A 72,089-nucleotide genomic window follows, 5' to 3' on the forward strand; every position below is an offset into this window, starting at 1 on the left:
AGCCTACTCGTTGTTTGATAGAGCAAAGAGCTTGTGCTCAGATAAAGATGGACTAAAAGAAGAATTTAAGAAAATTGAATCGGATCTCAGAAGCAATGGATACCCTCAATTAGTAATTAATAAGTGCAAACGAACCAGAAGAATCATTCCTGAGTCAGAAAAACAGAATTGTGATAAATTTGCGTTTATGTCAATCCCTTATGTGCCGGGATTATCGGAGAAAATTAGAAGAGTAGGTAGAAAGTACAACATTAGAACCGCGTTTAAAACACACAACACTCTTAGACAAAGTCTCGTAAAAACAAAACCAAAAAATGGCACACAGGATTCCAAAAACTGTGTTTACAGTATAAAATGTAGCTGCAATAGGGAATACATAGGCGAAACAAAAAGACCACTAAACATAAGGATAAAAGAACACAAAGAAAACACGAGAAAGGGTTTCACAGAAAAGTCAAAAATTGCACACCATTGTTGGTCCGAAGACCATCATATGAATTGGGATGAAGCCCACATAATACATCGGGAACCACATTTCTTCAAAAGGAAATTAATTGAGGCAACATACATTAAATTGGCAGACCAACCAATCAGTCAACCATCAGTCGAGATTAGGCCGCTTTGGTTGCCAATTCTAAAAAAAAAAAAAAAAAAAAAAAAAAATGAACTAAAGAGAATACCAAAAGTATCAAACGGATCGGATATTTGCAATAAACCAATGCGGAGTCACAATATGGTTTTAAGAAGTTCATCTCGCATGAACCAACAATAACGAAAGGGCCCATTCCTGTTCCCCTTCCCTTGTATTTCCGCCATCTTGTTTTAGCCGGCCGTCACGATTACCATTGGCTACCCCCTCTGGTCAGTCGTAGATGGTTAGTAGACGAGTGAAGACATATTGTGACCTGTATTCCGTAGTTTAGTTTAATGATTGGTGTTTTGTATAGTTTTTTTATTAAGTGCATGTCTTTAGTGTTAGTGAAGTTGACATACAACATGTAGGTTGTGATTCCTGACTCAGGCGTGCCACAACGCTTTAGTAAGATTTGTTTATTTTAACCTAGTTTGTAATTATGTATTAGGTTAGTTCTTTACCTGAAGAAGAGATCAGATTGCAGATCTCGAAACGTAGTGTTACTGTTTTCTTGTTTCACTTAACGATGGCAAATGTCCGGAAAAATCCTGTTTCCTTCACAATCCTTCCATCGTCAAAAATAACCTTCAAACAAAGAAATTATACATAGGTACTTTGATTCAAAAAACTCTCTCGTAATAGGGGCCAAAATAAAAAACCCGTCAGACCGTCTATTTAGATGAAACTCTTACGTCACATTCTGTCTGGCACTACGAGGCTCCATTTCATCCGATTATTTCTAAAATTAACGTTTAATTCAATTGAGCGGAGTAGTAAATAATTGTTCTGCATTAAATGGTTTAAGTCTACATGCTGCTTAAACAACCCGCGTACAGTAGATAGAGCCATATGTGTTCATTCACTTGGCTAATATACCATGCTTACAGTAAAACCTATCTCTACAATAACCTCCATTCTTTTAGGCAACTTTTAGTGGAACAATATATGCATCACCAGAGAATCAAGCTGCTGGTCAAGACAGTCCATATATACGTTGTAAATTTACAAAATCACTAATATAAATAATAAGGCCGTGGGTGTAACTACCGACAACTGTGACTATTATCTTTATTATGTTCTTATCTCTTTTTAATCTTTCCCGTTAGTATTAACGTTTATTTCTTGGTTGTGAAAATTTTCATGAAAAAGAATGTAGAACAAAGGTTGAACATCTGTATTAAGATACTCTATCGGATAATGAATACTAGCTTTGTGACAAAAATATCGGGTTTAAAAACATCCCCCTCTCGTCGAGCACTAAATTGGGATTTCTAAGAACTACAAGTACTTTTCATCTCACGAAATCCGAAACAGCTGTAAACTTCACTAGAAAATACAAAAAGATTCACTTTCGGAATTTGGACAACGATAAGCTACGTTTGCTATAATATTGGTTTCAATGGAAAAGGTCTGTTTACAAGTACACCCTTTTAAGGTTACTAGTTACTTCCGATTGTGACGCTACAAATGTATAACACACCATAAAGTATAATTAATTTATACACAAATAGCAACAGCAACAGTATACATATTTCGATCAATATGATTTACTTTGATATTATATTTTTACAGTGTTGTTTAAGATGTTTAAAGTTGTATATCCGTCAGATTGTTTATTTGGTCTACAGCGTTGCCCTGTGCAACCTTATCTTATCTCTGTTATAGGTTCGACGTTTTATTGTAATCTAAGATGTTCAATTATTTATCTATCTCATGAGGATATCAGATGACAACAAGTTAGTGATATTTCCACAAAACAATTATCTCTTGATAAACCCACAAAACACATCAAAATATTATGTTTTGAATAGCAACTTTATTACGATTAAAATAAATATCACAATACACAACACGGTTTTCCTTTCACCATTTAACCAGTGACCAGGGAAATACAAAGCTATACAATCCAGAGTATACAATGCTCAGTGTATGTATCATGATATACATCGTGACATCTAGAGTCAGCTGTAATATACGACTGTAGTCCTCAGTGACAAATCATTCTCCTGGTACACTCCATGCTCAGCATTCTGTCAAATTTGTTAACAGATGTAGCGCATGATCTGATCGTGATCACTATTCATATCATCTCTTGCTTATTTCATGGGGTTGTAACATTAATTGACGATGTAGTGATTGTTTTATTTATCACATACTAAAGAAGCAAAAATATATTATATACGCATATTTAAATTTAGAGTTATTGCCTGAACTTTAGCGAAGCCCTCACTCATCTATATGAGTCTCTGAAACTAACTGACATATATACTTGAACTTTTGCATACCTCTGTATTCATATAATATTAGAATTGAGTTAGAATATAATGTATGTCTCTCACTCGGGATTTGGCTGAGTGTTAGGAAATATTTTGACATTGGTCTTATTTGTATCCACGATTGCAACGAGAAAATAACAGATTAAATAAATCTGATAAATGCTGAGTAAAGTTACATGAGATTTTAAAATGTAAAACTTTCGTTCATAGAGGTAAAAACCATTTAAGAAATATTAAATCTTTTCACTGACTCCACAGTCAGTGAAAAGATGTAATTTCACAGCACTCTTGCTCCGTAGTATCCTTCTTAGCTTACAAGTACTTTTATTATCTAAATAAGCAGAAATGTTCATTTTAATGTATAGTTTTATTTATTAATTATTATAATATTTATTATTTTATAATTCATAGAGGAGAATGAAATAAAATAGAGTGGAAGACAATTTTAAAAGTTATTGGCACGATTTGATTTCTGCGCTCTCTGTCTTGTGTTGAAATTTCTTCTTTAGCTGAATTATAAGGAAACTGTTATAAAAAGCAAGACAGCTTGTGAAAGAGATTTCATCTGCAGCTTTTAAAGCTTGCTTGATATTTAATTTCTCCATAGACAAGAATATGTTCTACAATGGTCCATGGTCCAACCATGGAATTTGCCTGATCTTAATTGAAGCCTATTACTCAGTAAGTTCACACAATTTCTCTTTTGTCTGACGGGAGATGTAAAACTTTATTTCCTGCATTTGTTAGGCTATCTGTCTCCATGCCATCTTGAGAATTAAATTAATTATAGACTTTAAATTGTGAATGAATCTCGGCACAGCCTGTTTTTTGTTACGCTGTTTGGCGTACTCCTACCTTGTATTAGTAGGATTGTTTATAAGATGAGATCTAATTTATGTTACTGTCGTTGCAAACTGTATATTTGTATATTTTTAACTTCCTCTGTAAAAAAAGATACCCTAATCCTGTGCTGCTTCGTAGCTTCAAGGTTCATGCACTCTCCACATTGGGCATCATCTAACACAAATACTGAATCTCTCTATCACTGAACTTAGCATGTTAATGCGCACAGAATATGACATAAAATGGATCTCATGCGCAGAATATTTTATTTGTGGCTACTTTTAAAGGACATTTCTCAGAGTGCTTAAAATGCCTAATAGGCATTTATGGCGTCGACAAGATATTTAGTGATCAGGAATGATTTAATACTCCTTCCATATCAGTAATTCCGAGAGATTAAAAATTCTATTATGATCAGTAAACGGTTAATTCATCGTCAACATAATACACGAGACTTGGTAGTTCATGGTGAATACAACAGTTGTATACACGCTGTTCCTATGGTCGAGGAATATTCAATATAAACCGCTAAAAGGAGTGTAATGTATAATCTTGATTTGGAAAAAATCTCTGAAGTGATAATCATGATCGTTGAGTTAAAGCTATAGGTCCTATTGCTTTTGTATGTTTCCTATCTTTTATATGGCAACTGTATGATTGCGTTAGAAACATGTCCAATTTAATGCTTAAATTAGCCACAGTTATTTAGATAAACCAAAATAGTCGATCTATTTGCTAGTTATTGATGACAGGTTGTATAGTGTATAGAACTCCCTAGTAACTGACACTCAGTGATTCTAAGGAATCATATCATAATCAGCAAGATTTCTTCAACGTTTACTGAAGTAACTCTCATTGGCCCCTGTAGGTGTGTTACTGAATTTCTGACATACTGTACTAGCATACCCATGGCTTTTTTACGGAAATTCAAACTTTATTATCGCTGCTCAAAGACAAATTCCGTATGATCTCGAAATTTTTGTCGGACCTTCAATAAGATCGTCGATATAGTTTTTTCTACCGGCTGTTCTTTGAACCGAGTAAGTCAAAAATAAAATAAAATAAAACGTTAATGAGCCTTCCAAGGTTGATCATCCATTATTGTAATCAAATATTGACTTTAGGAAGTTATATTATAAGTTATATTATTTTGTAAGCACATTCATCTTGCACTGTATTCTTCTCATACTTCATAACCATAATACATTTTGTCACAAGGGGAACAGATGTTTATTAATGCATATAATTGTCACAAATCGTAGCATCAACCATTGGTTAAAAGTCTTTAGCACACGTACCACCTTTTGTTTGAACACAAAAATAATAAGTGATAGAAGGAATACTGGTTGGCGGATAAATTGAAGAAATCAAGTCAAGGAGGATAACGCAGTAGTCGTTTTGTCTGATGTAAGATGTCAAAGGTATCCATGAAGCGTAGGATTCGATGACAAGATCATTTTAAATGCTGCTTCCTTTAGCAATATGCAAGATTGCTGTTGCAGTTTAGTAATATGGTATCAAATTTAGTAAGTAGAGAGAAATTGTATGTTCTAGGACAACCGTTACACGGCCAAGGTCACACAACATCAACACAAAGGTCAATGACCCCTCGCCCCCCTCCACCCCCTCGCCCACAGAGGTCAATGACCCCTCGCCCCCCTCCACCCCCTCGCCCACAGAGGTCAATGACCCCTCCCCCCCTCCACCCACTCGCCCACAGAGGTCAATGACCCCTCGCCCCCTCCACCCCCTCGCCCACAGAGGTCAATGACCCCTCGCCCCCTCCACCCCCTCGCCCACAGAGGTCAATGACCCCTCGCCCCCCTCCACCCCCTCGCCCACAGAGGTCAATGACCCCTCGCCCCCCTCCACCTCCAGAGGTCAATGACCTTCAAGGCCATTCGATGACCTTGACTTTGGATTTCAAGGTCACACTATGACCTTGACCTTGGACTTCAAGGTCACCCGATAACCTTGACCTTGGACTTCAAGGTCACCCGATGACCTTGACCTTGGACTTCAAGGTCACTTAATAGCCTTGACCTTCAGTTGTAAGAACGTTTCGTCATAACACTTGAGTCGTCATACAACTGTGACAACACCTGGCTATACGTAGTTTACTTATTATGTACGTCATACAACTGTGACGTGTTAGCGTAATGATGTAATACTTAGGTGATTGCGCAGTGTAAAAGCGCATGACTAGGAAATACCAGCCACGTGCAGTGCCAGGTTGTTTGTTGCATCAGCATAGGAAATACCAGTGTGATTAAGCCACGCGCAGTGCAAACTTGTTTGTTGCATCACCATATGAAATACATGTGTACTTTACATCCGCCAGAGATATCAGGTGATTAAAAATATGTTATTATATAAGTATAGGATTAATTTGATTGGTTAAAATTAATATAAATCATGATTCATAAGAATAATTTTTTTATTGACGTCATAATTTTACTATAAAACCGAGTTATTTGTGAACGAAATCATTAGTAACGAACAACATTTCATAAAGTGATTATTTAGTTTGTGTGTGTGTGTGTGTGTTAATACAGGTAATTAAATATGGAACTTCCTAAAGAAAGGCTATTTCAACTTACCAATGTTTTTAAAGTTTTTGTGCGAGAACATTTAAATAAAACAAAAGTTGTTTTAGAATTAAACAATCAAACTTTTATATTAGATATTGATAATTGGAAAAAGTTTAAAAAATATTTTTCTGTTATTGATACTGAATTTAGATTGAGACATAATAATTTCAATGATGATGATGAAGATATAACTGATTGACTTGATTATAGAACAGTATCATTTTCCAATCCTGTAGTCAGTAAATGTTATATGTTAGATGAGTATGAAGATAGAAAATCCGAATGGGAACAAATTGCAAGAGACAGAGATCGTTTTAGAAAAAGAATAGCTGAATTTGAAGAAGTGTTTAAATCAATTTTGAAAAAAAACCAAGTGCAACGTGAGTGGAAAACTTTCATGTGTGTGTTAATGAAAGACGAGTTGTGAAACTTATACCGTCTCAAGGTCGCCAACTTTGTGAACAGTAATGAGTGATTTAATAAACCATTATATTTCTTCACTTCCACTTGAGTTAAAATTTAAAATATTGCTTAACCTTTCATATGAAGATGTTTATTTTATAGAAAACGATTATTTTTGGTATCTATTTTGTAAAGAACACTGTATTGAAAAAAAACATGCAATATTTTCTTGGAAAAGTAATGTTATTCTTAATAAAACTTTAAATAAAGATTGTGTGCATGTAGTTTCTTTTTATGCATCTAGATTGTATTTGGGTCAAATTTATTCACATCAAATTTCTTCAGATTTTGTAGCTTACGTAGGTAATCATTTACATAAATGGTTACATATATTTTATAAAAAGGGAAATTGTTATGTTGAGGATGGGTGTATTACAAATTATGCAATATTTGTAGGTGATACTGAATTTAGTCTTTCTAGATTATTAGATATTAATATATTACGAAGTGTTACAATAGATTTTTTGAGAGTCAATTTTTATGATAATCTTAGAATTATAGATTTTTCAGAACACAATGATTATTGTTATGTATCAATATATAAAAATCTTCCAATAAATAACATCACTTTTCAAAAATTTAACGATTTAATATGGTTACTTAAAGAAAATCAAAATGTAGTTGGTTTTTTAGTTTCAATGAACTGCTACTGTTATTGGTTAAATATGCTTGAGTGATAATATTCAGTTCATATTCATTCTACTTGTTGAACTGAACAGGTAATATGGAGTATTCTTACAGTAAAACTTTTATTGTTACAGGAGATATGAAAGTAGTTGTTAGCGGCTGGCAAAACCAAGTTCAAATTTGTATTGTAAATAAAGATAATAAACATAATTTCGCTTATATGGATCTTGATAAATGGACTGAATTTAAAAAACAAATTAATACTATTGATGGTGAATTTTGGAAGAGATTAAATTACCAATATAGTACTTAAAATATATTATTTTAATTTTTTGTTTTATAGGATGGAGTTTATACTGGACTTTCAAGGATTCAAAAACATTATCAACGATTTTGTCATAAAAGAGCTTGCTCTAATATCAACGGACGAGCAAGTGTACCAACTGCAGTTGTTTCAACCACCGTGTAATTTTAACAATCTCCCTACACATTTACAAAAACAAGTCAACTGGTTAGAGAAACAACATCACGGTTTACAATGGAGTTCTGGTGTTAAACACTATTCTGAATTGAAAGACGTTTTTAAAAATATAAAAATACAAGGTAAAATTTATGTAAAAGGCACTGAAAAAGAAACGTTTACAAAAAAATTGCTATCCGAATTCAATGTTGAAGTAATTAATCTTGAAAATCTCAATTGTCCTAGTTTATGTAATTTAAGAAAACAAATGAATGTAGATATATTGAAACCATGTGTGTTTAGTCATAATTCATCAAATTGCGCATATATAAATGTACATGCAATTTTAAATTGGTGGAAGAATACAAAATATGTTAAGGAAAATTTGGAAAAAATTAATACAGCAATCAAACTTTGTTCCACAATTGGTTACACAAATTTGTCAAAAGATCAATTAGAATATCTACCAAAAGAATATATATTAAATCACATTGTTAACATTGATTGTATTTATGATAAGTTACCAGTTTATTTGAAAAACGACAAGGACATATTAAAATCACTACGTTGTCAAGAGCATTTTTTCCCCAGACTTTGTGAAAATGATGGTCCACAACCGAAAATAAAGGACTGTTACTTTTGTAATTATGGTGAAAATTGTGTATAGTAAATAAATAAATGTGTGTGTGCTTTTGAAAAAAAAAATGTTTTCTTTTTATTTACCTTGCACTTATTCTTTATAAATATAAAATAGTGTTATTTACTTTTTCATATCAGCTATGAGTGTAAAAGAGGAAATAGCAAAAGAACTGCACAGACAAGCGCGTAAAAATTTTCCTCGACGATATGTAGAATTGAAGGGATTAAAAGACTTATATCAAGCGGATTTAGTTGAAATGATACCTTATTCTAAATGTAATAAAGGTTATAAATATATAATGACAATGATTAATTGTTTTTCCAAATTTGCAATAGCTGTTCCGTTAAAATCAAAAAGCGCTACTGATGTTGCGCTAGCATTAGACCCGATTTTATCCAAATTTCCAATGAAACATATTCAAACTGATGCGGGAAAAGAATGGTTTAATGTGAAAGTTCAATCTTTATTCAATAAATATAATATCAATCATTATAAATCTTTCTCTGATTTAAAAGCAAGCATCGTAGAACGTTGGAATCGCACATTGAAAAATAAAATGTGGATTTCGTTTAGTGTACAAGGTAACTATTGTTGGCTAAATATTTTACCTAATTTGGTAAAACAATATAATAATACCGTACACCGTACAATAGGAATGAGACCAATTGAAGTTAATAGTAAAAATGAAAGAAAAGTATTAACTAGAATTATAAATGCAAGAAAAACATTTTACCTGAAACAATCATTTAAGGTTGGTGATCGAGTCAGGATAAGCAGAGTTCGTAATATTTTTGCAAAAGGTTATTTACCAAAATGGAGCAATGAAATTTATACAATATGGAAAGTACAATCCACATTTCCTGTTACTTACATTTTGAAAGACGATAGAGGAGAAATAGTACAAGGTGGATTTTATCAACAAGAATTAAGTAAAACTAAATTTAACGATATTTATTTGATAGAAAAGATAATAAGACGTAAAGGTGATAAAGTTTTAGTACGCTGGCTAGGATTCGATGAATCACACGACAGTTGGATTAGTAAAGAAGAGCTGGTAAAATGAAATTTATTAAACAAACTGTTCAGTTACCGATATTAAATTTGGATAAGTTAGTAGAAGGAAATTCTGGTGAAATGCAAAAAAGTAAACGACACGGTGATTTACTACCTGATACAATAAGATGTATAATATGCGGTCCTTCTAACTGCGGTAAAACTAATTTAGTTTTAAACTTATTATTTTCGTCAAAAGGATTATTTTTTTCTAATGTTTATATTTTTTCAAAATCTTTATTTCAACAAAAGTATAAATTTTTACAATGTGTATTGGACAATATAAGTGGAGTAGGATATTTTTCTTTCTCTGATAAAGATGAGGTTCCATTTCCTAGTGAAATTAAACCGTATTCAATTATGATTTTTGACGATGTTATTTGCGATGGACAGAAAAACATAAAAAATTATTTTGCAATGGGACGTCATTGTAAGATTGACACTTTTTATATTTGTCAAACATACAGTTTTATACCAAAACAATTAGTACGAGATAATGCAAACTTGATAATACTATTTAAACAAGATGATAAAAATTTACACCATGTATATAATGATCATGTAAATATAGACATGTCATTTGAACAGTTCAAAGAAATGTGTATCAAAGTATGGAATCGAGGGAAAAATAAATTTGTAGTGATTGACAAAGATAGAAGTTTAAATAATGGACGTTATCGTTCGGGTTTTGATATTTTTATAACAGGATTTTAATAAAAGCTACAAACTAGCAAGAATTTCATTATTGTAGTCACACGTTTTGTTGAGTTAACATCATGGAGAAATTTGATGATTCTTGGTTTCAAAACAAAACAAAAGACGATGTGGTTAAAGAAATACATAAATTAAGAAAAAATATAAAAAATAAACATAGATCGATTGAACGAGAACAATTTGACACGGAAGAATTGTGGGAAAAACAATTGAAACCTGTATCAGAACCGTTTAAAACAACTAATAAAAGAAGAACAACAAGAACAAGAACAAGATAATACTAAAAGAATTGAACGGAAACGAAAATTATTTAAAAACGAAATTGAATCTGATTCGGTTCCTGTAAAATTACGAGTTGTAAATCCTCCTCAGGGTTTAAAAAGAAAACAGAAAATTAATCTACCAACAAAACATGATTTTGAAAGTGATTATGAATACGATGATGGTACTTTAGACATTCCAAAATCTAAAAGAGGAGCAACTCAAATTCCGAATGATGATAACAGTGATATGGAAACAGTTGGAACGGATGAAGAGGAAGAAGAAATGGAAACAACAACAACAACAACAACTGCTGTTACTCCAGCAAGATCAGACGTTTTTGAAAAAATATATCAAACCCGGCCTACGGGTGAGGAATTATTAAAAACACCCGAAGGAAAACAACTTGCTAAATATTATATTGATAAAAATTTTACAGGTAAAATAGCCAAAGAATATTTTTCTAAATTAATAACAGGCACTAAACATATAGATCATAATTACGGGTTACATGTTGAAGGTGATTCTTGGAAAATCGGTGATAAACTTGTAGATATTGACGGTGATGATTTAATTATTGATGGAATACGATATGAAGGAACACGAGGACTTTATGAATTAATATTTATGAATAATCCTAATGCATATATTTATTCTGAAGATGATTTAGAAAACTATTATTTAATTATAATGCAAACCAATGTACATAAATCTAATTATTCGTCTTCAGGAAAAATAAGATCAAATAGAGGCATCAAGTATAAAAATATTATTTCTCGATTATTAAAGAGAAGAAAACCGAAATCTACGAAGACCACTAATACCGATGAAAGTGGTAATCAACAACAACAACAACAACAACAAGCGGCCTCAGGTAGTGGAATAGTATTGTCTAATTTTTCTTCTTTAGAAAAAACAAAATCACAGTCAAACAAAGATAATAATAATAATTTTCCAATATTTAAGAAAAGAAAAGCAAATTCTATGATGATGATGAACACTTATACAGATGAAATTAATCACCAGGAAACGGCGGCAGACAGTGGAATAATATTATCTAATTTAAAACCTGATGTAATTTACTATGATGATCCTAACGAACTGGTCGATAGGTTGAGAATATTATTGGCTTCTCAAAAGGCGGGCAATACAGCACATTCAAATGAAATAAATTCAATATTAGAAGAGTTATATGAATTAAGAGATAAATTATTTTAATAAATAATGATTACAATACTTGTATTTTCCATTTTTATTTCAACCTTTGTATCTGATAGTAGCTATGAGTGTTGATAAGTTTGGTCACTTTTCGAATGGTAGTGGTATTAGTTCTAGTAGTAATCTGAGAGGACCTAAGGGTGATGGATTCCATATCGACGGTGATGGAAACTATGATGTATTAAATAAGAGAATTTGTAATCTAGGTGACGCGGCAAAACCTAATGATGCAATAAATTTTAGTATTTTCAGCGATGCTATTCAAAATTGTCTTACAGTAATAAATGATAAAGTTGAAGAATTAAAAACTGATTTTCAGGGAAAAGTTAGCGGTTTAATTAATCATCTTGAAACTAAATTGAAAAATGAAATAAAAAATAGAGAGCAATCGATTTTTAATATACAAAATTATTACATCGCGCTGGTTAAAAAAAGAAGGATCGTCAATGTTAGTGCCAGTATTAATGATAACGATGTTGTGATAAGACAAGAACTAAACTCAACTAGAGAAAAATTAGAGCAAACCGATAGAGAAATAAAAATAAACACTTTAGATTTAAAAAACGATTTCGAAAATTTTACTAAAAACGATTTTATAACTTTAAAAAATGATTATTATAATTTTAAATCACATGTTCGTGATACGATTCAAGAAATATTAGAAGAATTGGAAGACGATAAATAAAAAGTTTAGTACAATTATATATTATGGCTAGGAAAAAAAACAGTTGTGCTAGTAGTTATCAAGGCTCGGGACTGATAACATCACTTGCCAATGCAGCAGGTTCAGTTTTAAATAAAGCAATCGATGTTTTACCAACGGAAATACACTTACCAAATTACCAGTTTTGTGGTCCAGGAACTAATTTGAATAAGAGACTTGCATTAGGTCAAAAAGGAATTAATAAACTTGACTCTTTGTGCCGTCAACACGATATAGCGTATGCAAAGTATAGTGATAATAAACAGAGATCTATTGCGGATCGTATATTAGCTGAAGGCGCTTGGGAAAGAGTTAAAGCATCTGATTCAAGTTTAGGTGAAAAAGCAGCCGCATGGGCAGTTACTAATATCATGAAAGCAAAAACCAAACTTGGAGGAGGAGGAGGAGGAGGTGGAAAAAAGAAAAAGTCAAACAATTGCTTTAAATGTAAGAAAAAAATAAAAAGGAAAGTTAGTAAAAAGAAAACGGTTAAAAAAGGTAAAGGTCTATATTTAAGACCGTATAAAGGTTCTGGTCATTCAAAAAAAAAATCACAATGTACTCGTCAAAAATAATCGATCGTTTAGCTAATAGACCATTAACGAATAAAGATATAATAAAATGTGCAAAAAAACTTAAATTACCACATTTCAGAGGGGTTTTTATGCGTGATTTACTACCAATTAGAATACGTAATAAAGAATCTGCAATTATAAATTTAGACAGTTATGCAGGACAAGGTACACACTGGGTATGTTTTTACAAAATAGGTTTAAATGTTGAATATTTCGACAGTTTCGGGAATTTACGTCCACCAATTGAAATTCAAAAATATTTAAAAAGTGTTGATGGTAACAAAGTGAATATAAAATATAATTATTTTCCTAGACAACGAGCCGGCACAGTGAATTGTGGTCATTTGTGTTTAGACTTTCTAGCCGTGCGAAGATGATTTGTGTTACTGGAAAACATTCAAATTTAAAATGTTCTCTTTTTCCACCACTGGATTTGAGTTCGTCTGATGAGTGGGAAATGGGATTTTTAGATTTAATGACATATAATTCAATTCCAAATGTTGAAGAAGATATAAATAATAAAATCAAAATTGGTACAGACGTGCTGAGTTTACCAACTGGTGCATACGAGATAGAAGATATTAAGAATTATATTATAAAAGATTTAGAAGAAAAAAAATCTTCTACCACTTTTAATCTTGTTGCAAATAATAACACACTTCATTGTGAAATATTATGTAATCAAATTGTAGACTTTACAGTTCCAAATTCTATAGCGAATCTATTAGGATTTACAAATAGTCAAAAATTAGAAGCAAATAAATGGCATATATCAACTAATCAGGTCGCCATTAATAAAGTGGATATCATTCGAATCACTTGTAATATTGTTAAAGGATCTTATAGAAACGGGATAGAAGGCCATGTGCTTCATGAGTTTTATCCTGCTGTAGCACCTGGTTATAAAATTGTTGAAAAACCAAACATTGTTAAATACTTACCAATTACAAAACAATCAACATTAGGTGAATTTTATATAACATTAGAGGATCAAGAAGGGAACTTAGTGAACTTTAGAAACGAAGAAATCAATTTAAGAGTTGATATAAGAAAAAAACAGAAATAAATAATAATGGGTATTGTATTTCCGATTAGAGAAAATAACAATAACAGTATTACAACTAGCGTTTCTAGTATAAGAAATAATAAATTTAAAAAAGATATTAGTCATGGTCGAACTTTGAAACCGTTAACATTGAAAAATTTAATTTTTCTACAAAATCTTCCGGAATTTAAACGAATTAAAAATGAGTAATATATTAAATGTTAATGAAAATATAGAAATTGATGAATCGCTTATAGAATGGGAATGGCATTCTCACAATCCATACACATCTAATTCTTTTAAAAATAGTGATGAAATTCGTATTCCTGTTCATCAACAAGACGCATATACGTGTCCTAATAAAAGTTTTTTACTAATTGAAGGGAAAATTATTAAATCTGCTGATTCAAAAGATGATACTACTTCAAGTCTAATTAATAACTGTATGGCTTTCTTATTTGATGAAATTAGATATGAAATTTGTGGAACGGAAATTGATCGTGTAAAAAATGTTGGTATAACTAGTACTATGAAGAATATACTTACACTGAAACCGGGAGATGAAAACTGGATTAAGAATGCAGGCTGGAATCCACCATCGATGGACGTTCTTGCAGATAAAACTAATTTTTCATTTTGTGTACCGCTCCAATTGTTATTGGGGTTTGCAGAAGATTATAAAAAAATACTTTTGAATGTAAAACAAGAATTAGTGCTGATACGCGCATCAACTGATAAAAATGCAATTTTTCAAGCTACACCAAGTCTTCACGATTGTTCATTTCAAATAAATAAGATTGTTTGGAAAGTTCCTTATGTTCGTGTTGATGATAATATAAGATTATCATTACTAAAGATTACTGACTCTGATCAGCCCATAACAATGGCGTTTAGAAGGTGGCAAATTCATGAATATCCCTCACTTCCTGTTTCTAAAGCTCAGACTTGGACTGTTAAAACTACATCTTTGGTGGAAAAGCCTCGATATGTAATAATAGGCTTTCAAACAAATAGAAAAGATAAAAATGATAAAAATTCATCACATTTTGATTTTTGTGATTTGGAAAATGTAAAACTTTATTTAAATAGCAAATATTATCCTTATGATAATTTCAATGGATGCACAGCACTGATGTATGAATTGTATTCAAGATTCCAGTCTTCATATTATGCAGGAAGTGATAACCAACCTTGTCTGAGTAAAAATGAGTTTCTACAAAAATTTCCACTTTTCGTTATTGATTGTTCAAAGCAAGTTGATACAATAAAAACCGGAGCATTGGATATAAGAGTTGAATTGCAGGCAAACAAAGACTTTCCAGCTGAGACTGCAGTTTATTGTTTAATTATAAATGATGCAATTGTACAGTACACACCATTATCAGGAATTGTAAAAAAGATTATATAAAAAAATAAATATGATTTTTTTTTTGTAAATATTGATGTGTTATTATTTTATCCTTATATTTAAATTAGGAAATAGGAGGTAAAATAAGTACAATAGTATATGGTAATTCAATTGTATGTAAATATATTTGATAATAATACATAATATTAGTACAATATTTACAAAAAATTAGTATAATATTAATAAAAATAATAACAAATATAATATAATATACAGAAATGGATATGTAAAAATTAAATTTTCAATTTTGTGTGACCATACGCTAATGTGTGTACTCCGTCTTTTTGAATACATCTTTTATCATCATTTCCATTTAGAGCCAACTTGTTTATTGTTACTGTTCTTAGAGTATGTTTTTTTGATTGAAACATTCTCATTTCTTTTCTAATGTTACATGATGAAAATAAACAATTTTTATAATCATAAAAATTAATATGATTTTTTATTACAGATTTTGTTACACCTTTAGCTTTTTTTAATTTCATCTTTTTTTCTTCTAAATACAAATCGTTCATAGTTCTGTAGGTATAAAGTTTGCTCCTTAATCCGATAAATTCTACTATAGGAATACCCATACATTCGTCTTTAAAACAGCCTAATTTTTTTTTATTTTCTACAAAATAACATTTATGATTTTTTGGATAATCTGACATATCAAAATATTTTTTTATACTTAAATTATTGAAATCTTCATATAAATCTTTAGTGAATATCTCATAAAAAAATGAATCAGTATCAATATAAAATAAGTTTATTTTATTTGGATAAAATGGTTTCATTATGTTATAATGAAAATCGTACATGTGAAATTTGCTTAATTCTAAGACTGTAAATCCAATATAAATAGGTTTATTAAACAATACAACATCTTTACTACATTCTACTGCGCTTAAATTTTCTGAATAAACTATTCGGTTTTTAAAATTAGGTCTGGAAATCAATTTTGACAATCTTTTCTCAGTATTTACTAATTCTAAATTAAGTCTGTCTCGAACATTTTCTATTGATTTGCCAAACATTGCATTATTAAGTAATTTATAAAAGTCTTTTTCAAATTCATTATTCGACTGTTTCCTCTTTTCAGTGTTAAATAAAATATATGATTGAAGCCAAGGACTCTGATTGAATTGTAAGATTCGATGTATTCTTTTTAAAACTAATCCATTATCTAGTGCCTGTTTTAAGTTGACATAATGACACACATAATATTCTTTATCATTAAGAGTAGTGAGTAATTTAACTTGTTTTGAATTTGGCGGACATTGTTTTTCAGGTAGAAATGGTAAATCATTATGATAATCGTGTAAATATGATGGATAACCAATATTACATTCAATAATATATCCAATAGGACTATCATTTGTTATTGATTGTACATTGAATCTTTTTATTTCTTTATTTGTTAACCATCTAAATCCATCTTTTGGCATAGGTTTGATCATGGCCCAGCCATATAAATTATTTGCATCTATATATGTCAAATAATTAGAGGGTTTATTACAATCAAATAATGTATCATTTAAATCTTTATTGTTTGCTATAGCGTGTCTTTTTATACAACTAGTAATACCGCCACGTATTCCTTTTTCAATAAACATATACATGTCATAATTGTTTAATAATTCCAATTCTACTTCTGTAAATTTTAACATCGCATCAAATGTTAAACTAGGAAGAGTTAGGTAATTAGCTGGATCTAATTCATAATTATTAAGACATATAATGCGGAAATTTTCAAATATATCTGCTAATAATAATACATCAGTTTTTAGATAAAAATCAGAATAATCACCTAATGTTTGACAGTTAAATCGTGACCAAACTTTTTTGGCATGATCAAATTCTTCATTTGAAATATGTTCTTCTGACATTTTGTTAAAAAAACATTCTTTTGCAGGTAATTGAGTTTCTTCCAATTTTTCCCACGAATCTGTATATTCATAAGGATACACACCTTTTCTAGTAACAAAAGGTAAATCATTTTCATTATTAAAAAATAATTTAGTATGATAAAATCTTTCTTTTGGTAAATTATTTGCTAACTGAGCTAGACTGGTATTTAAAAATCTAAAACTATCAAGAAAACGTAATTTAATTTTACCAGTCGTGTTTTTAGAAAAACTAACATATTTTTCTGAAGAATTCGGAATAACATTAATTTTTTGTTGGTCACAACCTAACTGTTTAACAATAAAATGTGTGTCATAGTTAGAACTTCCATGCAAAAATATTGGTAAACATGTTTGATTTTTTCTTTTCAAATTACATTTGTTACAGAGTAAATTTCTAAAACGTCCAGTAAAGTGACAATGATCTTTTACAGGTTGTTCAATCATGGTAAATTCTAAATTACACAATTCACAATTATTAATAGATTTAATTCTATTTCTTTCATAATCACTCAATGGTATCATAGGTCTATTAATATCAATTAATTCTGCTAACAAATTTGCAATTGAAATTAGATAATCCATAAATTTTGAAGCTGCATCAGGACCTCTATAAAGATACGGTTCATTTGGCAATTGAGATGTCATATGTTCCGGAAAGTCTTTATCAATAACTAAATACACACAAAAACTCATTGGTTCATGTATTTCATTAATGGTTGTGTACTTTGATTGCTGTTCATCAACTTTTTTCAAAATACATTCAAAATCGCAGTAAGCAACAACTGGAACCTTAAACTTAAAATGAAAATTTGTAAATTTTAAAATTGATGGATTATCCGGCATTTGTGCTTTTAACGGCTTATTGATTTTACAGTTTAATTTGTGAGCATTTAATTTTACTTGTTTATCAATTCCTGAATAATGAGCAAAACATCTTTTACAAAATATCATTTTTTTCGTATTGAGTGAAATTTGTGTTCTAATTAATCTTGAAAAATCATTAATATAACAATAGTGGTTAATACCTTGATCGTTGGACAATAACAATAAATCAAAATGATTTTCAGCTTCTTCTTCACATACTCTGAGTGGATAAATTTCGAATGTTTTATTTATACCATAAACATTTACACTTATTCCAAAATTATTTTTTTCGAATTTTTTAATTTGTTTTAAAGTGCATGGATAAACTAAATCATTAAAATTGAAGTTATTAATTATAGATGTATATCTTTCATCTACACGTTCTCTATGCTCGCCTTCTACATAACGAGCTAGAATTGACCATTGAAAACATTTATCATCATCTAGATTTTGCGGATTAATAATAGCTTTTTTATTTTGAATACACTTTGGAAGAGTAATGTATGAAGAGCCGGCTAATGGTCTATACTTACTACATCGTACAAGAATTCCATCTACAGAATGTAATGTCCAACCGCTACCTTTTCCTAAATAATCATTTTCTTCACCACAAATTTTTGTAAACATATTTCTCAAGATATTATTTAAAGAATTTTCACGAAACACTGTAAAATTAGAGGTTTTAAAAGCCACTTCTTGAGTCTCCTTTGTAAAAGGTTTCATATAAGTACATTCAACAACAATGTTAAATTTTAATGCTTCATATTCATTTAGTAAATTTAATATCAACTGTTTTATTTCTTCTTTAGAAACTTGTAAAATTAAACAAATATCTTTTAAATTTTTGTCTTGGTTTTTCAAATAGTACGTTTTTAAAATACCTTTAAACGCATTTTCAATTTCTATAAATTTGGACATACTAATTTTAATCTGTGTTTTTTTCGTTTTAAATTGGGAACTTCTAATAATTTATTTTCATCAGAAGATAATGATGATGATGATGTAGATGGTGATAGAGAATAATTATTTTCCTGTTCTAATTCCATGAGCTCTTCTTCTTCATTATTATCAATGTTCATTGGTTCAGAAACAAAAGTATGTTTTCTTTTTTTAAATGGTAGAAAAGATTCCATTATTTATGATCTGAAAAAAATAAAAATAATTATTTTAATCCTGTTGATCCAAAACCATTTTCATCTCTACTAGTTTTTTCTAACACACTGTTTTTAGTAACCTCCTCAATATCAGGCCAAACTATTCGCTTGCAAATTAATTGAGCTATTCTATCACCAATTTCTACACTGAAATTATCGTTTGATAAATTGAACAGCACTATTCCTACGTTTCCTCTATAATCTGGATCAATAACTCCAGCACCTACATGTATACCGTTTTTTAAAGATAGACCTGATCTCGGCGCTATTCGACCATAACACTCGTCTGGTAATACTATCGCAATATTTGTTTTTACTAATTTACGATCCCATTTTTTTTATAACTACATTTTCTCCACTTCTTAAATCAAAGCCCGCAGCTAATGGTGAACAACGTTCGGGTGGAAATCCATTTTCCGACAGTCGAATAAATTTTAGAGTGTTACTAGCTGAAAAAATAATAACTAATTAATTAATATAGAAAATTATTGTAAAATCAATAAGACATAGTAAGCCTAAAAATATTTAACAAACTCTACTTAACATTTAGTACGATTTGTCTTTTTTATCAAATGTAACTGTTTCTTGTTTTACACTGTCCATTTTTAACATGTTTTGACCAACAGACGTTAACACATTGTTAATTACTTCAAACTTTTTTTTGTCTTCTGGATTTTTTAACGTCTAATAAAAAATAGCCTTTTTTCGATACTTTTTGCCAATATTGTTTTTCACTTTTACATTTTTTCAAATCTTTAACATCGGTGATTTCAATTTTAATTAAATGAGTACCAGTCTCGCCAGGTGTTGATATTTTTCTTTTTTGATCGCCAGACTGGTACTGTAAATGTTGTGATATGAATAAGGATTTATTATTTTTATGGTTAAATAATTTAGCAAATTTGTCAACCTCATCATCGTCATCATCAAAGTTTAGTTGATCTGAATCAGACGAATAATCACTTTTTGGTCTTTTAACTCCTTTTCTCAATTTTTTACTCTCTTTTTGTTCAGTATTACCTTCTAATTCTATTAATCTACTTCTTCCGATATCCTGAATCTTTTGTACAATATTTAGTGGAAACGAAATATTAGTAACATTTTTTAATACATCATCAAAAATACTTAATAACATGTCATACGTGTGCTCTTCTAATAAATAATAAACCTGTTTATCTGCAGATAAGTCATTATTTTCTACTAGGTAATATTTAGTCAAAGAATCACATAAGTTTTGGAAAATAAATAGCAGTTGTACTGCTATAGGGTTCATGCAAATGTCTTTTGATTTTTTCAGTTGACTAACCAATTGTTCCCAACTATCCAAACTTCGAAACCCAATCATCCATAAATTTTCTATAATCTGTGTCAATGTTAAGAAACTCATCATTGCTGACGTACCGAAAGATGAAGAAGTAGACGGTTGTTGTGTCAGCTGCTGTTGCTGTTGCTGTTTCTGTTGCTGTTTCTGTTGCTGTTGCTGTTGCTGTTGCTGTTTAAGTGGTGGAGGTGGAGGAGTACTTAGAAGCTTACGTAGTATTGAAGAATGCTCTTCGGATTGTGTCAAGTCAACGACTGTTTCAGAATCCATTTCTAAAACACAAAATTAAAATCGTTAATAATCAATACAAAAGAAATTTAATATTTTTTAAATTACAAAATTTAAAATGCACTGTTTTCATCTATTTAATAAAACCAAATTAATACTAGTTTAACACAATTTGTAAATAATTTACCAATAGTTAGTTTTGGAAAAAAAACAACATATTTTTCAAAAAACGTAGAAAATAATGGAACGTAATTGTATGAAATACATACCTGTATATTAGAAGTGTCTTGGAAAGCATGAACAGAACACTGTTGGGTAAAACTTCCTCCTCAGCTTATAAAGAAACCTCAAGGCTGTATCACACGTTGCATAACTACACTTGTTTACTTTACACGCACTTCGTTGAATCCATTACCATAGTGAATAAATACTTATTATTATACTGTTGCAACAAAATTGCACTGCGCGTGGCTTAATCACTCTGGTCATCCGCTTTATTAATATTAATGAATCAAAAACTCCAGAAGGAAAACTACTTCCTGCGCATGTCTTGTGCCAACATACAATATCAGTAATACCACAAACTATTACAATGATCTCATATTTACGTCATAAATATTACATCATAAGTAAACTACGTATAGCCAGGTGTTGTCACAGTTGTATGACGACTCAAGTGTTATGACGAAACGTTCTTACAACTGAAGGTCAAGGCTATTAAGTGACCTTGAAGTCCAAGGTCAAGGTCATCGGGTGACCTTAAATACCAAGGTCAAGGTCATCGGGTGACCTTGAAGTCCAAGGTCAAGGTCATAGTGTGACCTTGAAATCCAAAGTCAAGGTCATCGAATGGCCTTGAAGGTCATTGACCTCTGGAGGTGGAGGGGGGCGAGGGGTCATTGACCTCTGTGGGCGAGGGGGTGGAGGGGGGGGGGTCATTGACCTCTGTGGGCGAGGGGGTGGAGGGGGCGAGGGGTCATTGACCTCTGTGGGCGAGGGGGTGGAGGGGGCGAGGGGTCATTGACCTCTGTGGGCGAGGGGGTGGAGGGGGGGGGAGGGGTCATTGACCTCTGTGGGCGAGGGGGTGGAGGGGGGCGAGGGGTCATTGACCTCTGTGGGTGAGGGGGTGGAGGGGGGCGAGGGGTCATTGACCTTTGTGTTGATGTTGTGTGACCTTGGCCGTGTAACGGTTGTCCTAGAACATACAATTTCTCTCTACTTTAGTAATATTATTAGTATAGTATATTTATTATCAATATCAATAAATGCTACTTTATGTTATAGTATAACAAACTATCTGATATATGACACTATATATGCTTCCTGGCGGTACGAGGCGGAACATTTTGAGATGTAACACTTTTCTTTTTAATTAGCGATATTAATAATCATACAATGTTAAAAAATAAATAAGGTTTCAATGTTCAAGTAACTTTAATAAATGGTTCATATGTCATACACAAAGGAAGTGATTAAACTTTAGGATAGCTGGCCATTGTGGCGATACCGCACATGTTGTGGAAGTTCCTGGCCATCATGACGTAGCCGTTCATGCCCCAGTTACTTCCCCAGGAGTTCTTCACCAGCCAGTAGGCGCCGCCCTTCTTGGCTGAGCCGTAGCCAACAGCCAGAACTCCGTGGTCCAAAACTATTAAAGAACAGTCGGGATCCTTGTACACTCCTGGACAAAAATGAGAGCACATTATGTGACGAGGACAAATACAAGGTTAGTCGAGTTGCCACAGGTGGAGTTAGTTACTGCAGTATGAACTTACCACTCTTGTAGTGTTTAAAGGAAGTGTGTTTAGCCAGAATGGCGACTGAGATCGGCCCAACCGTAGCCACAGCCTTCTGCAGAGCCTTCTCACTGCCTGAGGTGATGTCAACAAATCCATTGTCGGTGGCTCCCTTGTTCTTGGGGTCGTAGCGGCAAGTGTCACTCTGTAAATAAAAACATGTTTCTTGTTTTCATGTTTTGCTAGATGCATATAACATTTCAGGGTAAACACTGAAAGTAAAACAAGCCGTGGTGACGGCAAAACGTTCCGTTTCCATTATAGGATTGTGGCATGCAAGGCTACAAAATTCCCTTAAACATATTTTAACTACTATAATAATTTACTATGTAAGAAAAGCATAAAAATACGAATTTTAGCAATATATATTATGTATGTATAGTATTAATATCCAGCAAGCGTACTATTTTTTCTACACCACATATCAATAATTTTTGACCGATTCCAGTCAAATCAAGTTTATTTTATTTTTATTTTATCCAGTCAAGTTTATTTTATTTGGATAAAATGGTTTCATTATGTTATAATGAAAATCGTACATGTGAAATTAGCTTAATTCTAAGACTGTAAATCCAATATAAATAGGTTTATTAAACAATACAACATCTTTACTACATTCTACTGCGCTTAAATTTTCTGAATAAACTATTCGGTTTTTAAAATTAGGTCTGGAAATCAATTTTGACAATCTTTTCTCAGTATTTACTAATTCTAAATTAAGTCTGTCTCGAACATTTTCTATTGATTTGCCAAACATTGCATTATTAAGTAATTTATAAAAGTCTTTTTCAAATTCATTATTCGACTGTTTCCTCTTTTCAGTGTTAAATAAAATATATGATTTAAGCCAAGGACTCTGATTGAATTGTAAGATTCGATGTATTCTTTTTAAAACTAATCCATTATCTAGTGCCTGTTTTAAGTTGACATAATGACACACATAATATTCTTTATCATTAAGAGTAGTGAGTAATTTAACTTGTTTTGAATTTGGCGGACATTGTTTTTCAGGTAGAAATGGTAAATCATTATGATAATCGTGTAAATATGATGGATAACCAATATTACATTCAATAATATATCCAATAGGACTATCATTTGTTATTGATTGTACATTGAATCTTTTTATTTCTTTATTTGTTAACCATCTAAATCCATCTTTTGGCATAGGTTTGATCATGGCCCAGCCATATAAATTATTTGCATCTATATATGTCAAATAATTAGAGGGTTTATTACAATCAAATAATGTATCATTTAAATCTTTATTGTTTGCTATAGCGTGTCTTTTTATACAACTAGTAATACCGCCACGTATTCCTTTTTCAATAAACATATACATGTCATAATTGTTTAATAATTCCAATTCTACTTCTGTAAATTTTAACATCGCATCAAATGTTAAACTAGGAAGAGTTAGGTAATTAGCTGGATCTAATTCATAATTATTAAGACATATAATGCGGAAATTTTCAAATATATCTGCTAATAATAATACATCAGTTTTTAGATAAAAATCAGAATAATCACCTAATGTTTGACAGTTAAATCGTGACCAAACTTTTTTGGCATGATCAAATTCTTCATTTGAAATATGTTCTTCTGACATTTTGTTAAAAAAAACATTCTTTTGCAGGTAATTGAGTTTCTTCCAATTTTTCCCACGAATCTGTATATTCATAAGGATACACACCTTTTCTAGTAACAAAAGGTAAATCATTTTCATTATTAAAAAATAATTTAGTATGATAAAATCTTTCTTTTGGTAAATTATTTGCTAACTGAGCTAGACTGGTATTTAAAAATCTAAAACTATCAAGAAAACGTAATTTAATTTTACCAGTCGTGTTTTTAGAAAAACTAACATATTTTTCTGAAGAATTCGGAATAACATTAATTTTTTGTTGGTCACAACCTAACTGTTTAACAATAAAATGTGTGTCATAGTTAGAACTTCCATGCAAAAATATTGGTAAACATGTTTGATTTTTTCTTTTCAAATTACATTTGTTACAGAGTAAATTTCTAAAACGTCCAGTAAAGTGACAATGATCTTTTACAGGTTGTTCAATCATGGTAAATTCTAAATTACACAATTCACAATTATTAATAGATTTAATTCTATTTCTTTCATAATCACTCAATGGTATCATAGGTCTATTAATATCAATTAATTCTGCTAACAAATTTGCAATTGAAATTAGATAATCCATAAATTTTGAAGCTGCATCAGGACCTCTATAAAGATACGGTTCATTTGGCAATTGAGATGTCATATGTTCCGGAAAGTCTTTATCAATAACTAAATACACACAAAAACTCATTGGTTCATGTATTTCATTAATGGTTGTGTACTTTGATTGCTGTTCATCAACTTTTTTCAAAATACATTCAAAATCGCAGTAAGCAACAACTGGAACCTTAACCTCTTAATGCCCACTACATGATGCAGTATATAAAAAAAATTATTTTATGCTAAAAGTTACTTTAAATGGTACTTAGATGACCTGTAATTTTTTTCAGATTTTTAAATTTACTATTTAACCAAATTTTGGGTAAGTGCCAAATCTGGCACATTGGGCAATAGAGAAAATAGTGCACTTTAGAGAAAGTAAACAGGACATAAGAAAAACTAATAGTATATTGCTTCATAATTACAGTATATTTAGAATTATAAGTAAAACACATTACTACACAGTATAAGGAGCACCTTACAAGTGGAAATCCACAAAACAGTTCTTTCCTTTGTTTAGGCAGAGGTGAACTTTACACTTTTCACACATAATGGATGATTTCTGCTTGCAGAAGGAATGCTTGCATCTCTGCCTATCTTCGACAACAGATGGCCAATGTCCAACTCCATCTTTTCTAACATCTGGTATAGGGATATTGACACATGGACCTTTCTTCTTTTTCTTTGAAAATTCGTTCTCTACCCTGTCTGTTGATGGCCTTCCTCTTTTTATTGGGTCAGCTCCTAAGTTACAAAGAGACTCGGCCACCTCACACCGGAAAGCTAGCAAATCCATTACTCCCTGCTTAGCAATTCCATTATGTTGACAGTCTCGTCTGAAGAGAAGCCATCCATTGACAATACTTACGTCAACAAAGTGGAAGAAAAACCTCAAATAAAACTTCCGAGATCTTAGATTAATTCGGTAGTAGCTGATAAGTCCATCTAGAAGGTCCACTCCCCCCATGAACTTATTGTATGTTGTAACGATTTTAGGGCAAGTGACATCAATCTGCTCACGACCTTTAGAGTCAAAGCGTTGCACAGTGTTGATAGGGCAAGCAGACTCAAAAGTTGACGCAAGAGACACCCCTCGATTGTCTAACCATTTTACAGCCCTAATTTTTACCCCATCAATTGTTGCCTCTTTTTCCTCATAAGACCCACGGCCTTTCTTTTTCATTTCTTGGTCAGATGAAAACAACAAGCCTGGAAATCGTCCTAGTCGAATGGTCCCGAGGGATTGGAAACCAATATTTGCTAGAGTCACTAAGAGAGCTGGTGATGAGTACCAGTTATCAAAATAGATTAAGAATTTGTTTTCATTACGAGGCAAGTGTTCAACCAGTCGTAAAACAACATTTGAACTAGCTCCAATGTCAGGTAGGGAAGTAGCAGGTAGTATGCGACCAGTGTAGATCTCAAAATTGTGAATCAGACCCTTGCTGTCACAAAGTACAAACAGTTTGTATCCCCACTTGTGGGGTTTCATCGGGTTGTACTGTTTTAGTAAAGATGTGCCTTTGAAGGGCACAATCTGTTCATCAACACAGAGCATTTGTTCCTCAATAGGAATGTTTTTGAATTTGTTTTGAAGAGCATCAACTAGTGGGCGGATTTTAAATAGCCTATCTTTGTTTGGATCATTCTGTAATGGCATGTGATCATTGTTATTGAAGTGCAAGTTGGCCTTCAGTTCCTCCCATCTGTTACGTGACATAACATGTGCAACCTTTTCTACTCGTGTATTTCCATTCCAATACATCCTACTCCTAGGTAGACCATAAATGCTCATGTAGATGCAAATGCCTATAAACTGCTCTACTTCCTTCTCTGAGGTATTCAAGGGTTTATTCGGATTTTTTGGACACTATACAAGTTTGACTGAGTAGCAATCAAAGTTAAAAGGTCATTGTCAAAAAAATCTTTGAAGTAGTCAACTGGAGACTGAAGTACATGTTCGTTACTTAATTCTAGCATTGGCGGAGAAGGTTTCTCACTGTTATCTGGATTCACTTCATTCCAAGCAGGTGCTGGTTTTTTTGGAATCTTCTTTTTTGTGGCTGTAGACGTTGAAGGGATGTTCTCTTCGTCTTCATCTGTGACATCACTGGAGCTCGCTGCATTGTTCACTGAAACAAAACAAACTCGCTGTTGCCTTGCTTTTTTTCAAACCACAAAAAAGTATGTATTTCACACTAAAATAAATAACATATTGAGGTCTTTACTAGTATATAACAGCACCGCTGAAACAATTTTCTATACAGCCTAGTGTAACATAATCTGAATTATCCTAACCGTGTGCATTAAAAATGGTGCTGTCATAACAAGAAAAGACATATAATAAACAGAACATAGCCTATTAGTATTGAATATAAATTTAGATTAGTAAGTATGAGCCTAACTAAGTTTAATTATGGAATTAATGGTATAAATAAACTTACAAAATAAGGCTAACTTGTTCTTTTTGTCACGGCCAGGGGTGTAATCTGGATCCTCATCTGAGTCATCCACCAAACTGTCTTCACTGTCATCGGGGGGTAAAAGCGAAGTTGTGTTGTTATGTCTTCTTAGTCGACAATGTGACATCTGACAAAAATAAACATTGTTGTACAAAAAGCTTGTAGGTTGACTTTAATGCCCAATGTGCCATTTTTGGGACGAACTGAAAAACTGCAGTTTTACAGTTGTGCCCAATGTGACAAATTTGGCACAAACCTAAAAAGCATCATAAAACATAAACTAGACATATTTTATGAACTAAAACTACTGTAACACACTTTCAGTTAACTATGTAAACTAGACCATATTTTATAAAAAGGGTACTTACTTTTTTTCTGCTAAATACAGGTATGAAGACTTAGAGGTTATGAAGAATTGGTGTTTACTGTGTATGGTAGATCTGCTCACTGGCTGTAGTTCACATAACTGCCACCAGGCAACAGCACAGTACAGTAAATTATTCAAAATAGTTCCATATGTGTCACAATGGGCATTTAAGGTTGTAATTTTCATTCTGACACTATACTACATGCATAAAATGGGTATGTGACAAATTTGGCACAGTGGGCGTTAAGAGGTTAAACTTAAAATGAAAATTTGTAAATTTTAAAATTGATGGATTATCCGGCATTTGTGCTTTTAACGGCTTATTGATTTTTACAGTTTAATTTGTGAGCATTTAATTTTACTTGTTTATCAATTCCTGAATAATGAGCAAAACATCTTTTACAAAATATCATTTTTTTTCGTATTGAGTGAAATTTGTGTTCTAATTAATCTTGAAAAATCATTAATATAACAATAGTGGTTAATACCTTGATCGTTGGACAATAACAATAAATCAAAATGATTTTCAGCTTCTTCTTCACATACTCTGAGTGGATAAATTTCGAATGTTTTATTTATACCATAAACATTTACACTTATTCCAAAATTATTTTTTTCGAATTTTTTAATTTGTTTTAAAGTGCATGGATAAACTAAATCATTAAAATTGAAGTTATTAATTATAGATGTATATCTTTCATCTACACGTTCTCTATGCTCGCCTTCTACATAACGAGCTAGAATTGACCATTGAAAACATTTATCATCATCTAGATTTTGCGGATTAATAATAGCTTTTTTATTTTGAATACACTTTGGAAGAGTAATGTATGAAGAGCCGGCTAATGGTCTATACTTACTACATCGTACAAGAATTCCATCTACAGAATGTAATGTCCAACCGCTACCTTTTCCTAAATAATCATTTTCTTCACCACAAATTTTTGTAAACATATTTCTCAAGATATTATTTAAAGAATTTTCACGAAACACTGTAAAATTAGAGGTTTTAAAAGCCACTTCTTGAGTCTCCTTTGTAAAAGGTTTCATATAAGTACATTCAACAACAATGTTAAATTTTAATGCTTCATATTCATTTAGTAAATTTAATATCAACTGTTTTATTTCTTCTTTAGAAACTTGTAAAATTAAACAAATATCTTTTAAATTTTTGTCTTGGTTTTTCAAATAGTACGTTTTTAAAATACCTTTAAACGCATTTTCAATTTCTATAAATTTATAATTTGGACATACTAATTTTAATCTGTGTATTTTTCGTTTTAAATTGGGAACTTCTAATAATTTATTTTCATCAGAAGATAATGATGATGATGATGTAGATGGTGATAGAGAATAATTATTTTCCTGTTCTAATTCCATGAGCTCTTCTTCTTCATTATTATCAATGTTCATTGGTTCAGAAACAAAAGTATGTTTTCTTTTTTTAAATGGTAGAAAAGATTCCATTATTTATGATCTGAAAAAAATAAAAAAAATTATTTTAATCCTGTTGATCCAAAAACCATTTTCATCTCTACTAGTTTTTTCTAACACACTGTTTTTAGTAACCTCCTCAATATCAGGCCAAACTATTCGCTTGCAAATTAATTGAGCTATTCTATCACCAATTTCTACACTGAAATTATCGTTTGATAAATTGAACAGCACTATTCCTACGTTTCCTCTATAATCTGGATCAATAACTCCAGCACCTACATGTATACCGTTTTTTAAAGATAGACCTGATCTCGGCGCTATTCGACCATAACACTCGTCTGGTAATACTATCGCAATATTTGTTTTTACTAATTTACGATCCCATTTTTTTATAACTACATTTTCTCCACTTCTTAAATCAAAGCCCGCAGCTAATGGTGAACAACGTTCGGGTGGAAATCCATTTTCCGACAGTCGAATAAATTTTAGAGTGTTACTAGCTGAAAAAATAATAACTAATTAATTAATATAGAAAATTATTGTAAAATCAATAAGACATAGTAAGCCTAAAAATATTTAACAAACTCTACTTAACATTTAGTACGATTTGTCTTTTTTATCAAATGTAACTGTTTCTTGTTTTACACTGTCCATTTTTAACATGTTTTGACCAACAGACGTTAACACATTGTTAATTACTTCAAACTTTTTTTTGTCTTCTGGATTTTTTTAACGTCTAATAAAAAATAGCCTTTTTTCGATACTTTTTGCCAATATTGTTTTTCACTTTTACATTTTTTCAAATCTTTAACATCGGTGATTTCAATTTTAATTAAATGAGTACCAGTCTCGCCAGGTGTTGATATTTTTCTTTTTTGATCGCCAGACTGGTACTGTAAATGTTGTGATATGAATAAGGATTTATTATTTTTATGGTTAAATAATTTAGCAAATTTGTCAACCTCATCATCGTCATCATCAAAGTTTAGTTGATCTGAATCAGACGAATAATCACTTTTTGGTCTTTTAACTCCTTTTCTCAATTTTTTACTCTCTTTTTGTTCAGTATTACCTTCTAATTCTATTAATCTACTTCTTCCGATATCCTGAATCTTTTGTACAATATTTAGTGGAAACGAAACATTAGTAACATTTTTTAATACATCATCAAAAATACTTAATAACATGTCATACGTGTGCTCTTCTAATAAATAATAAACCTGTTTATCTGCAGATAAGTCATTATTTTCTACTAGGTAATATTTAGTCAAAGAATCACATAAGTTTTGGAAAATAAATAGCAGTTGTACTGCTATAGGGTTCATGCAAATGTCTTTTGATTTTTTCAGTTGACTAACCAATTGTTCCCAACTATCCAAACTTCGAAACCCAATCATCCATAAATTTTCTATAATCTGTGTCAATGTTAAGAAACTCATCATTGCTGACGTACCGAAAGATGAAGAAGTAGACGGTTGTTGTGTCAGCTGCTGTTGCTGTTGCTGTTGCTGTTTCTGTTGCTGTTTAAGTGGTGGAGGTGGAGGAGTACTTAGAAGCTTACGTAGTATTGAAGAATGCTCTTCGGATTGTGTCAAGTCAACGACTGTTTCAGAATCCATTTCTAAAACACAAAAATTAAAATCGTTAATAATCAATACAAAAGAAATTTAATATTTTTTAAATTACAAAATTTAAAATGCACTGTTTTCATCTATTTAATAAAACCAAATTAATACTAGTTTAACACAATTTGTAAATAATTTACCAATAGTTAGTTTTGGAAAAACAACATATTTTTCAAAAAACGTAGAAAATAATGGAACGTAATTGTATGAAATACATACCTGTATATTAGAAGTGTCTTGGAAAGCATGAACAGAACACTGTTGGGTAAAACTTCCTCCTCAGCTTATAAAGAAACCTCAAGGCTGTATCACACGTTGCATAACTACACTTGTTTACTTTACACGCACTTCGTTGAATCCATTACCATAGTGAATAAATACTTATTATTATACTGTTGCAACAAAATTGCACTGCGCGTGGCTTAATCACTCTGGTCATCCGCTTTATTAATATTAATGAATCAAAAACTCCAGAAGGAAAACTACTTCCTGCGCATGTCTTGTGCCAACATACAATATCAGTAATACCACAAACTATTACAATGATCTCATATTTACGTCATAAATATTACATCATAAGTAAACTACGTATAGCCAGGTGTTGTCACAGTTGTATGACGACTCAAGTGTTATGACGAAACGTTCTTACAACTGAAGGTCAAGGCTATTAAGTGACCTTGAAGTCCAAGGTCAAGGTCATCGGGTGACCTTAAATTCCAAGGTCAAGGTCATCGGGTGACCTTGAAGTCCAAGGTCAAGGTCATAGTGTGACCTTGAAATCCAAAGTCAAGGTCATCGAATGGCCTTGAAGGTCATTGACCTCTGGAGGTGGAGGGGGGCGAGGGGTCATTGACCTCTGTGGGCGAGGGGGTGGAGGGGGGGGGGTCATTGACCTCTGTGGGCGAGGGGGTGGGGGTGGAGGGGGCGAGGGGTCATTGACCTCTGTGGGCGAGGGGGTGGAGGGGGCGAGGGGTCATTGACCTCTGTGGGCGAGGGGGTGGAGGGGGGGGAGGGGTCATTGACCTCTGTGGGCGAGGGGGTGGAGGGGGGCGAGGGGTCATTGACCTCTGTGGGCGAGGGGGTGGAGGGGGGCGAGGGGTCATTGACCTTTGTGTTGATGTTGTGTGACCTTGGCCGTGTAACGGTTGTCCTAGAACATACAATTTCTCTCTACTTTAGTAATATTATTAGTATAGTATATTTATTATCAATATCAATAAATGCTACTTTATGTTATAGTATAACAAACTATCTGATATATGACACTATATATGCTTCCTGGCGGTACGAGGCGGAACATTTTGAGATGTAACACTTTTCTTTTTAATTAGCGATATTAATAATCATACAATGTTAAAAAATAAATAAGGTTTCAATGTTCAAGTAACTTTAATAAATGGTTCATATGTCATACACAAAGGAAGTGATTAAACTTTAGGATAGCTGGCCATTGTGGCGATACCGCACATGTTGTGGAAGTTCCTGGCCATCATGACGTAGCCGTTCATGCCCCAGTTACTTCCCCAGGAGTTCTTCACCAGCCAGTAGGCGCCGCCCTTCTTGGCTGAGCCGTAGCCAACAGCCAGAACTCCGTGGTCCAAAACTATTAAAGAACAGTCGGGATCCTTGTACACTCCTGGACAAAAATGAGAGCACATTATGTGACGAGGACAAATACAAGGTTAGTCGAGTTGCCACAGGTGGAGTTAGTTACTGCAGTATGAACTTACCACTCTTGTAGTGTTTAAAGGAAGTGTGTTTAGCCAGAATGGCGACTGAGATCGGCCCAACCGTAGCCACAGCCTTCTGCAGAGCCTTCTCACTGCCTGAGGTGATGTCAACAAATCCATTGTCGGTGGCTCCCTTGTTCTTGGGGTCGTAGCGGCAAGTGTCACTCTGTAAATAAAAACATGTTTCTTGTTTTCATGTTTTGCTAGATGCATATAACATTTCAGGGTAAACACTGAAAGTAAAACAAGCCGTGGTGACGGCAAAACGTTCCGTTTCCATTATAGGATTGTGGCATGCAAGGCTACAAAATTCCCTTAAACATATTTTAACTACTATAATAATTTACTATGTAAGAAAAGCATAAAAATACGAATTTTAGCAATATATATTATGTATGTATAGTATTAATATCCAGCAAGCGTACTATTTTTTTCTACACCACATATCAATAATTTTTGACCGATTCCAGTCAAATCCTATCAGTTTGTATAAAGCCATTTCCACTATATTTTAGTATGTATTTTGGCAGGAAAAATTATTTAAATTATATAAAGAATAAAGCTGAATTATTTACGTAATTTAGGCTCGTAGGGGTAAGATGCCTCTGTGTCAATGCCCTTGTTCTTTTTCACGTAAATGAAAGCATTATCCATGAGACCACCGTGACATCCATTGTTTCCTTCAGCAGTTGAGCAGTCCATAAGATTCTGTTCACTGAGTGACACCAGCTTCTTAGACTTCAGGTAGTGTTGACCCTCGAGACTTCCACTCTGTTTCACACAACATCACTTCAAGACAGTTTTAATGGCTATTAAATCTATTTACTTACTGACATAGCTGATATTTCAATATATCACTAATAATCTACCGTTCATATTTTATTTTAGGACTTACAGCACTGAAAGCCCAGCAAGATCCACAAAGTCCTTGGTCCTTGACTTCAGTGACAGCTCCTTTCTTCCTCCAGTGCACGTTCTTAGGGAGCCTGACGTTCTCCGAGTCGTCGAAGGCATCTCCAGTCCTCTCAAGTCCCTCTGGGCGCTTGTACCCATTCATCATGGTCACGAACTCCTCGGTGGTCTGGGTGGGAATAGAAAAATTCATTATATGCACATTACTTGGGATATTTAGTTGACATTGTATTATTTGTGTAATACATAAAATATTAAACAACAAACTTTTTCATTGGTTTAGTTAACCATAAAAGTATAAAATACGCTTGATAAGTGCTTTACTCTACTGTACCCTCCATAGAAAGAAACACTACAGTTTATGTATTTCTTTTTGGAAATTGTAGTGTAATTAAGTTAAATGTACCGTAAAAATACAGTTTATTGTGTACGCTTCTTTTGATTTATATAGTAAGCAATTTATTCTTAAAACAAAAAACTACTTATACTGTATTTTTTAAGTACTGCAGACCTGTATATTACAATGAAAATTCAAAATGTGCCTACTATCATGCGATCTAAATTTATTTTCCGTTACAAACCGAAGGCTAGATAGTTTATAAACGTTGAATAAGGTAACCGGTAACCTGCTTAGTGTCTCTGTATGGAAAACCGTGTACCAGGAATACGTGGAATGGGGAAATAAGTCATTATCACACATTTTATGAACAATATTACGTGATGTTCCAGAGTTGCTGTCACAAAAGATCAGAGTTTTAAGAGTATTACGAAGAAATACGATAGTATATGAGTGCGAGATAGATAAACGTCTTTGATTGCCGAGTCCAATTCCGGTTTAGCTTCCTTTTATTTATTTTTGTTTTCTGCCGAATTGGATTCGGCACTCAAACCGAATTATCACTTCCTACAATTTCTGCGTTGTGTATGAAAGGTTCGGTTATTCCGCCTTGCTAAGAGATCGTATCAGAGACATCATAGTGAATTCAATTGTGCACCTGATAAGACAATGAGTTTGCCACTTCGCCTATGTATAAGTGTCTCTGATTTCTAAAAGATTTCGTTATGAGCTTCTTCGTCGGTGACATTCTTTGGATCGCTTCAGAAGAAACATGACTTTAGATTCCAAGAGTCAAGTTTCAGACAGCGTCAGATACCAGACGCTGCAATACCTGCGTTGTGTATAAAAGTATTGTTTTCACGGGCGTTTTTCTGCATTAACCTAAGTTATACATTTAAATTATAATCTAAATACAACAAATAAACAGACAAAGTTTATTAGATATAAATACAAGAAGAGAGTGTAATGTATAGAATCATATCTATGAGTTTCACTGTAACTCAGTATCATTTGTTTTAGACCTATGGGTGTTTATTTACTTACCAAATCCGAAAATTTATTGATTTCCACATCAAAGGAAACTTCACCCTTTCCAAACTTTTCATTGTGTTCTCGTACAAACTTCAGATTTTCCAGGAAAATAGTCATTCTCTTCAGTTCCTCTTCTTGTGTAACGTATTCTCTTTCGTGGGCCACCTAAATGAGATGTTTGTATTAGACATGAAATATCAAATACTGTAATGTAGCAAAATTTGAGATTAAATAACATGTTTAGTTCCCTCACCAGTAAGTAAATATAGCATTAATGGTACATTTTTCGATTTTTCACGTCTTGGTTAGAAATTATATTTAGTTATTATACCAGAATATGCAATAACATAGGGATATACTCGTATTTTATGCATTTTTTCGTTGAAACAAGCTGTATAAGCAAACGTTCCACACAAAAAATAAAAATAAATTAATAACACATCTCATGAACATCTATATCAGTAATTTATTTGATTTTATTTAATTATTTATTATTGAACAACATATATTACTACACTTATTTTATATTTACCACACAAACAGATTTTATTTAATTAAACCGTTTGGTACATATAGTAGTACAAATGCTGTTATTAGTTGTTAACTTGTTTTACTACACTTATTAAATAGCATGCAAACAATATGTTTTATTAACTGAGATTAAATTGTATGACTCTGAAGAAATTAGCATACTACTGTTACCTAATATTTTTAAGTCGTTTACTGAGGTAATTAATGTAGACTAACCACAGTTACAAAGAGCTACCCATTTTCCTAGTGTGGTTACGAGATATGTATCTCTATCAAATTTAAGGTCGTTATCACGTTTTCGTCGTTATCACTAATTTATGATTACATGAATTCATATCCTTATGATCTATATAAATTATATGTTACCTTGAAAAGTTCCCATTGGGCATGATCTCCTCGGAAACTTCCAGAGGATGAGAGAGGGCGACGGCCACCAGGGCAGAGAGAAGTAAGAGTTTCATTGTTATCTGAAAACAGGCACTTAACTTTTAACATTTTATAGATAATAACAACATTTTTCTTTGATCAAAGTATGCGTATTTGAAATAAATATGAAAAAATTAATTTTATCAAATTGTATATCCATTTTTATTATTGGATCTGAAAACTAAAGCAAATCAAATTCAAATTTCAACCCAGATTCAGTTTAAATCCATTATCAAGTTAGTTTTATATTTACCAAAAACCGTAGAATATATTGTTACTAATCCTTTTCTGTAAAATTCAGAGGTAACAAAAACCTAATAAAGTTATATAAATTTATAAGTTAACCATTTCATAACATTTTAGGTGTATGCTCTTTAAAATTTAATAATGCTTTTTAATATATTTAATTTAATTTAATAATGCTTTTCAAAATTAATAAAATAGATAGTATTATTTAAAGGCTTCATAGGGTGGAATATATTGGATATAGATAGATACCAATGTATATATCTATATTTATACAGTAGATCAATTACATTTTCTTCTGAATATTAGTTTATGAAAGATTTACAAACAGAAAAATTTATTCGATTTTTGCCATGTGGAAATATTGAATGAAAAACGTGATAAAGACATCAGCCACACTTACCGTAAACTGTCTTGAGCTCAGCACTGTGTGAACGATGTGTAGTGTGGATTTTGTCGAGCGTCCGTTTTATATACAGTTTTGGGACAGAAGGTTTCCAAGAATTATCTTGAGTGCGATGGAACATTCCCAGATAATCTGTGAAACTATTTCTTTAGTGCACCTTTATCTATACCGGACCTTTCAAGTGAGTACGGGATTCTTCATATGTTCAATAAGGTATATCCCAAGTGTTGGGAATTGGAATGTACAGGATCTAACATACGCTCTGTTATCAATGAAGAAACGCTTTGGTTATTTTACCATTATTGCTATCAAAACACTTATAAAAACAGCACACAAAAAACCACAATTAAGCTCTAGAAGTTGTACATTGTATCATACAAGTTGTGTAATTTGGAAATCCTAATAACTCCTACATTACTCATTTCTTGCCATAACATGTATTTAAATATTATTTAATGGATTTAAATTCATTATTAATCAACTTTTTTAAGTTCAAAAGTAAATGTGATTATGTGACAGTATTATTTCCTTTAATATTTTGACACTTGGCATCATCAAAAAGGTGCAAAGTAAAACAAATGTAATATAATTTTACTTAGTTTGTACATTTTTGATGACGATAAAGTTCTAAATATTAAATAAGAAGTCTTTTCTTCTTCTTTTAAAGGGACTTTGTACAATGATACGTTTATTTTAATATATGTATAAATATAAACGAGTTATTTTCTAAAACCAATAAAGAGCCAAATATTAGTATACACTTTACGAATTTGCGTACGACTTAGCGTACTTTTTTGCGACGATATTTGTGGGAAAATTTGCAAATATGATATAATAAAACCAACTTAAAATATAAACAAGAAAACATCACTGTGATTGAATAATAAACCGGGAAAAGTAGATCACAATTGATTTTTCACTAAGAATTTCGAAAAGTAAAAACAAGTAATTTTTATACATTAATGATGGTTAGAACAGAAAGAAGATTTTCATTATAAAAGTTGATGAGCAGTTTCACTCCTTCTCAAATTAAATATCGATATATTTACGTTCTAGTGGGTAGCTGCGTTAATATTGCCTTTTGATTTACAGCAATTTTGTAGTTTGTTTCATGATTGTGTTCTCTGGAATGAACAGCGAGGGGCTTATCGTCTCCGTGTATTCAAATATAACGATAACCTGTCATTTTCATGCGAAGATTGTTCAAGGCTCCATCAAACATATGAATATTACATATATATATATATATATATATATATATATATATATATATGTATATTTATATTTCTTGTGTGCGTGTGTATGGAGCTGAACTCCTCCTAAACGGGTGGACCGATTGTAATGAAACTTTTTGTGTGTCTTCAGGTGGATCCGAGAATGGTTTAGATTCACAATTCGGTCCAATTTAAATAGTTTATTTCATTATGTTTTTAATAATAAATTGTTGATGTTGAAGTGTTTTACATTGGATCCGCCAGACTGCGCTACGACACGTAATACAAAGTGAACTGTTACTTAACAGCTGTTAATACTTTCAGGTGAAGTTCATTAAAGAGGCAGAAACATTAATTGTTTACATTTAAAATTTAGAAAAATGTTATTGTTAAGTGCTTGATCAGTAGTGTAATGCAGATTGCAAAGATGAAGTTTCACCACTTGTTCTATGTAAACATTATAATATTACAACACAGCCATAATGTTTTTCTATTTTAATTCCAGGTTGTCCTGACAGTTTGTGCTGCTATCAAATTTGTGTGTTGTTTTGTAACATCGTGTAATTATTGTGCTAAGTGCTAATTGTAATAATACATTAATAGAGATTGAAGATGTTTGAAGTGCATAAAAAACTATAGTTATTTATTGCAGTTAATGAACTCATTTTGCAAATTTAATGAAGTGAGTATATTGGTCGCATAACCTCAAATAACTTAAGTAGCATTACAAATCAAAAGGTTGTGTTTCTATGTGTGAATAACTATTGTTAACAGTTTAGATAATCAAGTTTTAAACTAATTGGATTTAAAATAATTTGTTGTAATTTAAATTTTTAATCTGCAGTCAAAATTGGTCACATAAGTTCAAATTAAGTAGCATACAATTCACATGTATAAATAACTATTGTTAATAGTGTAGGAATTGGTTTTAAATTAAATTCTGTTGGCCAGTTCCGATACTAGGCTATACTGTAATTTTAAATAACTAATTTTTTATAACGTATATTTTTTTAATTTACAACTTAATTTATCATAATGCCATTGAATGTACAATATTTTTTGTTAATCCTTCAGGAGTATACATAAACAAATTAGATGGTTTTCCGATAGGGCTGAAGTATAATAAGTAGCCTCCATCACAATCGAATTATTGATATTTCTGAATAGCCTATCTAAACTACTATCCGAATTAGATTATAGTTATGTAAAGGCTGAAGTATAATAAGCGGCCACCATCACAATCGAATTATTGATATTTCTGATTAGTCTATCTAAACTACCGAATTTTATTATAGTTATTTAAAATTACAGTATAGTATCGGAACAATATATTCACGGTTTTTTTTAGTATATATGTGAACTCTTCACTATAAAGAGTGCTAGCAATGCACTCAAGTGTATCTAAAAGGTTAAGGTAAATGTAATTTTATTGGTGAAATATGACTTATTTGTGTAAAGTTACATAAAAACAAATGCAACCACATAAGCTTTAAAAATGCTGCAATTTTTTGTAAGGCCTACAACGCAAACTAGTATAGAAAACACCCGTATCTACTTATTAGAGTGTTCCTACATCTAGGATCAGTGTCACTAAAACAGAGGTATTACGTTCTGGCACCTGAACATTAATACATAATCGTTGCAATTCATTCTATTTATTTGCATGATTTTTCAGACACAGTGAAGTGTTTGTGTCTGCTAGCGTACATTATATGGACAAAAAAATGTTAGTACATATATGTTATAGGTTTAAAATTAGCCAATACAAATTTTGACAGAGCGTAACACGGTACTAGTTGATGGCGACTGAAGTATTCTGTCTTTGTGCGTGTCCGTCAGTGCACCCGATACTTTTCGAATGAAATTTGGAATTTGTGTTTAAAATGTTTCCGCTTTGTCTAAATTGAATGGATATCTCTCCATGGGGAAGTCGTTCTATGTGCCGGGCAGAGGCGAATGAAAAGCCTCCCTTGCTATTGCGATTAATCTTGTACATGATCACCTGATAGAGGTAAATTTTGTCTCTATGTCCTTTATAGACTCACAAAATATTTTACCGATCATTATGAAAATATATATGTATATGTATATTTCCACTTAGGAGGTTTATATGATATGCTCAATGATGTAACTCACCACCAGACGGCGCTGCAAAGTATAACATTTTTGCAAAGCGCCTTCACAGTATATACTGCAATAAAAAAACAGTTACGTTACTTTTTGCAGCAAAATTATTTTTGAATTCGCTAAGTTTTCATGTATAAATGTCTTTAAAATAAATATCTGGATAAACTTAAAGCGTGAGTGTTTAAACCACTTCATAATGAAGTATATGTACGTTTACAAAGGCTATAAACATACAATTCTAAGAGAATGTCTTGATCGTGACAACAAGATAAAATCTACATCGGCGTTGGACATATAATTCACTTGAACTACAAGTGTAAAAATAGCAATCTCTTCTTGTAGAATCGGATTAATTATTAATCGGCAATGACGATTCCAAATTCTTTTTAGTTAAATACAACAATTTTCCATTGAAAATTAATACACTCGTGTTTGTCAGTTCAGTTAAAAAGAATTTGGGCCCTGTTTACGTCGAATTAGTCTGCACAATATCTCAAAAACTGTAAGACGTAAAAGAGCTTTATTAGGAAACCAGAGCAGTAAATGTAATTTTTTCAATTATTACTCTATGTTCCGGATGTATTCTGCATTATAGGAAAGTAGTCGCTTCTTGGTCGGGATAGGACTTTCTGACATGCGTACGAGTATATGTTTTATTAATTAGGGCAAAAAAGTCAATTGTAGAAAAATTACATTATCAGGTAGTAAATTTGAATTGTCAGAAGTACACTTTTAGACCGTTTTATGCCTCTCAATCCTTCGTTTATATATTTTATTGATTAGAACAGCAAGGTAAACCCAAAAGTGCCACAAAAGTTTATACCGTCTACGTTATACTATAAGTAGATTACAACGGTTAAATGTAGACGAGCTTTGCCCAATGTAGGCTTCTCAGAGCCACGTATATATATTTTTGATCTTGTAGCAAGGTATTAGATAGTATGGCATCGTTAAATATAGATTCTTTTTTTTAAATCAGAGTTACTCCAACATACTCAAAATGTGAAATAAGCCCCTGTGGTAAGTTTACTTAATTTCGCGAAGAATGGAAATACTCCTTGTTTTTTTTAAATCTGTGTTTGGTGGGTTAGTAATTATGGTTGTTTGTGATTTTATTTATACCAAGATGATTAACCAATAAGATTTAAGAACCTGATTATACCGTTATCCATGTGAAACATTGTCTAACAAACAAACATTAAAATGTCAAAAGATAAGAAAGATGGTGTTAATGTGACATCCAGCACCAGACAGAATAAAATTCGATGATACGAAAGTGCTCTGAACTTAAATCTGTACGAGTGTACAGTTGAGACGCTAGGTTCAGTGACTACGTGCGAAAAAATAGAACCTGATCAGCTCTTAGGTTCAACAGAGGTCCGAGACATACTCTGATTGTTAAATAAAGAAATATATCTGACAAAGTATGAGATGATATTGAATTTGAGGAATAAAGAGATAAGTGTTATGTGATATCTCTGTTTTAATAATTTGTTCTAGCTGAAAGTGAAAATTTCTTAAAATATTTCTTGAACCACAATTTACTCCATCTTGATATTTTTTATTATTGTACTGATTTAAATGTGTTGTAAAACTATGTATACAACAAGTTATTTTATTCAGTTTCCAACTGCAAATCCATCCTATCCTGATATTAAAGCTAGACAATATCAAACAATGTCATATATATCTCATGAGTTTGACTGATCGGATACATCCTGGTGTAGTCATCAATCATCATCTTCTTATTGCCAATTCATTGCGATCGCGATCGCTTATATTCAGAAACATCTGGTTTTTGCTCTTTCGCTGTTGAAGTTTCATACTCTTCTATTTATACAAACAACAGTAGTTATCAATCATGGATTTCTAAATTAAATAAATTTCTACGTATATTTTTTATCTATGCTAATAGTATAAGCCATTTAGAAATGTTTAGCGTTTTTAAAGCTACATTGACTAATTTTTTAATTAACACTTAATTTGAATGAAAATTTTGGGAAAGAAATATTGGGAATTAATTTTAAATTAGATTTTGAGAAGTTAGGATAAAAACGAATATGTAATCCTTTGGCAAGTTACTGCTGGTAATTTGAAATTATTAGGAAGGCGGTTCACTGCCTTAAATTGATCAGAACTTGTTCTGCAGTTACATTAGATCTGAGAAGGCTATGGTTCTCAGGTTGGATACGGCTGGGGCGATGAGAGAACACCGCGGATGTCCATCAGAATTGTTGGGAAGGGGAAGTATATAACCGCCAGCTCATAATTTTCGCCCTTCTGTTGGTAATTTTCGTGAATTACGTTGATTACAGTGCGCCTTGTTTATAAATTTTTCCTCCGGATTTTGAGGAAAAATTTAATTCATAGAAACTACAGAGCAATCTGCATAACGAGATGAACAATAGAGTACAATAGAATCATACAAGTTACATTTGGTTCATACTTGCAAGAAAAGTGATTTAAAATTTTAACTTTATTATTATATTTTAAAAGAGAGCTCTGATTTTTAGTTTTATATATTTGATTAATATTTTTTTTCTTGCCAAAGGACCTTTAAAAAATTATTAATTGGTTTGTCAATTCTTTGTGGAAAATTCTGAATCATTGAACTTATTTTCCAAGTTTAAAAGAAATCCATTATTTTTATTTAGACCTGTGATTTTTATTTAAGACAAAACTGATAATGTTTAATAGTTTAAAAATCTAGTAATAAATTTTACTGACATTCACTCGGAAGTTACTAATCAAAACAAATTTATATCGTCTTGGATATATGAATATTAATATCTACAATTCCAGTCGTTATAAAATTGTAGAAGATGTATAACGTACTGGAAAACATATATTTTGCCAAGGTGAAGTATAAAAATAATTGGTAATAATATTGTATAATTTTCTCACCAATTAATTACATACTAATTACAACACGAATCCCTTAACGCAATGGATTCTACAATATTTTTGCTAGCCGATCTTTAACTAACAAAAACAAACTGAATGGTTTGCCCACTCGAACTTCTACATGAATGTTTTTCTACAACCGACAGTGCAAACCTGTATGAAGATTTCTGGTTCGTGTTAATTATATTTTTTGTCATAGAATGTTAAATTTCCCTTCTTCCCGAGATCAAGAAAAAATTCTAAAACTGGTTTATTTATGGTCATTGTTATTTTACTTTGATATTAGGGTTTTTAAAGGCGTTGCTGCTTTTGCCTCTGTTCTGATCAACCCCACTTTTGTCAAAGACATATAATATAGGTTTAGTGTTATTAAACCTTTACCTAAAACACTGTTGGGTTGAAATGTAAAGTTAATGTCAGACTACTTTGTCTCTTAAATCTGTACTTCTAGCAGTTACGTGCTGATTTGCACGCAATTTAGTAGGCGTTGCACATGTATGACCACTACTGGTTTGAGTGAATTTTATTTCCGACGCCAATGTTGAGTTTTCCTTGTTGAAAAATACGTTATAAGTTTATATTTATGGCTATTCTAATTTACATTGTTAGATAGTAAAATTATCTTTTAGATCTAATATTTAATATTTGATTAAAATGCACAGCTAAAAGTACGGGTAACAATGACACTACGCGTTTGTTTTCTTTTTAACTGAAAAACATTGTTAATATTTTAGAACATTTAGAGCTGGAATTAATACATTGGTTAAAAACACAGTCCACCGAACTTTCATGTAGCATAGCTCTTGCCGACTGCTTCTAATGGAATCTTTGGTGTCAAATTCTGACCATCTTATCTTTTGAGATATTTTGTAAAATAGATAAGTACTTACTTAATCGCAGAAATCTAAAACGACGTTTAAAATACTTTCACTCACTATAAATGTAAATAAATTTAAAATAATAAACAATGTTTTATACAGAAAAGTTGATAAATATTTACTTAATATTTCAGAATTTTAGAGAGATTATATTGTTACTTTAAAGACTAGAGGGGCGTAGCCTGGAGGGAATTTACAAATAAGAATATGCATATATTCATCTCAGCCACCTTAAGAGTCTCCATGTCAAATTTCAGCGCAGTCGTTTCAATAAAAACCAATTTCATTTTACAGACAAACAATAGTGACACAAACAAACAATAGTAATGTTCAATAAATAATTAAAACTACTTAACATGCTAATTACTGCTCATATTTAAAAATTTAATGATAGAAGATTAAAATTTTTTGAAGCCTATGAAACACCAAAATTTAAAAAGACGCAAGGTACACATACATGTACTTGTTGAAATGTCAAATTTTAAGTTCATCCATAGATAATTTATTTTAAACTCAGATAAAAAAGTTAGTGCCATACACATTTAATTTTTGGCTATATAACAAACGTAACTGTCTCGTATTTTCAGTTTCCAATTTGCAGGCGTTTTTAAAACTGTGATCTTCTAAATTAAAGTGGTGGACCACACATATTTTCACTTCGGGGTATGAAAAATAGATACTAGCCGATTCTCAGCCCTACTGAGTATGCATATAGAATTTGGTAAAAATCGGTAAAGCCATTTCGGAGGAGTAAGGTAACTAACATTATAACACGAGAATTTTATACATATAAGATTTTCATGCAGTATTCTTGAAAAGCATTACTTTTCTTGAATCTGAAAACTATAAAAAGAATAAAAAAATTTAATTATGGGCTTTATTGAGAAATGTGCTAATTTGACGAATTAATTACTGAAGGCCCCCTTACGGTAATTACCACAAAAAAGGATATATTATAAGTGAATGGGTAGTAAACGGTACTTCTGTAAAAGAAACCTGCTAGTTCTTAGAAAAGTAAGTATCACAGTTACGTCACACGATATGTTCTATTCCATTACTGACTGAAATTTAACATAAAAAATTAAATTACTGTTAAAATATTCTAATAATATTACACACATATGAAGCTAATGTATAGTATAAGTAAATGAAGATCCCTTGTTCAGGTTAATGGGCGTGTATGTTCTGAAATATAACAGAAATTTTAACCAATTAATAATTTTAGTAGTAGTATTTTTGTTAATTTCTTGAATATAATTTATATTTTCTAGCTGAAATAACTATTTACATAAGGGTTATTTGAGTTGCATTACTTATTTATTTGAGGATTTTAAGAATTCGATGTTTAACAAAATTGTACGTTTTAAAATAAGGAACACAACAAAGAACAGTTTAAAATTAGAGCCATATCTATGCGGAATATAATTTTCGATACGTAATATCTTATTAGATTCGATGGTCATAACCGTATTGAAATTTTAAGTATTAACAACAACAAAAACAACAATTTAAACATTTCATTTAAAAATTAAATAACTTTTGTTTAGTTACTTCCAAAAGATAAACAGTGTTATTCTTAATCTAGAAGTTATATGTAAACTGTGTTACACTGTAATAAATAACATTAACAAAGTATATAATGTAATGTGTATTATTCCAAACTTTTTCAACATTTAAAACACACATACTACAAACAGAACTAATATTGAGTGAAAGACATAAAGGCAAATGTATATCTATTTCTTTCAGGATCATGTAACCTGCTGCGGTTTTGTAAATTTAGTTAACTGTTAAAGCAATAATTTATTCACTCATAATAATCACAAGTTACATTTTTAGAGATCTTCTCGTTTCAATTTCTGAGACACAATGTTATGGTCCCATTCCTTGGACTTCGAATTTTAATTTGTTCTGCGGCAAATCCCTCACATATTTCTGATGATTACATATTACTGTTTAATTCCTCGTACACACATGTTTTAGGATATGAAATAGTTATTGAAGGATATATTCACTCCCTGTGGTATTTTAACCAAACCTAAACATAAACTTTGTGCGTGTTATATGCATTATGTAAAAATTTCAAAATTACCCATTCAAAATATAAATAATTTCAAATATTTCCTAGAACTATATATTATTGGCATTACTAATTTTGATGATGAATTCTTACAAACTTCATTGTATTTGAGTTTGAAAACGAAACTTTATATATGTTAATCGTATGTCTAAAATTGTAAAAAGCAAAGCTATTTAGCATGTCTGCCCAGAGTTTTCGCTTGAATAGTTAATACAGAAAAAGCCTAATAATAGATATATAAGGTTAAAAAACAACAAAGATCTCAATGTTCAGGTAAGTTTAATAGTTCGTCCATATGTCTTACACAAAGGAAATAATGAAACCTTGGGATAGCTGGCATCAGTGGCAATACCGCACATGTTTTTGTGGTTCCTGGCCATCATGACGTAGCCGTTCATGCCCCAGTCACTGCTCCAGGAGTTCTTCACCAGCCAGTAGGCGCCGCCCTTCTTGGCTGAGCTGTAGCCAACAGCCAGAACTCCGTGGTCCAGAACTATAAAAGAACAGTCGGGATTCTGGTACACTCCTGGACAACAATGAGAGAACATTACGTGATGAGGGCAAATTACAAGGTTAGTCGAGTTGTCACAGGTGGAGTTAGTTACTGCAGTATGAACTTACCACTCTTGTAGTGTTTAAAGGACGTGTGGTTAGCGTCAATGGCGACTGAGATCGGCCCAACCGTGGCCACAGCCTTCTGGAGAGCCTTCTCACTGCCTGAGGTAATACCAACATATCCATTGTCGGTGGCTCCCTTGTTCTTGGGGTTGTAGCGGCAAGTGTCTTTCTGTAAATTAAAACACGTTTATTTTTTAATGTGTACCTATTGGCATCTAATATTCTGGTATTAAAACACGAAAATTAATATGTCTTTAGGGCTGGAAACATTTCTCATTTCCTTAATACAGTACAATAAATCACAGCAAAAAAAATCTGTAACATTTTCTAGAACTGTTATAATTAAGTAATACGTATAACATATAGCAAATATGTACTACTGATTTTAAACTAAGACATGTCAACAAGTTTTGACTAATTCCAGTCTCATCCTATCAGTTTGTATAGAATACATTTGCACAATACATTAACATGCTTTTTTAGCATGAAGAAAATATAATTATATACATAAGCAAGCAGTATTATTTACGTACGTAACCCTCGTAGGGGTAAGATGCCTCTGTGTCAATGCCCTTGTTCTTTTTCACGTAAATGAAAGCGTTATCCATGAGACCACCGCGACAGCCTTTGTTTCCTTCAGCAGTTGAGCAGTCCATAAGATTCTGTTCACTGAGTGACACCAGCTTCTTAGTCTTCAGGTAATGTTGACCCTCGAGACTTCCAGTCTGATTAACACAACGTCAATTCAAAACAGTTTTATTAAATATTTAGATCTGTTTGGTTACTAGCATAGCTGAGATGTCAATCTGTATATCACTAATAATCTATAGAACATATTTTTATAAAAGCTCATAGACTTACAGCACTGAAAGCCCAGCAAGATCCACAAAGTCCTTGGTCCTTGACTTCAGTGACAGCTCCTTTCTTCCTCCAGTCCACGTTCTTAGGGAGCTTGACGTTCTCTGAGTCATCGAAGGCATCTCCAGTCCTCTCGTGTTTCTCTAGGCGCTTGTAGCCATTCATCATGGTCACGAACTCCTCGGTGGTCTGTGTGGGAATTGAAAAATTAATTATTTTCACATTGCTAGGTAAATGTAATTGGCAAAGTATTTTTGGGAGTAATAAAAATATTAAGCAGCAAAGTTTCTGGTTTAAACCCCTAACAATATTAAAACACTTGATAAGCGATTGATGTTGGTTCATCTCCATAGAAAGAGACACTAATTTTATATATTTCATCTAAGAAACTCTAGTGTCATTAAGTTAAATGTAATTGTAAGTACTGCAGACCTGTAAATTAACATGAGTATTTGAAATGTGCCTTTTATCGTGTAATCTAAATTTATTTTCCGTTCAAAAACTAAAAGGCTAGATAATTTATAAACATAGAATGAGATAACCAGTATCCCGCTTAGTTTCGTATGGAAACCCGTGCTGCAGGATAACGTGGAATGGGGAAATAAGTGAATATCACACATTTGATAATCATTTTACGTGATGGTCCCGAGTGGCTGTCAAAAAAGGATCTGAATTTTAAGAGTATTACTAAGAAATACGATAATATATGAGTGCGAGATATAAAAAAAGTCTTTGATTGCCGAGTAAAATTTCAGTTCTCTGTCCATTTATTGTTTTGTCTGCCGAGTTGGACCATTCCTACAATTGCTGTTCAGTATTTATATATGTTTATTTTCCACAAAATAATAATTAGACTAAATACTATTCATTAGTAAAACTTAATCTATTTTACTTCAGAGAGGTAGTCAAGGGTGATAATATACCTTTAGACTTTCTGAACGTCATCACAACTAATCACAGTGCCTATTACAGTTATTTTTTAGTGTCTTTTGAATTCTTCTGTATTACCCAATGTTTGGAACCCACCCCTGGTTCGCCGATTAAAGAAAACATTTAACCCTCAAAATCCCACTGAAGTGATTCAATGTGTCTTTGCTTCTAGTTTTCATATAGAATTTTATTGTATATATACATATCATACAACACATACCAACTTTTCTTTTGTATTATATATTATATATATATATATAATTTTGTTTTTTTGTAGTTTTAAATTTATTGTAATATATAGATTTTTACTTTATATCATTTCATTTTGTATGGGTTAAGCAATTTTTGTTATTCTCTATATAATGAATAAATTAAATTCTACTCCAATTTTATCATACTATTGTAACATTTATTGTATACGGTATGAGTTTCAGTGGTAGAGAGGGATTGATAACCGTAACTCCACCTCTTTAATAAAGGCAATTTTCTTATAATTTAAAAACGTAAATATTTTATTCCATTCCATATTTTTTTATAATGTGCATAGGAATTTTATATTTATAAAAATTCTAAGTAATTCAACTGCACGGTATTAAAGAAATATTACTTTTCGTAGGAAAAGTATTTAAAAATATCGTCGGTAGACATAATGTTTAAATACATTTCAATATATTGAGAAATCCTTAAACGTTCCTGCTATATATTTAATTAAAATAGTGTCTAACATATGACTAGATATCACCATATAGTACATCAGTTATCATTAATTGTTGTAAACCTATGAGTGTTTATTTACTTACCAAATCGGAAAATTTATTGATTTCAACATCAAAAGAAACTTCGCCATTTTCAAACTTTTCATTGTGCTCTCGTACAAACTGCAGGTTTTCCAGGAAAATATTCTTTCTGGTCTCTTCTTCTTCTGGTGTATCGTATTCCCTTTCGTGGGCCACCTAAATTACAGGTGTCAATTAAATTTGAAATATCAGCTATTACAAATTTCAATATAATCTAACCTATATACATATACAAATTTTAGTGTCTATATTAGTAATTGAATATTTTAGGTTGGCCATTTTCAAATGTTTGGAGATTTATTGGAACGTACATTTAGAAATTAAAAAGAATAAAATTAAAAAGAATGAAAAATGTTTATTTGAAACAATTTTTCGTTAAACAAAATTATAAAATTTGTTTCAACGAAATATTATGTCAAATAAACATTTATCATTTTTTTATATATTATATATTTTTTACATTATATATGTTTGTATTATTTTTAAACAATGTATAAAATATTCTACATAGTAAATATTTTGTTACCATGTAATTTTATTATTAGGACATACCAAATACATGTAAAACTATGCTATATACTAAAATATTATTAGTCTAGTGGTTGTTTACTGTTTTCATTACTTTTGTTAAACATAAACATTTTATATAGACCTAGTTGATTTCACTTTGATCTATCCGATGAATTTATAGCAATTACTACTACTATAGTGCTATTACAGTAATATGGTTAAGAATTTTAATAATTTGATTAATATAATCTAACTGCAGTGGGAGACAGCTGCTCATCCTCCAACTCTCGGCAACGAGATATAGTTCCGTCTGATTATAAACACGAGATCATAATCATGCTTTGAGGGAAAGAGTTCACTACGTTCTATACAATTCTACATAACCTTTGTGGTCTAAATGTATTCTGTATTACCTTGAACAGTTCCCATTGGGCATGATCTTCCTCGGACACTTCCAGAGGATGAGAGAGGGCGACGGCCACCAGGGCAGAGAGAAGTAAGAGCTTCATAGTTACCTGGAAAAACAGCTTGATCTTCAATTTGTTATTAGATATCAGCCTCTCCATCGTCGTATTCCATTGATCTAAATAATACGCAAATGGTGTCGTAAAAAAAACTTAGTATTTTTAATTATGTATATTTTTAAAACTTTAAGTTTGAAACGTTTAATGTTGGTTCGGAAAACCAGGAATGCAAATATTAAATTTTGAATTCATGTGCAAATTATATCAAAGTAGTTGTATATTTAACATAACACTTAGAAAACATTGTTAACACAAATTGTTTGTTCTTGTAAATACATGAATAACTTAAATTTAATAATAATATCTCATATAATAAAAGGTAATGATATCATATTATATTAAGTATATTCTGTTTAGGTTTATACTTGGAACGCCAGGTAATTTAATTATATGAAATATACTATAGTAATACACCAATGTACCATTATATAAATTCATCTCAGGTAGTGTGTAATACAATTTCTTTCGTCGAATATCTCATGAATAATTTACAAAGCTAGAAACAAAAGTAACAGTTTCATTAGATATATTGTAGAGAAATACTGTATGAAAAGTGCAATGAAGAAGCCAACACTTACCGTAAAATGTCACGACCTCAGGTTTGGGTGAGCGATGTGTAGTGGATTTGGTCGAGCATCCGTTTTATATTGAGTTTTCGGGCAGACGGTCTCCAAGCATTATCTTGAGTGCGATGGAACATTCCTAGATATTCTTTGAAAATACATCAGTCAAGAGCACTTCACCAATTTGCTTGACAAGTAAGGACGGGATTCTCTGGGCGTAATACACTATAGATTCGCTAAGGTATGCCTGAAGTACTATTCTTGGAAAATACACAAATTCTGAGATTTCCTCTATTGTCTAGGAAGATGACTTTACTCTTGGTATTTTACAATTATAGCTAAAATAACACTTATAATAATACCAGAGAAAGAAACCATTACCGTACTAAGGTACCTGTTTTTTGTAGAAATGTGTCCTTCGTTATAAGGCAATTATAGCCAACTTTACTTTGAACCATGCAGTTTATGTAACTAAAAATGTGTATAATTGTACAATTTCGAGACAAGGACTGGTTGCATGCTTGAAGCTCTTTTCTTATTTGAAATTATATATTAATTTAAACAAACTCTCCAATAATATAAGTTTTATTTTTGTGAGGCCTCTCGTGTATGTGTGTGTGTGTGTGTGTGTGTGTGTACATATAAAATATTTAGCACGTTAAAACATTATATTAAGGTTTATTAAAATTACAATTCACTATTCTTACTAGGTTAATAGTTTTGAAATTGTTCTTCCATGAATCACTAATATTGTACTTCTGAAATGTAAACGGACAAATGTTTTATGAGCTTGTGCTCATTGCTACCAGACGACCATGTAAAATAAAACAAATCATGTTTTTTTAATTTTTATCGATTTTTTCTTTTTTTAATATTAAAACATAATACGTTATGTGCTCATTCGCATCTTACTTTGAACTAAAAAACATATACTCTACAATATGGAGACATTCTAATAACACTACAAATTCGAGAGTTACTTTTTTTGCTTGTTTTGCTTTCACGCGTTAACAGCCAATCTGCTGAAATTTTACGTTGGCATTCTTAGGGTCACTGGTGTGAATCTTGGTCTATCAAATATTCTACCTTGGTCTCTAAAGATGATAAATATTCATTTAAAGAGCCTGTTAAATGTAATGGACTGTTCTACTTGATGTAATCATTGTACAATAAAAAACTATCATTTGTGGTCATGTTTGTCCATTTGTAGTCTTCAAACCATAGAGATAGCTTGAAAGTAACACTTACTATTATTTAAAGGTTTATGCAGATAGTTAAATTAATAGTAAATAGCTTTTAATCGCACATTTCTGCAACATTATATACTCATATACTCAGTGTATATATCAAAGACAAAGCTACTGTCTAGCTTGTACTATAGATTTTACCATTATAAGACCAATTTTATTATTTTATATTTTACAGAAGTAAGCTTTTTAAAACTGTGTATATATATATATATATATATAATTTCAATAAACATTGTATCACAAAAAGTACTTGCTCCGCCGGGAGTCAAACCCGGATCTCTCACTTGCCGGGTGAATGTGCTACCATTACACTACAGAGCGCTTACTTTTTCCGATTCAATTATTTTGTATTTGGGCGTATCTGTCACATATGCGTTTAAATAAGCAAACTAACATATAATCGGAAGACCAAACACCTGTCAAACGACTATGTATATATAGTATATACATATACATATAGTATATGTATGTATATATATATATATATATATATATATATATATATATACATACGCATATATACACATACATTTCTTGATTGGGGTAACAAATCAACCTCAAATATTCAAATATGGCACCGGAAATGCCTTATACCGGAAGTAACAATGGCAGAAATTAGACAATTTTTGACAGAAGTTGATTCCTCAGACCCGTATATAATATGAATATATATATATATTATTTCAAACATTGAATCACAAAAAATACTTGCTCCGCCGGGACTCGAACCCGGATCTCTCACTTGCCGGGTAAATGTGCTACATATATAAATGATCAAATTGATAGATAAAACAAGGCAGAGTCAACCGTAGTGTTTAATATAAATTAATTATTACGAATCGGAAGTGCAATAGCGCATAGCGAAAACAACAATACACGATTCCGTTCAAAATGCGCAGGTATAGTTATCTTGCTATAGCACCGGATTACGAAATAATTTTCAATGATTTCAAGTTATTTCTATTGAAATATAACAATTCCCATAAAAAATAATGCAAACGTTCTTTATGTCAGGACAGTCCGAAAGATTTGGCCACTAGGTCCAAGTAGGTTTATACACACATCTCGAAACGGAGCTGATGTAAAGGAAATAGATGTAACACCAATTTTATTTTGTAGACTACGGGAGATATATCCGCAAGTGTAAATTTTCCAAATAATACTATATGTACAGAAAGTAGATTAGAAAATCCAGAAGTCGTCTCTTTTTAATTGAAATAGGATTTTATGTCCTATATGAAAATATTGTAAACATACTTTGCATACTTAGTATTCATTACTATAACCTGAGATCTCCAACCATGTGTTTCGTCCATGTGGTACAAGGTTGTTGACCAAAATAGGCTTCCCAGGCTCACATCTTGAGTATCACAGCGACAGTATCTTGAGCAAGGATTGAGCATCGAAAAAATGTATCGGCTATACAAGGAATGAATAAAAGACCAAGGTGGAGAAAGTGCAACAATCAGGCAATATACTGATCTATTTAGTTCAGAATTCAATCTGGGCTTTTTTGTTCCCAAGAAAGACCAGTGTGAGTTATGTAATGCTTTTGAATTATGTGATGCAGGAAAAAAAAGAATCAATTGCTAAAGAAATATAACTCCACTTGAAAAACAAAAATGCTGTAAGACAAATGAAAGATAGAGATAAGAAAAGAGCACAAAGTGACAATTCAGTAAGTGTAGCTGTCTTCGACTTGCAGAAGACCTTGAAAATCCCTCAATCCGATGTATATATATTTTATTACAAGAGAAAGTACGCTTGTTACAATTTCAAAATTTTTTGATATTGGTAATAACAAATGATACAGCTACTTCTGGCATGAAGAAATAAGGAAAACAGTTTCCAATGAACTTGCTAGCTTCGTTATGGATTTTATCTTGTCTAGAGTAAAAGATGGTGTCAAGGAGTTTATTTTTTACTCCGATAACTGCCCTGGCCAAAACAGAAATCGTATCATGTACAGTATGTATTCAGCTATGGCGGAAAAACTGAGTGTAACGATCACTCATCGCTTTTTAGAAAAAGGGCACACACAGAATGAAGGTGATTCTACATGCACTAATTGAGAGGAGGAGCAAGAACCAAACCATTTATGTTCCTGAACAATGGGTCATGCTCATACGGATGGCTAAGTCAAGTGGAGAAAAATATATTGTTAAAGAGGTATGTGAAAAACACATTGTAAAATGTAAAGATCTGGTAACATTTGAAAACAGGAACTGGCAGATTGATATAAATGGAGAAAAAATTAAGTGGGACTGTATAAAGGAAGTTCACATTGAAAAGGATAACCCTACAACACTGACTTTAAAATATAACCATACTGAGGAGACATGCTTTGTACTTGACCTGTACCATAAGCACACTGGAAGCAGAAGAAATATTGAAGACTTAGTTTTAGGACCTGCTTACAAGTCTAAGTTAGCAATAACAACTTCAAAATATAAAAATCTTTATCTTTGTGCAATGGTATGCAAATTCCAGTAATGTACCTACATTATTTTAGAAAACTAAAACATAGCAAGACCACCACAAGTGTAGAAAGTGATTGTGACTAGAGTCGTATTTATGAATACTAAATATTGTGTATTCAGAATTGTCTGTATTCCAATTTAAAACAGTATTATGTTTCTATAAGGTTTAAATATTGTTTTAAGTCGTAATTTGAGCTGTTTTAATGCATAAAAAACTACTGTATTCTCCATTTTTTATGTAATATAAATCATAATTTGTTTCTTAATAGTAAAATAATGAGAGCTTTATATAGTTTTAATCATGAAAATGTTTCTTTAATAAATAAAATTAACTGTTTCTTTCTAAAACAATAACTTTTACTCATTTTATTACCCGAGTCAAAACAGTGAAGATGAAATTTCTTCCATATAAGAACATCTTAACTCAAGATACGACGTTCTTATTTGGAAAACTGTGAGTAGAAGATAAAATTTCTTCCATATAAGAACATCTTAACTCAAGATACGATGTTCTTATTTGGAAAACTGTGAGTATAAAAAATTGTAACTCAGTAAACTATTTAAATAATAAAAATTCTTCATGCACAATACTACTAAAATGTGTGTCAGCATAAGTGTATTTATCAATACAAAATTCATTACTTTAGAGAGAATAGTCTGGGATCAGGGATTTTCTGTAACTTTCAAACTGCTCTCCTGAAAAATTGCAGATATTGAGATACGATGTTCTTATTCGGAGGCGTCGATATGGTACCAACAAGGTATTTTATACTAAAGTATCTTGAAATATTATCTTTAAACTAGTATTGCTCAATCTCACACAAAATGTGAATTGAGATCCAGTTGCAAGTTAATCTCCGCCAAGGTTCTCACAGAAAGAAGAAAGCGTACCCCTAGATATAGTAAATTTTTAAGGTGGTTTCATATTTATGATTTGTTTGTGCTGTAATAAAAAAATTAAAACAATAATAAAATTAAAAATAATTATGAGAACATGTTCTGAACTTAAAGCTGAACGAGTCTATTGTTGAATTAACGTTACGATTAATAACTATGAGCAGAGAAAGTCAACCTGAAGATCAGCTCAAAGGACAATTCAAAGATCAGAAAACGTACAACTCGACATTATTACCTCATGAACGACATTCTCATGAACAGGCATGGACGGAAATTAAAAACAAAAATAAAAATAAAAAAAAACCAACTGGACAAACAACTATGAACCGAAATCATACGCCACCAACCAAAACATTACATCCTAATCCCAAAGCTCCACACCATCCCAAAAGTGAACGTCCACCCATAGAAAAAACAAAACAAAAACATCCGTCCCAAAAATACCGAAAACCTTCCCAAACATCTATCCCCTTCCTCCACAAAGTCCACATCAATGGTGACAGCCACACTCGGCACATCGCCGAGCTTGTAGACCAACTGACCTGCCCCGACATCGGTTGGAGGCAAGTGCATGCCCGGGGCCCGCCTGCTGGATGTTTTGAAGCCGACCCCAACATTCCCTGAACCAGGGCCACGCTGCGAGGTGCTCATCGCCGGCACCAATGACCTGGCCGTTGGCACGCAGCGAAACATCTACCGACACCTTGAGCCCTACATAACAACCAGAGCCAGCAACACCGAGCTCCTCGTGGCCACATTACCGCATCGACACGACCTGCATCCAGCCCACCCCATCAATGACGAGACCGTGCTTGTGAATGCCTATATAGAAGAACTGGCCGTTCGGCACAACTTTCGGGTGCTGAAGTTCCACGAGTTAAGCCGGAGGTATTTCACGAGGCACAGTCAACACCTCTCCATGCGAGGTAAACGGGTGCTGGCTGAAATTATTGTGAAGAGCCTCACAGCCACTCAGAGGCCCGTGAAGACTGTGCCGCCACCGTTCGAGCCCACTCCGGCAGCCACCAGACATCCAGCCATCAGGAGGTCTACATCGAACCACCAGGACGTGTCCTATGCAGAGGCTCTCAGTGGAGCTGCTGCTTCGCCGACTACGCGAGACCCCGGCCATGCATCTCAACTGGATGAAATTAACATGCAAAATTTTTTAGGGACCCCACTCATAGCACCGCTCAAAATTTGACAGGAAAAAAAAAACAAAAAAATCAAAAAATCCAATCTGAAAAGCCAATTATCCTCAAAGAAGGTCACTCTGGTGCATCAAAACGCACAAGTGGCTACAAATAAGGGAGACGAACTGTCACTCATGTGTGAAGAACTCAATCCCGACCTGCTGATTATAACCGAACACGGTTTCAACAACAGCAACATTGACAGTTTCAAAATTCAAAATTACCAATTGGCAAACTCTTTCTGCCGCAACTCCTCCAAAGGAGGAGGTGTAGCAATTTTTTTGAGAAACAACTTTTCCTTTACCCCTCGCACGTTTGGCACATCCGTAGACAAAACATTTTGAAGTTACAGGGGTAAAGATAAGAACAAGTCAATCACAATTTGATGTGATTGGTTTGTACAGGTCTCCCAACGGAAACGATGAATCTTTTTTTCAAATTTCGAACAAATTTTGTCTGACGTGACGAAGAAAAAGCGCAATTTCATTGTCATGGGGGACTTTAACATCGACATTTTAGATGATAACAGTCCAATGACTAGAAAACTCGCTGACTTGTTGGGGTCGTTTGGCCTTAACTGGTCGATCACCTCTCCCACGAGAGTTACGACCACTTCGGCGACTGCGATTGACAATGTCGTCACAAATTTGTCAGACACCGAGGCTTTAGTGATCAACACAGCCATTTCAGATCACTATGGCCAACAGGTCACAATCAATAGTCATGAACCAGCAAGGGATCCAGTCAACAAAAAAACAATCAGAAACACAAGGCTCGCAAATATTAAGCTCTTAAATGTTTTTCTCGCTCAAGAAAATTGGAGCTTTCTAAATTTTGCAGATCTCCTTGAAACACAATTCAGTAGTTTTGAATCGACCTTTAACTACCACTTAAACGTGAGCTGTCCCCTGATAAAAATTCAACAAAAAACAAGGCAACAAAAGTGCACATGGATCACCAAAGGTATTCTAATTTCGAGAGAAAAATTATTGTTTCTCTCAGAAATTAATAAGCACTCATTAGATGAAGAGTTCAAAATCTTTTTTCAAAATTACAAAAGAATTTACAGAAAGGTTATCAGAGCTGCGAAAGCTTATGATGTAAACAAAGCATTGCTCACGTCCAAAAATGTCTCAAAAACCGCATGAGCCATAATAAACAATAAATCCTCACTGATCGACAAGAAAATCGATCTCCAAATTGAAAATGAACATATTAGTGACCCAATGAGGATCGCTAAGGAGTTCAACAAATTTTTTGCCTCGGTTGGGACTGACCAAGGACTTAGTCCGCATCAGAACCAAAAATCCCCATCATTGATACCAAGTCCAGCAGCCTCAATGGCTCTGACCCCCGTCACAGAGGAGGAGATCGCCAGAGTGATAAGAGAACTCTCTTCGAAAAAATCGAATGATTCAAACTATGTCTCATCGTGGCTTCTAAAACTGTGCTCCAAGCATTTGTTGAGGCCACTCGAGCATTTGATTAATCTCTCTTTTCACTCGGGAACGTTTCCACCCTCTCTCAAAATTGCGAAAGTTACCCCAATTTTTAAGAAGGGCGACCCCCTTTTAACTCAAAATTATCGCCCAATTTCAATGCTGCCGGTCTTCAGCAAAATTTTTGAAAAAGTTTTTTTCACTCGATGTGTGAATTTTTTTGAAAAACACAACCTACTATCAGCAAACCAATTCGGGTTCCGAAGTGGAAAGTCAACAACTGACGCAATCGTTCGTCTGGTCGACATGATAGTAGAAGGAATGGAAGATCGAAGAGACACGTTGAGTGTATTTCTCGACCTATCGAAAGCATTTGACTGTGTTGACCACCATTCCCTCATTCTCAAATTGGAACATTACGGGGTGCGAGGAGTGCCACTCAAGTGCTCGAATCGTACCTTAGTGATAGAAAACAATTTGTTGGTATTTCAGACGTTCGATCTGAAGGGAGAGGGCTTTATTATGGAGTTCCCCAGGGCTCCATCCTGAGTCCTCTACTCTTTTTGATCTACTTCAATGATGTTGGTTCATCGGTAAGCCGCGGACAACTCGTACAGTATGCCGATGACACGACTCTATGCTTCAAAGCGAATTCAAAAACAGAACTCGAAGAGATTACATTCATTGAACTCAACAATGCGATCCAGCATTTCAATGAACTCAACCTCAGAACAAACCCAACGAAATCAACATTCATTCAATTTTGCCTGAGATAAACGAACTCAGGCTCTAGTCCCACTGTCATGTTGAATGAGACTGAGATCGAAGAAGTCTACTCAACAAGATTCCTTGGAATACACCTCGATCAAGGGTTGACATGGGATTTTCATGTAGACAGCGTTTGTTCCAAGGTATCCTCAGGCATTTATGTTTTGTGGGGGGTTGCTCAAAAACAAATGTTTTCCAGAATCTTCATACTGCAAAAGAGAGCAGTCAGAATCATTGCCAAGCTGCAAAGGAGAGAGTCGTGTAAGCCAGCATTCAAAAATCTGAAACTGTTGACACTACCCTGCCTCTACGTATTAGAGACATGCCTTTTCTTCATGTCAAAATGCGAAACCATAAGAGGTAGTAACATACACTCTTACGCAACAAGGGGCAGGGAGAACTACCGAACTGGGAGACACAGGACGGGAGTTCATGAACGTTTACCGTCACAGGCGGGAGTTCAATTCGTCAACAAATTGCCAAATTCAATCAAAAATGCCCCAATGCTCAAAGCATTTAAAACCCGTCTGAAAACTGCGTTGATTGCAAAAGCATTCTACAGCACAGACGAGTTCATGGCACACCATTGGGAGACCACCGAATTGGAAGACTGATTAGGTGAAAGAGTGGGACAATTCGAATGATTGGGAATGAATAAATGTTGACAATGTATGTCTAAAAGGGATTGAGATGTAAGAATGAGTGGAAAATTTTTAGTTTAAACAAATATAATGACGATTGCCATACAGTGTTATATTGTCTAACGCAATAAAACATTTATTTATTTATTTACATGAGGTTCGAGACATACTGTGATGGTTTCATCAAGAAATACTACATCTAACAAAGTACGAGATGATATTGATTTCGAGAAATAAAGTGGTAAGTGATATGTGTCTGTATGTGTTACTGATATGTTCGAGCTGCAGATAAACATTTCTTAGAATATATCTTGAACCACATTTTACTCAATCCTTGACTGAAGTGTATTTCTTCGTATGTTTTTAAAAACTTTTATACAACATTGATCTCTCTTCTTATCAAGGATAATTACTGGAACTTTGAATTGAAAATCTTAAAACACTTATTGTTTATCTCTGAATAGACTGTTAAATTCTCTGTATTCGCTATGTGTCCGAATTTTAACATTGAAGGTTAGCCCTAAGTAGGCAGATATACCTGTATGATCCCACTGTTAAACGTACCAGTTGCAACCCGCCACGTTATATTTGCACATCCTGCTTCTTATAGTAATCAATTTTAATAAATGTAGTAAATAAATTTAACCTAATAAATAGTTTTTATCATGGTTTTTGCTGTAAATGTATTGTAAACTATGTGTACACTAACTTAGTTTATTCTGTTTCGGACTGTTAATCCAACCTATCCTAATATGAATGCCAGACAATAGCAAACAACGTAATCTATATCTCATGAGTTGAACTGATGTATAATCTGATACATCTTGGTGTAGTCATCAATCATAACCGTATTGCCCTTTAATTGTGATTGAGATAACCAACGTTGAGAAACTTCTGGTTTTTGTACTCTCGCTGGTTTTGATTCATACTCTGCTATTTTTAAACATAGCACAGTCATATTTTATTGATCCTATTTGTACTGATATTACATGGTAAGACTACGTACGACTAGGCAATAGTACAGATAAACTTTTTTTCCTTCCGGACAAACACATTCTTTTGCCTTCGGGTGTGCATCAATGACGCTCAAATTACGTTCATAGTAGGACATACGTGTACACCAGCATAAAGTTCATTCTTGTCTATGTCGAAATGACAATTCAAGCAAAATTCAAATGTACTGATAAAATATTTCTCTATATATCTTGCCTCAATATATATTCACATTTTTTATTAAAATTATATTAGGTTTTTTAGCAGTGTCCAATAACAGTTCATGTCTGCTAACGATGTACAGTAGCGTAAGAGTGCACTGAAGTTAAATATTGACACCAACTTTTAACACTGATTCCAGTCTATTATATTCTCTTTTTGCTGTAGGAAGTGTCACTTGTTAAAATATCGTATGGTTGTATATACTTTATTTAAAAGTTTATTTATTCAGTTATTCTCTATTCAGCCATCACGGTTGACTATAGCAAAAATTTAAAAATATTCACTAACTCTCAGCCTAATTGCTTAGTGTTTGTCATATATAAATGAAGCTTAATAGAATATTTCAATTACAAGCTCCCTTTCATGTAATGGGAGGGTAATGTTGAATGTTTTTCTTTAGCTTCGTAACTTTACTTGACACAAATCCAAACTTATTTCACTGAATTTTATCTCCGTTAAAGTTCCTTCTCCCCATTCTAAGTAAATTATATATCTGTGCCTCAAAAATACTAGGGAGACCATTCTCAAATATCCTCTTACTAACTAGGGCACTTGCAATATCTCTAGTTATACTAATCATGGCTTGAACGATACAAGGGCCTCGATTCTATTCAATTCGGTCAAATTCCTTCACCTTACAAATCGTATGTACGTAGGCCTAAATAATGGCATTAATATAAAAACATAACAAAAGCTGGTGAAAACTCTAAGCTGTGCAGTGAATTGAGAGTTGAATGAAGTTGAAGTTGAATTAAGCTCTTAAGCTATTTACTTCATAGAAAGTAATGACAGTTTCGATAGTTCTGTATCATTGTTCTTAGCTGAGTGTCATCTTGACTCTGAGTACTTCGTGTTAGATTATTGCTTTCTAAAAATCCCACAATCAATTCAGTTAAATAGAAATACTTAATAGATATGAATGAGTCTAATCACGACTGCTTTAAACTGAACAGTTATATGTTGACGTGTGACATTTTAGTTACGATCTGACCATAGAACGCTGCTTGGTTTTGTATATTACCACATCATTGCCATTTTTTATTTTCATAAGCTTTAGCCAATAACGTGATTTTGTTTGCTTTATAAACTGTATTCCTGTAATTTACTCTTCTGTCTCTTAAATGTAGCAAACAGAAATTATTAATATAAGAAATAGCATACAAAAAAATCCTGAAATAATTACCTTAAATTTTATTAAACGTGTTGTTTGTCGATGTTTCGGATATGCTTTACTGCCTGGGTATTTAAACGAGCCACCAACAATGATCGCGGTCCGACAAAGTTTGTATAGTGCATGATTTATTTTAATTTTCTAATTTTATTTCTTTTCTAGAAAACTGCCTGTCTGTTTTGCTATTCACTATTTGAACATAAATAAATACAAAACAATTAACAAAAAAACCAATATTCGGGAGTTTATTGAATTTTAAAAATAGATTCCTTCCATATTTATCCGTCAAATAAACACCTAAATACTATACTATGATATCAATGTCACACTTGTGTACCACTTGGGTTACATTGGATGAATATATAGCCATCTTTATGTATTAAAGTCTGAAATAGGTATTAATTAATATTTTTGTCTTTTTATAAATAGGCTACATCACGGTATTGTTATAGGTAAATTACATTTACAGTTAGTCAGCCTCAACCAATTAAATGTTTCATGTTTCATGGTGACGGCCATTCGTATGATTGCGAGAGAGAGAGAGAGAGAGAGAGAGAGAGAGAGAGAGAGAGAGAGAGAGAGAGAGATTTAAAAAAGATGCAGAATGGTTATATTTTTGAAACTAAGAATATTACTACCCGTACCCAAAGAGTTTATGACCCATTATTGTTAACACCCTGTATATAGGATCTAAAGGATTCGTTAAGTATATTTTGGAGGATTTGAGTAATAATGATTAGGGATCCATACCATAGAAACCGTAGAAATATTAAATTTACAGTTAAGTTTTATACTGTTACACACCCAGAGAACAAAGGATTACACAAGCTACACGTCAGCTTATACTATAATGGCACGTGGGGAATCAGAAATTTAAATCATTAGTTTCAGCGAAAAAAATTGCTGAAATAGAACATTTTGCAGGCGTGTAAACCTTTTTTCCATAAGTGCATTTAAAAGTTATGATAGGAAACTCATAAATGCTCTTAATAATATTGGAGGGAATGGTTTGTTAGTGAAAAGTTCAAAAATATATTTGAAAATGATAAAATACTAAGTTTACTAAGGTAAAGAAACACTCAAATCGCGTTTTTACGATCAGGGCCGGTTCAAGTTTCAACTTTGAGTTTGCCGCAGCAGATTAGTTTCCTTGTTAGAATTCATTATTGTCATTGAAACTTTAATTTTGGATGCAGACAAATGTCACTCAGTTAGTTTCCAGCAAAGTTGGATCCAGATTGGTTATCATCGTGAGAGAGTTCACGGAGAGTATTTACTGTCCAAGTCGCGGGGACAAGCGCCGCTTAAACTCCCCAATCCACTTAATCTGGTTAATTAACACCACTTAACACTTTCGGGGGAAATGGATCATCTGTTGTGTAGCAGATACTACTGCAGCCTTTATTATTCTTAAGGGCTGGGGGAAAAACTGATAATGTAGGTCTATCGGCACTAAGTTATATGAACAACCAAACGTATTCTAGCAGACGTTTGTCTTTGCTTGCTGTATATACAGGGTGTTCAGTAAAATTGTTTCAATAATTTGGATTTTTTTCAACAAATAAAAATGAGCAAAAAAGTTCGCATGAAGGTATGTCCTAAAAACTTTAGTTTTCCGTCTATCGACCTGTATGTGTTTATTATAAAACAATTATATTTTTTGAAGCAGTTAAGATAAAGTTATGAAACTTGAAAATTGTATTAAACTTTGATAGACCTTTTCTAAAACAATATATTAAAAAAATCCTTTTACCTGTTTCAAAATGGTGGACGTTAATCGTTTTTTGCGTTGATTTGATGGAATTATTTATCTTTACTAGTTCAAAAGATTTATTGATAGTAAAAAAATACAGACAGATAGACGGAAAACTAAAGGTTTTAGGAAATACCTTAATATTAACTTTTCTTGCAAATTTTTATGTGTAGAACAAAATTCCAAACTATTGGAACACTTTTACTAAACACTATATATATATATATATATATATATATATATATATATATATATATATATATATATATATATAGTGTTTAGTATATATATATACTAGTATATAGTATATATATATATATATATATATAGTGTTTAGTATACATATATACTAGTATATAGTATATATATATATATATATATATATACATCATGCCAACACTTATGAAATAACGAAGAAGCTAATAGGGTGGAAACTTTTATTGTTTTGTAATCCACGATGAAATAAGAACTTTTATGTAAGTTTCGAGACGGAATAATAATTTATAAACAAAAACATAACAGTGGTAAAAGTAGTAAATATGCTCCAATGTCTGAGATTGTACAAGCTAAAAACTTTTGTACAACACCACTGTAATTCATATAATATGTGAATGTTTGTTCGTTAAGTGACAAAAGAAATGAATTTTAGGGCCATGTTCATCAATGAAAGGCATTATCATTTGCTCACTCGCTGACATGCTCGCAGCAACCTAAATAATAAATTGCCAATCACCCGGAAAGTAGTTTTTGTAATGACAAAATTGATGTTCTCGGAGTTTAATAAGAGCGAAGAAAGGCACATAACGCGTGTGAGGCGCTCCTTGGCAGACTGTGAGTTAATTGACAAGTGACTGCGAGTAATTGACTGTTCCTGAAGTTAACTCCAACGGAAGTGAGTTAACCGTAACTTGTTCTGGGAACAATAACCAACCAATGACGTGTTTCCTCTGTGTTTCAATCAATCATATTAATATCAACGTCTCACCAATCGGCAATGTACTGCACCCGAAATTTGCACTTACAGTTTGTAGTGGACAGTGTTGTTGGATTGGTGATGAATTTAGGAAACAAGATTGATTTTCTTTTTCTTACAACGAGAATTAGAAGTTTGAAACTTCAATTTTTCAAAGTACTTACAAGAATATTTTAGTGTCACCAAAGAAACAAAATCAAACCAGTACACTAAATAAATTTTTAACGGTTCGATAATTTAATGACAATTACAATTTTCAGTCGTAAGTGGTTATTAGACGAATGAAGACGTATTGTGACCTGTATTCCGTAGTTCAAATTTAATGATTAGTGTTTTTTATAGTTTTTAATTAAGTGCATGTTTATAGAGTTAGTGAAGTTGACAAACAACATGTAGGTTGTGATTCCTGACTTAGGCGTGCCACAACGCTTTGGTAAGATTTGTTTATTTTAACCTAGTTTGTAATTATATATTAGGTTAGTTCTTTACCTGAAGAAGAGATCAGATTGCAGATCTCGAAACGTAGTGTTACTGATTTCTTGTTTCACTGAACGATGGCAAATGTCCGGAGAAATCCTGTTTCCTTCACAATCCTTCCATCGTCAAAAATAACCTTCAAAAAAAGAATGAAATGACGATACTTTTATGAATTCAATCAATTATTAGCCTTTTTTGAATGCTAGCTGTAATCACCATTTAAAATCTTTAACTAAGAGATTAGTAATTTTTATCAACCAAGGCACATACTTATAAAAAAGTTAAAAGACTTGAAATAAATTTTAATGGATTAAAAAGAACATTTTTTAAGTTAACGTACAATACTGCGGTTCATAAAACAATCTTTAAGGGGGTTCACGGGTGCCTATACTAACAATGTTAAAATTAGGTAAAAACATGACCCGTTATCTCAGAAACAGTAGTAGGTACAAGCTTGATTTTTTTACTGTATGGAGACTACATCATGTCTAACCTTTCAAGCACTTTTAATAATATGGCCTTTATAGTTTTTTTTTATTACATTTTCTAGATTTTCGTAATTTTTTTTCTAAAAATTTGTAACAAAAAAAATTTGTACTAGGCTTAATTATTTTTTAAATGCTTCAAATTGCTAGTATACAAAGCAGTATAGGTACATAATATAGGCTTAAAATTTCAAGTAAATTGATTTTAAGGTTCCTGAGGTAATGGGTCATATGTACTTGAAAATTGGGTTTTCGGAAATTCGCGAATAAACACAAATTAATATGTATATAATTTATATAAATTTCACAATATTACTCCCTTAGAACATTCCTGCTCCATACTCTGGGTTGTCAGGATCCTCTAGCCTATCCTCTTCTCTTAACTTGGCACCTCTTCGAGCCTGTCGAGCTTTTTTGGTAACTTCGGTTACCGCTTTTTCTGCCCTCTTAATTCTCAAAGCATCAAGTTTTTTCATTGTTGATATCATATTGGAGCCTGGACTTATACCTAATTTAGCCAAAACTTTACATTTTCCAATGTTTCCCTCATTGAACGAGATCACAGCATCCTGAACACCTAAAGTGAGAGTATCTAATCCTGCAAAAACTGTCTTAGGAATCCTATTCCAAACGACACTATTAAAAGACTCGTTAGGATTCTGAGTAAGTCCATGTAAACATTTCTTCAATAAATCTGGAGATGACAGATCCCTAAAGATTGGTTTTACAGCATCAAGAACTGGCTTTGGAAGTGAGTGTTTATGCAAATACTTTTCCTTGGTGACCTGAGAACGGTTGTATTTGCACCAGGACTTGATACCTTTGGGGCAAAGACCGTGATGTGGATCCTCATCTGTTGAGAGCTTGTGAAAGAAAATGGCCCATATGTCCTGCCTCATGTTTTCAAGATTTCCTTTGTTTCTTCTTATAGCCTCCCCATAGTAATTTTGAAGGGTATCTATTTCTATTTTGGAAAGTCTACCCTTACCATATAACAATTTATTGTCCTCAAGTCGAACGCCTTTCATAGTTTTTGTCAGACCTCGCAATCGTGTACCTAAGCGCTTCTGAAACATGAGCAACACATTCCCACTTAGATATGATCACATCTTCACCATATGGTTTAGATTCAAGAACAATCATGAAGCCTTTACTATCGCCATCACCCAAGTAAGTGAGGTAACGCACTCCTCGATCTTCCACCGATCGTTCAAATATTTTTTTTACTCCTGCAACTTCCATGCTGCCACTGGATACTACAAAGTTTTTTTTTACAGTCATGGGCCTTGTTCTTATTTTTCTTGCAGGCAAAGCAGAACTTTGTTAGTATTTCTACATCAATAATTTTTCCAGTATCTATGCTACTAGCACTTATGACTCCATTCAATGACGTATGCCCTCTTCTTTGCCAACTCCCATCACAAGCTATGGCCAAATCTGTGCATCCATTGTTTTCTTGAACGGCTTCTGAAGCTGCTAACTTCATACTGTCTTGACTAACCTGAATTATTGCTGGTAATATATATTTATATATTGGAATAAATTCTGTAACAGGTTCAGGTAAATTCAAAACACCGCATAACATTCGACCTGCGGTTACCCCTTTTCCTACTACACGCAATCCATAAGCCATTCTGGTGTTGATCTCATATGGTTTTAATGGGCTAGGCCTATTAAAAGTCATAAAAGAAGTAGTGAACAAACATGTTTTACATTTCACAAGTAGTTTGCAAGCTAGACCATTTCTCTTTGTAACATATTCTTCGATAACAATGCTTTCGGTGGAATCACAGTTTTTACATTTTACAAAAGAACTAATTGCTACAGATAAAATATTTACACTTACAATTATATTTCCATCATTGCCAGTATTTATATAGTTGTCATAGTTTCCTAACCCAGGTGACAGTTTATTTATTGAAGCACTAGTACTTGTAGTAGGGATAGACTTGCTGGAATTAGGAGTATTAGACCTAAGCGTTGATGTAGTTGGTTGTAGGCGTACACTAGTCAAATCAATATTTTGAACAGTTTTCTTAGTATATTGATTACCCCTAAACTTGACCTTTTTAAATACACCTTTGGATTTAGTCATTATTTTATCACAAAACCAGCACAGTGTATTCTAATGAACTAAAAGAAAAATATGTCACTAACTTTCAATATGTGCACAATATTGTAGCAGAACTGACTAATATAATAAAAGCACAACATAAACAAACTACAGCTGTCTGCTGAACATATGGCTGCACATTTTTGCCTTATAGCCTACATAGAGTAAGGTAAAAACACAACACTAAACAATGATGTACTGTAACTGATATTTTGGTGCACAAATCGGAACAAAATGTTGTGTAGCAACTTGTTTAAAAAATCATAGAAAAAAAAGTATATTAGGTATATACATGAGTGTTTTTTTTATTTATTAAGGAAGAAACAAATAATTTTTTACACTAATAATCCAAAAAAATCAAAATTTTAAATTTTTCAACCCGTGAACCTTTAAGAGAGTGAAACAGACTGAAGGAGAGAATAATTCCGTAATAATAGTTTCTTAAAAATAAAAAAAACTCTGCAAATACTGTCTGAGTCAAAAACAGATGTTATACCCATTATATTTAGAGAATATAATTGGGTTCGTTTTCTAGTGCCTCAAATGTGATTATAATATATGAAAAATGTTCTTTCCAACACATAAAAAGATTTGTAATTTTTTAGCTAGGATTTGTAATTTTAATTTGAAGGATCTTCTTGTTTTAATCTTTAAAGGGGATTTTGATTTTTTTGGTATAATTATATTTTTAGTTTTATGCTATTATTTTCATAACATATTACATTTAAAAAATGTTTCATTTTTAATTTTAATTCGTAAAATTTAGCTTTTTTAAATTTAAAATTTAACATTTAATCAAGAATATATATTTGAAAATAAACAATATAGGCCACTGACTATGTGCTACTTAGGCTAACTAACACTGTAAGATAAGGCCAGCCGACCCACCCTTATTTGTAAAGGCATCAACCATTAACAAGAGACCGAGTTTCAGCAGTACGGTTATTAAACGGGTGTCGCAAATAACCGACCAATGAAACATATTCAAAGTCACTTCGGTGTGATGTTTGCCCGGACGTTTGTTAGCTCTGGTGTCTACCGCGTTCACGGCCGGAAATCAAATAAACATCTGCGCAAAGCGCGGCTGACATCCGGTACTGCCCGCTGATGGGACGTTGGAATGGTTGATTAAATAAAGCGGTTGTGCCTGTGTGATGTTCCAACACTGATTCTCAATCACCGCACTATAGTCTTTATCGTGTTTGTGTTTCTGTTACTCTCGCTGCCACTTACAGCAGTGAAGATTAGTTTAACATGTTAGTAACTATTAAATAACGTACATGAAAATGTCATATTACATATCTAGTTATGTTGTTAGAGGAACAATTATAAAGCACTTTATTGAGGATTTATTAGTTTGTTTAATGTAGCTGTTAGTTACTGCACTAGTTAATATGACCACCTTACGAAACACCTCAGAGTATCAAGCATACTCTTGAGTGTTAGCTGATGTAATTACATAGATTTACTCAAGAGGAAAGTAACCAGGATTTACTTACTGTACTAGTTAATATGACCACCTTACGAAACGTCACAGATAATCCATCATTCCTTTGAGTGTTAGCTGATGTAATTACTTAGAGTTAGTCAAGGACAGAATAATTTGGTGTTAGTTAATATATTAGTTAATATAGCCACTCCACGAAACGCCACAGATTATCCATCATACCCTTGAGTGTTAGCTGATGTAATTAAATAGATTTAGTAAAGGAGAGAGTGGAGAGGGGTTAATTCACACTTGTCTCTTCGACTTGGTCGGTAAATCTTCCTTGTAAACTCTTGTAGGCTCTCTTGTTTCTAATCTGGATTTAAATGCTGGATTTAAACAGCATAAAAGTAAGGAATTACATACATGTTAGCAAATGTTTCAGATATTTAACTAATATTACTAAATCATTATTGTAACTGAAGAAATATTATAGAATACAAGCACACTCACTCATCACTAATTTTCCGGTATCCCATTAAGCTAAAACTTGGCACACGTGTGTGACTCATGACTTAAAAAAAATAAAAGCATTATTAAATATATATAGGGGTTGAAATTAGGTTGCAACATCTAGAGAAAATATCTTGTATTTTTTTTAACATTTCGATATCTTAGAAGAGACGCATGTGTCTTATGCTCTTAACAGACAAATATTTTCCAAGGAAATCAACCACTCAAAGCATAGGGGTTGAAATGGGGTTGTAACTCCTAAAAGAACTATATTTTTGTTTTTATAACTTTCCAATGTCCTAGGAACATGAAACTTGACACAAACATTCATCATGACATAAAATAAATGAAACATTTCACGAAGATCAACAGATAGAGATTTTAATAGGCTTGAAACCCTCAGAATAATTATAATTTTATTATTTTACCTACACAGAAAATACCTTAGTCTCGTAGTAAATAACAATGTAAATAACAATAAAAAAAGTAGTGGTAATTAGGTTTTTCCCTAAAAGTTCTATGTATGTTTTTAAACTTCCCGCTGAGCTAGAAAAGTAAAGTTTGAGACAAAGAATATCCCTTCAACAGAATAAAGTTAGCCGAATACCTTAGACCGGAATTATATCACCACGATCGGATGCAGTCTTTTTTAGACGAATGTATACATTTCAGACCAACGTATGTGCATACTTTCTTGATCGGTACAAACCGATCTGTAACCAGTAATATGCCCCGAAAATATCTTACACTTAAAGTAAATCACAATAATGGGAATTTACTGAGCCACTGAAAGCATGTTCTAATGGTCATAAATAGTCACTTTATGATCGAAGTAGATTTCAGACCAACGTAGTATAACATTTTAGAAATTGGGGCAACAATACATGTATATTCTTTGTTGCTATGGACAATAATACAAATATTACTAAGATTCAACATACCTTAGACCAGAAGTAAATTACTGACCGGACATAATCACTTTTTGACTAAAGTATATATTTCAGACTAACGTAATAAATGCTACTACGGCCCCGTAGCAGATTTCAATAGCCAGAGGTACTCAATTTTTTGCCGATGTACACTCTTCAGATCAACGTATTATATCATTTATTATTCGGGCCAAGAACGCACATGCTACTATGGCACCAAAAGTAGACTTATTATGACCGGAAGTATTCGAATTTTACCGAAATAGACCTTTCAGACCAACTTTTTCATCGAGAAAACATGGGAACCGCTATCACGACACCGGAAAAAACCTTAGGCCGGAAGTAGATTATTTCGAATGTAAGTATATGTTTTGTAACTGAAGAACATTTTTCAGACCTGTAAGTGTATGTATTTTTAATCGGAGCAAACGCAAATTCTACTAAGCCCCGAATATTCCTTAGTTCGGAAGTAAGTTAAAAACTACCTGACTGAAGTAGGTTTATGAGACCGACTATTTATATATTTTTTAATCGCGGCAACAAGTCAAACTTCACATGACATGTGCAATATAATTTATTAACAAAAAAAATACGGTGATCACCGTCTATAAGATTAGACTTTGGAGCAAACTAGAGATAAGAACCTTAGTGGTTATCACCCCCCTTCTTACACCGTTAGCAGACTAAATGTAGTAACTCCTGACAGCGATCATCATCTATTAGGTTAGACTTTGGAACCCAGGTAGTAGTCACTCTTCTAGCACACTATAGAGAGGAGAGCCTTAAAAGTTATCAGCATCTTAGCGGATTAAATGTGAGAATTTATGGAAAAGATTTACATTCTGAAATGATTACTAAAGGTTTTAAGTTAGTCTTAATGTTATTATTCTGAGAAGTTAGTAAACAATTCAAGTTCAAGAGGTTTTGTTTTGAGTATACTTGTAAAGTCCTCTTAAGATATATATATTTGTTTGTTCACTTATTAAAGTACATTTAGACAGACAACCAAGACAGAAGTTTTAATTAAGTAAGTTTCAATTTACCTTTTGGACACATCAAATGCTCCAAGTTCAAAACCGACATCTTTGGAAGTTCACCTCTATATCACTCTGGATATTAATTAAGTCTTGAATTACTTTACTGATTAATTAAAACTTGTATCTTGCCTGGTTGAATGAAACTGAAATAGGAAAATCCTACTAACTACTGAATAATCGTAGCTTATTTAAAGCACTGTAGTTTATTGTAGTTTCCTATCGGAATAAACCCGAGCCAGTAAGAGTAAATACTTTAATGCCAATATTATATATCCGAATTACTTTATCTATAGTAATAAAAATTTCTAAATACTCGTATTTATTAAAATGATTTTACCGTAGATGTAATTAACTACAATAAATATGAAAATAAAGTGCTTAATTTAGTAATATTTTCATTTTTAATACGTTATTTCTAAGCTTGGAAACGGTTCTATTGAACGTTAAAGTGAGCGCACATATGTACTCTTTGGAGTAAATATTTGAACAGTAACAATCAAAGTTAGGTGGCGCCAACCTACGGTTGGACCTAAAAAGTAACTACAATAATCCCTCGAAGCTTACGATAACTCGTACGTATGATTGATTTATCTCCTGTGTAACTAATACAATAATTGATATAGTTAAACAGGTTGGTACGTTATGTTTGCTGTTCTTACTTAGTGACACTTCTAAGATCCGAGGAAGGGGTCCCTCCCCCCTCTCACAAGAGCAGTTACGGCACTGTGACAAGGCATTCTTGATGCGAATAGGGAACTTTGTTGCTAATAGATCAACAATTTACTGCTCTGCAGTTGCTGAGTTGTCACCAACTTCG

The 72,089-nt window shown here is 32.4% G+C and overlaps 3 protein-coding genes across 4 annotated transcripts; all 3 read right to left on the reverse strand.

The window, feature by feature from the left end:
* Window positions 1-22,441: 22,441 nt before the first annotated feature.
* LOC124355996 (procathepsin L-like) lies at window positions 22,442-24,840 on the reverse strand. The gene is made up of 3 exons (XM_046807141.1): window positions 24,826-24,840; window positions 22,745-22,910; window positions 22,442-22,650 (listed from the first exon to the last, which is right to left on the reverse strand). The coding sequence occupies exons 1-3, from the start codon at window positions 24,838-24,840 to the stop codon at window positions 22,442-22,444; spliced, it is 390 nt and encodes a 129-aa protein (XP_046663097.1).
* A 566-nt stretch (window positions 24,841-25,406) lies between these two features.
* Window positions 25,407-28,075, reverse strand: LOC124355402 (piggyBac transposable element-derived protein 4-like). Of its 2 annotated transcripts, none has more exons than XM_046806527.1 (2): window positions 27,443-28,075; window positions 25,407-27,130 (listed from the first exon to the last, which is right to left on the reverse strand). In XM_046806527.1, the coding sequence occupies exon 2, from the start codon at window positions 26,791-26,793 to the stop codon at window positions 25,477-25,479; it is 1,317 nt and encodes a 438-aa protein (XP_046662483.1). In that variant the 5' UTR covers window positions 26,794-27,130; window positions 27,443-28,075; the 3' UTR covers window positions 25,407-25,476. Both variants share the same exon structure in this region, with proteins under 2 accessions (XP_046662483.1, XP_046662484.1).
* A 4,224-nt stretch (window positions 28,076-32,299) lies between these two features.
* On the reverse strand, window positions 32,300-55,712 carry LOC124355998. The gene is made up of 13 exons (XM_046807142.1): window positions 55,584-55,712; window positions 49,839-49,940; window positions 48,919-49,071; window positions 47,192-47,377; window positions 46,864-47,055; window positions 46,334-46,499; window positions 46,017-46,238; window positions 35,798-35,898; window positions 34,913-35,065; window positions 33,515-33,700; window positions 33,195-33,390; window positions 32,620-32,805; window positions 32,300-32,525 (listed from the first exon to the last, which is right to left on the reverse strand). Exons 1-13 carry the CDS (start codon window positions 55,710-55,712, stop codon window positions 32,317-32,319), a joined length of 2,181 nt encoding a protein of 726 aa, XP_046663098.1. The 3' UTR covers window positions 32,300-32,316.
* Window positions 55,713-72,089: the final 16,377 nt, after the last annotated feature.

This window comes from Homalodisca vitripennis, chromosome 2 (genome assembly GCF_021130785.1).
Source record: "Homalodisca vitripennis isolate AUS2020 chromosome 2, UT_GWSS_2.1, whole genome shotgun sequence".
In the NCBI taxonomy this organism is placed as follows: Eukaryota; Metazoa; Arthropoda; class Insecta; order Hemiptera; family Cicadellidae; genus Homalodisca; species Homalodisca vitripennis.

Coding starts and splice junctions, on each gene's coding strand:
- LOC124355996 (XM_046807141.1), bottom strand. Junction 22,651..22,744: donor CTTTAAACACTACAAGAGTG/GTAAGTTCATAC, acceptor ATTTTTGTCCAG/GAGTGTACAAGGATCCCGAC.
- LOC124355402 (XM_046806527.1), bottom strand. CDS start 26,793: ATGAGCATTTATGGTCTACCTAGGAGTAGGATGTATTGGAATGGAAAT.
- LOC124355998 (XM_046807142.1), bottom strand. CDS start 55,712: ATGCACTTGCCTCCAACCGATGTCGGGGCAGGTCAGTTGGTCTACAAG. Junction 47,378..48,918: donor TCAATAAATTTTCCGATTTG/GTAAGTAAATAA, acceptor ATTCCCACACAG/ACCACCGAGGAGTTCGTGAC. Junction 32,806..33,194: donor CCCCTACGAGCCTAAATTAC/GTAAATAATTCA, acceptor CATGAAAACAAG/AAACATGTTTTTATTTACAG.